Consider the following 71233-nt stretch of genomic DNA (forward strand, 5'->3'; position numbering starts at 1 on the left):
AGGAGGAAGGGAAGGAACGAGGGAGGAAAGAAGAGGAAAGAAAGGACGAAGGAAGGAAGAGGAGGGAGGAAGATGGGGAGGAAGGGATCAAGGAAGGGGAGAGAAAGGCTTTGCAAAGACCCAGAGTGTCAAGGATGGCTGTTGCTTTTAGCATAGCTAATTTTTACTTAGTTATTTAGTTAGTTTGGGGTACTGGGGATTGAACCCAGGGGCACTTTACCACTGAGCTTCAACCCAGCCCTTTTAGTTTTCTTATTTTGAGACAGGGTCCCAATGAGCAAAACTAACTTTTAAGAATTAGAGGAGACTTTGGACACGAACTGCCTCAAAACTTCCCAGGCAGCACAGCTTCCTGGCCATAACTGGGGACAAGCAACCAGACAAGGCCCAGATCTCAAGGGTTAATGGAAGAGATAAAGGGGGATAAGGGAGCTGGGAGTGGCAGGAGGAAATGGACCCGGAAAGGTAAGTCACAGAAGAGACCAGTTTCATTTAACGTGGCTTTGGAGCCTGATTAACAGGTTGCCTGTGCCCAGAGCATCTCTTGGCAAGTACAGGTGAGACATTTCAAGAAGTGAGGTCAACATTAGAAGTCAGAAGGAAATCATGAGGCAAAAAGATGGATGGAGGCTGTCCTCTGGGAAATCCAGCAAAGTCTTTTGTAAAAGAAAAAAAAAAAAAAAAGAGCGGAGAAGCCAGGTGCAGTGCCTGTAATCCCAGCAGCTTGGGAGGCTGAGGCAGGAGGATGGAAAGTTCAAAGTCAGCCTCAGCAACTTAGCGAGACCTGAAGCAACTATGTAAGACCCTGTCAGTAAATAAAGTATAAAAAGGGCTGGGGGATGTGGCTCAGTGGTTAAGCACCCCTGGGTTCATTCCCCAGTAACCACCTCCACCCCCCAAAAAAAGTGGAGAAGAAAAGGTGTTGATCGGAGTTGATATGAGGAGTGAATTAACTGGGCGAGTAGCTGCTCATCAGATGGAGAGCGCTAACCTCTTAGGCGGCTGTTAACTCTTATCAAAGGAGGGATCAACTGTTTATCTCATATGGAGAGGCGGTTTGGAATTATCTTTTCAATCATAAGGTGTTTTGTTTTGTTTTGTTATTTGTTTGTTTTCTAGTATCTCCTGACAGAACCAGTCCACTCCTAAGGAACGTTCCCTGGAAACTCCAGCGTAGTGGCCGGAGCCTCCCTTCCTGCAGCCCCTGCACGCGAGGAGGCAGTCTTGGCTGAAAGGGTGTCCTTCCTGGGTCTTGGGCTCAAACCCAGCACTCCAGGATCCAGGGGACATGGCTCAGACAGGTCCCTCCTGCCTCCTGCCTCCCCACCCAGCTCTGCTCTCTGGCCAACGGACTGACGCCTGAGACCATCTGAAAAGTCGTGGGTCCGTTTATTGAGGCCCCAAATGAGCACTTGAAGCCATCATGTGCCCCCAGAATAAGAGAGAACCTTTTCCAAACTCAGACCCACACTGAAGGAAAGCCTCCCAGCGTGTCACCGCCCTGAGGACAACCCACCTCCTCGCCCCAGGCCATTCTCGCCCCCCTCCTGCACGTGAGCTTCCTCTCCTGGGTCAGACGGGATTCTTGCCTTCATTGTTCAAGTTCCCAAACTCAGAGCCTTGAAGGGGACATCACCTCCCAGGGGTCTGAGTGGTTCGATTGCCAACGTGTGCTCTCAGAACAGAATCTCAGTGTGTTCACTTGCACACAGAAGGGGAAGGGGAGGACGGAGCGGGAGGGAAGGGGGGGACAGAAGATGGCTTGGTGCGGGAGGGCCGTGTGTTCCAAGAGGGGAGGGGTGAACAGAATGTCATTGGGAGGCCGTGACATCAGGAAGAAGGAGCTTTATTGTGGCAGAGAAACACAGCTTCATGGCTTAATTTCAACACTTCATCCTCCAAAGAAGGGTGTGTGAGAGGGGACCCAGGCCAGGGAAGGGCGAGACCGCCCAGTGGGTGAGCATGCGCAGGACGAGGCGCCCCAGAGCATTAGAAGCCCTGGGTGTGGGGGGGGGGCGGACAGAAGCTGCAGCCTTGGCACATCTTCAGCGAGTGCTGCTTCTCGGTGCTTCTCTGGGCCCAGGTTAGCAGCAACCTCCAGACTGCTGGCTACTGCCACCGCCGCTGCCACAGCTGCCACCGCTGCCACCGCCGCCACCGCTGCTGCTGCCACAGCAGCCACCGCCACCTCCACTGCTGCAGCAGCCACCGCCACCTCCACTGCTGCAGCAGCCACCGCCACCTCCACTGCTGCAGCAGCCAGAGCTCTGGTGTCGGCGGCGGAGAGACCTGCGGGGCCGGTGGTGGCTCAGGCAGCAGCCCCCACCCCCGGAGCTGCAGCAGCCGCCACCCCCCAAGCTGCAGCAGCCCCCGGAGCTGGAGCTGCAGCAGGAAGAGACTTGAGGGCTCTTAGGGGGACACTTTGGGGGGCACTTGGGGGTCTGGCACTTCTGAGGGCACTTGGGAGGGGGCTGGCACTGCTGGCTCTGCTGGCAGGACATCTTGGCAGGAACTGAACAAAGCTGAAAGACAATAGAGAAGCTGTAAGTTCAAGTAACCCAAATCATGAATTTACAAGATTTTCTCTAGGATCATCAGATTTTTTTAAACCCGGTCTCCTAACACCAATTACAAAGTACTATGTACACACACACACACACACACACTTTATACTTTCAAATGAATTCTTTGCAGCTTTACAAAAAACACTGATCTCTTGTGCCCTCTCCATATCTTCCACCTTTCCCTTCCAGAACCCTCCCTTCCAAGCCCTCCCTTCTCCTCGTCTTTCTAGGAGATCAGTCTCAATCCACCCAGGTCCTCTTTCTGCCCAAACACCAGCTCCAAGAGTCCATCCTGATCCCCGAGATGCGCTCTACCTGGTTCAGGCACTGGAGTAGTTCACTCGGGATGCGGGTGGACTGAGGTGCTGTTAGAAGCTGCTGCCTTTTATACAGTTCAGCTGTGACCTGGTATCAGATCACTCGCAGGATGCCGATACCGTCTTTCATAAGGTGCATGGGTGGCTCCCTCCCCTCCTATTCCAAGGACCCAATTCCTCCCTCCATAAGCATCTGAAGTATTAACACACAGGAGGGTGCCCTTCTAGGATGGTGATGGAGCTTTGCGCATTGCACAGGATACCTGTCAATCTCATAGGCAGCTCTGCTATGCTCCCTATTTCCTGAGCTGGGCCAGGCTGGTTGTAGACCTCTGGGGTGAAGACAAGATCCGTCTTCTCTTTGGAATAGGAAAAGGCGGGGGAGAGTCCCAAGGTGGAAATTAAAATGGTCTTTTTAAGAACAAGAAGGGCTCCAGAATAAGACCCCAGATGGCTTTCTTCCTTCTTGGGTGGTGCCGTAACCTGAACTAGGAATGCTTGATACCCTGATGAGGTTATTTTTCACAGGCCTAATGCACATGGTGTGGGTGGTTGGCCTCTCTCACTGCCTGAACCTGACACACTAAAGGAGGTCGCAGACAGCCCTGATCCAGCACTACCAGTCTGTTTGAGTGAGCAGAAGCCTAGGAATGGCCGCTGTGTCCTCATGGGGTCCTAAGGAAAGCACTTTGGCGAACCCAAGGTGGGGTGCGGGGACTGGGAACACAGGACAGGAGAACTGGGTCCTCTGAAAGCTGGCAGGGAAGTGAGGCATCAGCTCTGATCACCTCCAGGGAGAGCAGGGAAGATCCTTTTAGTACAAATGACCTCAAGTGGACACCTGCGATGCAGGGGAAGGCGACTGGGGGCTGGTGGAAGGGATGTGTTCATGGGTTTTCAAAACCCATAATAGAATCCAGAGCTTATTTTCCCTACAAATAGTATTATCAAGGAAAGTTAGGTCACCAGGAAAGTAGCCAAAATTGATTTACTGAAAAAAGGTAACTAAAATATGACATATTCAATGTGAATATGTCATATTTTAGTTACCTTTTTTCAGTAAATGTGAATATGTCATATTTTAGTTACCTTTAGTAACCCACACTGGGTTAAGTGGTCTCCTTTAAATTGCAGGGGGTAGCAGTGCAGCTCAATTACCATGCACACTCCAGAGAGACTGGCACCAGTTTCCAGGTTTGCAATCTCGGGAAGGTCACTTAATTGTCACTGTAAATTTCCTGCAGGGTGCAGAATCTCCTGCTAAGTGGCTGGAATTGTTAGTTCTAGAGCCAGTCTCCAGGTCTGGGTACCAGACTCCCACTCATCAGCAGTGCCCTTGGACAAGTCAGAAGAGGTCTCTGCCTCACTATCCTCATCCATGAAATGTGAAAGGAAATAAATGCTTATCTCGCAGGGTCATTGTATATTAAACGTGTTCATATTTATTCAACTCTTGGAGAAGTGCCTAACACATAGTAAGCACTCAATAAGTGTTAAAAATAAAACCTGACACTGTAACACTTCTAAATTTCATCAGATAGGGTATAGAGTGGGCTTAGATAAAGACCACCAGGAGGGGAGGAAAGAGGTTGGCTGCTAGATCTCTGTGTCTTAGGTTGTTCATCCATTCCCCCCACCCCCACCCCGCCTTGCTTAGAAATATAAGCCTCAAAACTTCTAGAAGAAGAAGCTTATAGAAGTTAAAGAAATCGCCTGTATGACTACATGCATATTATGAACTTTAAAAGAGACAGCGGCCTTCCCCTTTAACTTATAATTATTTGGATATACAGCCACCTACCTGACTACATGGGTCAGAACCCCTATGAGAGCTAATTTGGTGTTTGTAGACATGATACACTCATTTTTATTTCCTTGTTCACTTTAATTTGCTGTTCAGAAAGGAAAACAGATGCGTCCAACAAATCTGGACCCAGACTTTCATTAACAAATTTGGGACATTTCACAGAATGATAGATGATATGGAAAGGATCTTGGCCTTCATCCAGAGCTAGTGGTTTTCAACCCCTGGACATTGACACTCTCTCAAAGTTCACTGGTGGTTCTAAAGCACAGTCAGAATTGAGCCTCCCTTCTTTTACAGAAAAGGAAACTGAGACTTAGAGATGGACCTAGATGGCATGGAGCTAAAGGCGAAGCTAGAATTCAAGCCCTGCTATCAGCCTTCTCTCTGATATAGCATCTGCCTCTTCAATGATTATTTATTTCTTCTTGTGATTTTTTTCCAGTGAGTTTTATGTTCTATACAGCGAACCCTCCATATTCGTGGGTTCTGTATCCATGGTTTCAACCAAACACAGATTGGAAATACTCTGGGGGAAAAATGCATCTTTATTGAATATGTACAGAATTCTTCTTGTCATCATTCCTTAATGAATACAGTGTAACAACTCTACACACAGCATTCACATTTACATTGTATCAGTTATTATAAGTAATCTAGAGATGACTGAAAGTGGGCCGAAGGGGTCCACAGGGTAAATGCAAACACAGCATCATTGTTTATAAGGGACTTGAGCATTGAAGGATTAGGGTATCCACAGGGCATCCTGGAATAAATCCTGAGGATACGGAGGGACAACTATAATTTGCTTATTAAACATGGCTATTGAAATTGGAGTGAAATAGTAATAAATGTGTTGAATCATGGCCTGAATCGCATATCTGGGGGGAAGTAATCGTCACCTCTCCTACCCTCAGTAACCAGGAGTCAGGCACCTGTGTGTGAAAGACAGTGCCAGGCATGACCAGGGAGGGCCCAGCTGGCAGGTCCCCAGGAACCTCCCGGATGGCACCACCTCGATGACTGCTCCATGGCTCAAAGTTCAGCCATGTGCGTGCCTCTGAGCTTATCCGTCTCAGGGACACTGATTCACTGCACCTCACACAGAGACTGATGACATCAGTTTACAAAGAGAAACCTGAGTGACGAATGTGGGCCTGACAGGTACATCCTCCCCTGGGGGGATCTCCTCCAAGACACCAAGTGTTCACCTGGACCCGAAAGATGACCTCAGGCTTGTTGGTGGACAACGCTAGAGAGCTCCACCAGGTCATCTGAACACCTCCGGCCCTGGACAGATGTGGGTGGACTTGAACACCTATGTCCCCTGGCTGCCCTTTCCCTGGGCTCCTCTGTGCTGACCCCAGCCTGGGAACTCTCCGTCGCGGGCTTTGCAGGGCACTGCTCTCCTCGAACGTTGAACACGGCAAAGGCCACTTCTTTATCTGTCTGATTTTCACCACTCAGGGTTGCCCTGATGAAAAGTTGGGTAGACAAAGAGAAGTCCATCCTTCCCCCACCAAAAAGAATCCACATCCTCACCCCCAAAACCTGTGAATGCAGTACTTTACATAGCAAAAGGGATTTGTAGCTGTGATTGACTTCAGCACCTTGAGATGGGGAGATTTCCTTGGACTATGCAGGTGGGCTCAATGCCATTCTAAAGGTCCTTATAAATGGGAAGCAGAAAGGTCAAGGTCAGAGAGAGGAGACAGGGCAACAGAATCTAAGGTTGGAGTGAGGCATTATGAAGATTATAGGAAGAGGCCATAGGCCAAGGAATACAAGCAATCTCTGGAAGCTGGAAAAAGGAAGGAGATCAACACACCTCTGCCAACACCTGAGTTTCACCTAAAGAAACCCTTGCCAGTTCTCACCTACAGAACTGCAAGTTAATAGGCTACCAAATTCATGGTAACTTGTTACAGCAGCAATAAGAAACTAATACTCATGTTTCCAAAAATAGTTTTAAGTTTCAAAATGTAGCTTAATTACTTAAAATTAGGTCAAATTTATTAAAAGTTCTTTCCATTGGTGCTCTGATTTGAAGGCTCACATCCTCTGATGGATGAGAGGTCTTCCTGATACCTTTGGGGTTGTTAGGCCAGCCCTTGGCCAAGGGGATTTCAGTGAAGAGATGACAGAGAAAACCCTCACAGATAAACAAGGTTTATGGATTTTATTATCCGTAAAATGAGGATAATAATAATAGTGCCTAGCTCATAAGAGGCCCGTTCTATGAGGATTCCATGACAGAGTGCCTGTAAATCCTTTAGCCTGGACCTGGCATATAGGAAGTGTTCAGTAAATGTTGTTCTTGTTCTTGTCATTATTACTTTCGTCTTCATCAGAGTCAGTGAAAACCCAGAGATGTCAGGACTGTTCCTAGGACATGCCCAGGGCCCTCTCTGGCCTTACAGTTCCAGCTCCCTATTTCCCCAGAGTGTCCGATAGCCAACTTGTACCACCTCGAGATTAGAAGGGTCAAGCTGTTTTACATTCATCCTTCTATTTGAAGCTTTAAACAACCCCAGTGGGTAGAACACTTATTACTCCTGTTATTCAAAGAGAAAAATCAGTGCTCAGAGAGGCGTTGGTCTAAGATCACACAGAGAAACTTACAGCTATTTTTGGAACCGTGTGCATTAGTTTCTTATTGCTGCTGTAACAAGTTATCACAAATTTGGTAGCCTATTAACTTGCAGTTCTGTAGTTCAGAGTTCAAACTTGGTTCTTTGGGTCCCAAATCTCCTGAATGCTTGTTCCTTGAACCACAGTGACCTTTAGCCCAGTATCTGTATTCTGTCAGAGAAGAGGCACAAAGACTGAAAGTCCCCAGGGGGTTATAGGCTACAGTGCACATAAACAGTCTATAACTATTACTCTTCCGGAAAATTACTGCAATATGGCTTCAAATGGAGCTCCCCCCTTGCTCCCAAATGAAGGGAACGCTGGGTGGAAGGGCCTCTAGCAGTCCTGACCTCAAGCTAGAGTGCTATCTTCCCTTCCTGGGCAGCCCCACCTCCAAGAAATGAGTGTCCAAGAAGGGTTAAAGGCAGGGACACCAGAGGCTGACCCACAGCTGCTGGGGTCCCCAGGTGTGTCAGCACTTCCTGGAAAAGCCCTGCCTCCAGGCCCAGCCAGCCCCCTCAGCCTGCTGGCTGGCCCCGAGATGCTCACAGCCAGCTGGGGTGTTACCTGCCCCGTGAGGGGCATTTCCATACCTGGAGCCCAGCCTGAGGCAGGGATGCCCAGGGAGCCTCGAGAGTGAGTAACTAGAGAAAGCAGGATTCCTCCTCCTGGAGAATAAATAAGTATCCGGGGCGGAGGATGCCAAGGAGTAAAAATAGCCCAGGAGGCTCCTGGAAGCGCATGCACTGAGGCACCTTGTTTACCCAGCTGGAAAGATGGGGACTGACTGGCAGCACAGGTGACGGTGACGGAAGCAGGCTGCAGGGAGGGGTGGCTGCAGAGGAGCCCGACCCCCTCACACTGCAGGGCACCTCCGTCCAACAGGGCGGTGGGATTTCTCTCCCTCTGGGGAGCTGACTTGTCCCTCACAGGTACATAATGTGTCCCTATTTGCCATCATCAGAAGAATATCCTCAGCAGGGAATTTTTTACTTCTCCAACTTCCATTGAGGATCTCCAGGAAGCCAGGCCTGGGCTAGACAACGAGAAGGCAAAGATGACCGAGCCACTGTTGCCCACGGAGAGTTGTCAGGCCCCTGGGGGAGACAGGTGTCCCCCGTGGTCTGCCCTGGGAGAAGACGTGCTGGGTACAGACCAAGTGAAGTGCATTAGAAAAGGGTACAGCAAGTTACAAAGGCACAAACTATAAGACAATTTATGTGAGACTCTCTAGATGCACCTGTAGGTTTATATGTCATATGGAAATAAACAGAAAAAAAGTCTGTGTGGACCTGCACTAAGACCCTGACAGCCTTTACTTCTGGGTGGGGGTCACAAGCATTTCTGTTTCCTTTGGCTTACCCACATTTTCTAATTTGTGCAATGAAGATGCCTGACTTGGGTGATAAAATGTTTAAATTGGCACGGAGACACCAGGCAGAATGAGAGGATCCGAGGAAGTCCCACAGATATGGCTTTTGCTTTTATTCACATTTTTAAATGTTTTGAGATTCTGCTAGCACCAGGCACCATGCCTGGCATGACTGACGGGAATTCCAGCAGGTGCTTCGGTGCCACTCCTGAAGCTCAGCGTGCCCGTCCATCCGTCCATCCACAGCTTGAATGCCTCCTCCTGCCAACCTGGCCTCCCGAGGCCTCCCTGGCAGACTCCACTGCCTCGGATCAGGAACCGTGGGATCTGTCCTTCCACTGAATGCACACAGTAGGGAGTGGGAAACACCAGATGTCCTGGGAACTCCTAGATAGAGTCAGGTGGAGGGCAGGGGCATCCAGACCCACCCGAGGGAGTCTTGGTGCCAGGGGACTGAGGCGCTCATGGTTCCCAGTCCTGGGCTCCCACTAGGGATCCAAGATGGTGAGCCCCCTCTTCTGGGTGTCTCTCACCACCAAAGGGTGGCCTCAGTCACGGCTCACATGTGTTTATGGAGTTGAAACGACCCCTGGAGAAGCCGGGGAATACAAGTCCCTTACCCAGAGAGACCACCTTGCCCCTGGGGAGCTCCGAGCTCACTTGTCATAGTCAAGCCTCGGGGCCTAGAGACGTTTTGTCTGTCTTTGCCCACCTGGGGCCTGCCTTTGACTGGGCAGTAGACATGGTTAAAGGGAAGGAAGGGTGGGAAGAAGAGAGAAGGAAAGGAGGAGAGAAAGAGGGAAGGAAAAGGAGGGAGAAGAGAAGGGAAGAAAAGAACAGAGGGGGAACTGAGAAACAGAGGCAGTCCTCTCCCTACACGTCATCTGACTGCAAGTAGAGACTGTTGATAATGATAGAGACAGAAAGCAAATTTCTTTGTAACACAGGAAAGACACCGGAGATCCCAGCAACCAGGACTGGTGGCTCTAGGTTGGAGCTGCTCTTTGCTCTGCTCTCTCCGCCTTCAAAGCTGGAATCCACCCACGCTGCCTGCCCAGCTCAGGACTGAACCTGCCCCGTGGGGCCCGTGCTGGGGCTTCTGGAGCATGCCCAGTCACTCCCCGCCTCGGACAGACAGGAGGAGCCAGCCTGAGTCACTACACAGGCGTCTGAGCAATTTCAAAGATGCCTGGAGTCTCTAGGTAAATGGCCAAGAATTTCCTGCTACCTTTGTGCCAGCCTTTTCCTCCAGAATGCAGAAGAGCCCTCTGAGAAGATCCCAGTCTCCACCCCAGGGGGGCAGGTTGCTCCATCTGAGGACCTGGCTTAGACACTTCCTATTCCCCTCCACGACTCTTCTGCTCCCTCCTCTGCCTCAACAGCCACAAGTCCTCAAGATGCTTTAAAGATTCTTTCATCAGAAGGATTCCCCTTGGCTGCAAGGCAAAGGACCCTCCCCCTCCTCCCTGTCCTTTACCCCTACCCTCTGATGACAGAGACCTTGTTCCTCAGTTTCTAGTGATCCATGCCCACAGATGCCTCCCCACAAGCCTTCTCTATTCACTCAGCAAAGAACCCCAAGACCCAAGTCTGGGGTATCCTAGCTTCTATCCCTTAAGTCGACACCTAAGGATGCCCCCGATTTCCTCTCCCAGCCCCACTCCCTCCTGTCCTCATATCTTCTCTCTCTCTCTCTTCCTAAAAGTCTGAGCCTATTTAAAATTTTTTTACCCACAAGGAAAGGTTCCTCCAAGTGTCACCCAGATTCTCCTTAACTTGACATCTTACCTTCACTTAACGCCCCAGCCTGACTTTCTCCGCTCCATATGGACCCTATGGCCACATCAAGTCATTTCCACCCCCGAGTGCACCTAGACACAGCCCTGCTTAGAACACCTTCCCCCTTCACCCCTGCAGGTGCCTCAGGATCCTGCCAAGGACTGTCCCCCGGGAAACCTGCCCAGACAAACCCCAGCAATGGCGCCCGTGATGGAGCCCCTCTGTGCCAGGGTGCCTGTCCTGCTCTGTGATAGCCGTCCAACTCCCTGATGTGTTCTTGAGCCCTCCACGTTAGGGACTGAGTGCCCCTGCTGACCCTGAGGGAAATCACAGAGTCCTCACATCATCGACACTCAGGGGAGGCCATTTCTCTGCAGAGGGCTTCTTGGGGACAGGCACCTTGAGTTCCTTCATCAAGTGTACCCTCAAGGCCAAGCACAGAGCTCTTAGCACTTAGCAAATATTTGCTGGGTGAAGAAAGAAAGAATTAAAGAATGAGAGCTTGCCATGGCTGTCCTGGAGGGAGGAGGCCCACAACAGGTTGTGACCTTGACTCAGTCTGATCCGGTTGAACTCTGTGGCTGACATCACTTCTCCTTGGCATGTTGTCTTGGTCTCCCTGGGATGCTGGGGCAAACACTGGGAGTTTGGATCTCGCATTAGATCAACTGACCCCAGGTCCTACCTGAGCGGTTCTTGGACTCCGTAGGTCATCTGGAGTCTGTCAGAGTTCTGGCCTAGCCCTCCTCATCCAGAGGACGAGGCTAACTCCAAACGTCAGATTAGCACCCAGAGCTCCAGCCACGGAGCCCAGGTCCTTCCCGCTGCCACTGTCTTGACTGCATCCCCCACCAGAACTAGGGAACCTGGGGAACATGAAATGAGTACCAGGTCCCGCAGCTCCTGACAAAGTGTCCACTCAACTTCTATTGCCCAGTTAGTGCTGGGAGCCCAGCAGACTCTGGGAAGGTCTTGGGGGAAAGTGACTCCAGTTTCTACCTCTGACTCCCCTACTCCAAGCAGCTACCTGAGGAGAGCAAGAACTGGGCCCCTGGTCTGGTGGGGCCAGTTACTGCCCTCCTGGGGAGGCCACTCTGCGGAATCCCTCTGATTGAGGCCAGTTTTCTGAGCCTATGTCAACTTGTGGAAGATACTGGAATGTTACCGATGCTCACAGGTTTTGGGGTTCAGAAAGAGAGCTTGGAGTCTGGCCAGAGTCTTCATGCCCCAGAGAGAGCTGATCTCTCTAGATTTCTAGTTCTACTTGGAGCATAGTATACGCTCCTTAAATAGATGTGGGAAGAAGAAAGAGATAAGGAAGGAAGGGAGAGAGGGAAGAAGGGAGGAAGTTGAGCCATGGCCAGCTATTTGAACTAACTCCCACAGAGCTGACCTCAGGAGCAGGGTGAGTCTCTGTGAGCAGCTGGACAACCCATGTAAGAGGCCAGCCTGCAGCCATCCACCACCAAACCCAAGGTTCTTAGACACAAATGCTGATTTACCTGAGTAGAAAGCACTCCTGAGTAGAAAGCACTCCATAGGCATCCTTCTGCACTTAGCAGGTACCCGCAAACCTTCTGCTGTTCTGTCTTTCCTGTTCTATTTCTTTCCACACATATCTCTGCCACCACCTATCCCTAGTACTGTGGGAGGACCTTGTCTCAGAAGCACTAGGCTCACAGTACTTTGAGCCTCAGTTACTGAGATACCGTGCTTCTTTCTGTGAACCAGGGAATAGGGGGACTGGATGGATTCTAGTAGAAGCATAAGACATAAGGACCAGTGGTCAGCCAGTCATATCTTTAGTGTGGAAGAAGAACGAGTTGACCATAATACTCACAGTGAAATAAAATTAAGTATAATACAGGGAAACCTGCCCTTGAGCATCAGCTGTGCCCTATGAACCCTGCAACCTTGGACACGTCGCATAGTTTCTCTGAACCTACACTATTTTCGTGTCTAAAATAGAGGCTAATAACATGCTCCCTAATCAAATGAGATCACATATAGCAAAGTACTTGGTGAGCCACAAAGTACTATAAAAATATAAGCTAATAATAACAATGACATAAACATAATCAAATGATGATGATGATGATAACTGAGGTCAACCTAAAAATAATGTGGTTCCTGGCATAACTCTACAGCTTTACAGGACGTCAGTGATTCTGGGGGCTGGAAGAAGGCAAGGCTTGCAACGAGAAAGACCCTACTCCAGGTGCAGACTGGGCATCATGGCACTTTGAGGATTGCCTGGTGCCTACCTAGAAGACAGCGCAAGGGCAAACACAATCCTGGCCCAAAGAGCATGAAAGAGCAGGAATGAGCCCGATGGCTAATCTCTGTGACCCAGCCCTGACCCCTGTGGGACTCCTCTGACGATGGAGCATGAGCAGTCCAGTCTCCCCAGCTGGTTCTGCAGGCCCTCAGGAACCAGAATGTCGGGTGGAGTGGTGCCTGGATTTGGACAGCCACTGTGCCTCCTGGAACAGCCCAACCTCCCGCAGACGGGGAGGGAGCTGTGTGAGACCACCGCTGCATGCCCGTTCTCACAGATCTCCCCCAGACCCTCTCCTTGGGGGCCTGTCATCCACAGAACTGTGGCCAACACCTGGCCCTGTCAACAACATCTCAGCAATGCGTCCATGCAGGAGCAAGCCTGCCTTAGAGGATCTGACACTTAGAGCCTCCCGTACAAAAGACATCTGGCCCCGCTGTTGGAAGGCTCATCCCTCAGTTCATCATTCACTCTTCAAAAACATAGGTAGTACCAGTAACATGCCAGGCATGGCAGGGGCCAAAGATAGAGATGTTAAGAGAGCAGCTTCTGCCCTCAGGACCTTCCCACTCTGGGTAAAGGCAGGGTGAGGGACGGACACACAAGCACGTCCTTTTTTTATCATTATTATTTTATAGTTGTGTATGGACACAATATCTTTATTTTTATGTGGCGCCGAGGTTCGAACCCGCTGCCTCGTGCATGCCAGGCGAGGGCTCTACCACAGAGCCACAACCCCAGCCCTTCAGCTCATTCTCACAGCACAGGGCGAGAGGTGCATAGACCCTCCCAGGTCACCTTGGTGGCAGTGGGTGAGGGCGGGGGTCTTGGAGAAGATACTCTGTTCTCTTTCCAGAGTCACATGTCCCTCTGCAGTGCCTAACAGGAGGCGAATGACTTCCCACCAGCCTCTGTGTCCACCCCTTCAGCCCTCTAGGCCAGGAGCCAGAAAGTATCACAGTGTCACCATGGATCATGTAGGTACCTTAGTTAACCGTAAGTTCCTTAGCTTCTTGGGTACTAAGAGCGGATGGGAACCCAGGCATCCAGGAGTGGCCCATCCACTCATCCATCAACTTCACCAATCAAATAAAAAAGACTTTTTTAGCAGCAGCCGTAGGCTAGGCTCTGGGAACACATCAATGCTGTAGAAATGTGGCCCCTGCTCTGGTCACTTACGGGCCACTAGGGAAGATGGACCTTAAGCGAGGATATTAGTGCCAGAGCTGTAAAAGGAGAAACCAGCCACGATCATTGTCCCAGAAGGGCCATGGACATTCAGCTAAACGGTGAATGTGAAGGTGCTCCTTACACTTCGGAGTGTTGTATAAGGTGTGCCTTCCTCTCCCCTGTGGCTTTGTGGCTCCCACTTAATACTGGAGAAGTCAGGGTCTGAGAAAGATCAAAAAGAAAACAGGCACCGATTGAGATATCATTAGGTGACAGATAATTCCTCCTACCCTCTCTCAAGGTAGATATTATTTCAATTGTTTGCCGACAGGGCAGGGATGCCCCGGGTGGCACAGCTCAGGGGTCAGAGGAAAAAGTCACCCAGGTCCTTCTGCACAGTACACCAGGTGACAATTCCCCTTCCTCTGCGTTTCCACCTCCAGCCCTGCTCCCCGGCCTCTGGTGAGTGAAGAAGGAGCAGTCTGACTCCCAGCTAAGAGAGGGTGCTGAGAGGGGAGATGGGAGGCCCACCCAGGAGGGAGCAGAAGGAGAGGCAAGAAACGGCCACCTGGCAGAGAGCCCAGTCTCTTTCCTCTTCTGCTCAGACTTGTGTCCATTCCAAAGGCTCTGCATGGTGGACAAGCCTCAAGATAAAGGAAGGAAGCTGTGTTTGGGGGTTTGGGGCTTTATCCCTAGGAGGAGTCCTGGGAGTGGTTTGTGGTGACCCCGAGGTTTTCCTCCCCAGGAGAGAAAACTGAAGCCTAGAGTCAGACTAGAGGAGCAGCTTGTCCTGGGTCACGTTTTCTGAATTTCAGTCCCTTCATGAAAACCAAAGATGTGTAGATATCAGAAGAGCCAGAGAGGACCCTTCCCCGGCGTCCTTCCTTGTGGGACAGTAATGGCGACCCCCATGTGACAAAGGGGAATGGGGAGGAATGCTGTTCTCCATCCAGGAAAGAGCCCTTGCTATCAGCCTCAGCAGACACAGGATGGCTGGTCCCCCAGAGCCAGGCTCCTTCTCTGTGACGGAGCCTTTCATCGAGTCGCCCCCTGGTGGTGTGATAGGAAAACCTCGGCCTCTCTGTGGCCTTGGGGAAGTCATTCCACCTGTCTGAGCCTCAGTTTCTACGCCTATAATGATGCCAGAAAACACTAGCTGACTCTTTGCACTAGGCCTGAGAGTACATGAGAGCAAATCTGAACTCATGGGCCTGGGGCCTGACATAGGTGGGAGACATTCAGTGGGCTCCCTCCCCCATCTTTGTTGTAATAACAATTCAGAGTATTTCATGGAGTTACTTAAAATAAAGTCAAAGCGTGAGGTTAGACACACTGAAGTTGGAATCTTTAGAAAACCCTCAGAGTAACTCCATGAAAATAGGCTCCTGCCTCTTTGGGACTGATCACCTCAGAACTTGGCCCAGTCAGTGTTGCATTAAGCAGGAGTCAAGGTGGTAGGTTCTGGCCTTGGATTTGAGGCCCTCACTCGTGGGTCTTAGCTTCTTGTCCAGGAAATGAGAAGAGAGATCAATAACTCAGCAACTATTTATTAAAGCCCGAAAGTCTTCCAGACACCAAGTATCAGACCGAGGGAGGAAGGAGAGCCTAAAGGGATGGACGTGAAGTAAGACTCCATCTTGGCCACATAGGAACAGAAAACCTGGGTGTGGGAGCCCAGTCGCATGCAGGAGCTGGCACAGGACACAGAAGCACAGCCTTGGAGTCAGTTGCAGGATTTACGTCTCAGCTCAACCTTGGGCAAGATACTTAACTTCTTTGCAACGTGGTTCCTATAAACTAAGGATAAGAAGGTCAGTTAATGGGGTTGGCATGAACACATCTAATAAAACAAACTCTATCGCAAAAAAAAAGAAAAATTAAAATTCAAAAAAAAAAACTCTATCGGGACAAGACTGGCTTAGGCTTTATACATATGTGCATGTGTGTGCTTGTGTAATTTACATATAACATAATAAAATAACATATAAAATTAAAACATCTATCACATATAACATGCCAGTTTATTAAAGCATGTCCGTGCCTGACACCTAGTAATCACTATTTAAGCCTTTACTATTTTAACTAGACACACGACCTAGAAGGCAGACCACAGTCGCCTGCTTTGTGGAGGAAAGCACAGCTAACTCTGATTTCTAGGGAGCGGTACCATTACATGAGGTCTCCAGAGAGAAGGAGAGTTGCCAGGGTCTGCAGAGGCTTCCTGCTCCTACGTTCATCCCCACAAAACCTCCAGATGTAGTGCCGGTTCTGGGCTCCATGCATTGATTCTGTCTCCCCCTGCTGCCCGGTGAGCGTAAAGCAACTGGGTGGCTCCGTTGCTGGGCCAGCACAGAGAAGGGTGGACAGTGAACAGCCTGATTTTAGAGACTTAGGGCGTGTATCAGGGCTGTGAAATAGGAGTGAACTACAGAAAGGGGCAGCGTTGGAGGAAAAATGGAACGGAGAAGCCCTCAGGAGATAGACGTCACAACCAAGTGCTCAAGCAAAAGAGATTGATTTCCTCCCAATCCTGGAGACTTGAGGTCCAACATCAAGACATTCATGGCTGGTTCCTCCTGAGGCTTCTCTCCTTGGCTCGTAGAGGGCCATCATCCTTCTGGGCCCGTGTCCTGGTTTCTTCTTGTATGGAGACTACTCTGGTTGGGTTAGAGCCCAGCCCAGTGACTTTATTTTAACTAAATTACCTCTTTACATGCCTTACCCCAAATCACAGTCACATTCTGAGGTATTAGAGTTAGAACTCCAAAATATGAATTTTGAGGAGACATAATTCAGCTATAATCACAGATGAGAAGAACAGTCTCTCCTTTAGGAACCAAACTGGCCCCTGTATAATCACAGTCCCCATGGAGAGGTGGCAAGATGGAGACAGGTGGAAATAGGCTGACACGCCCAGTGCCCTCCCCAGGGAGGGTGCAGCCGACTTTGGAGAGTGGGTGGAGATTCCCTGAGGCTTTGGGGAAGCAACAAGTCTAGGCAATTTCTAAAAGACAGGCTTCGAAGCTTCTGCATCTTGAGCACCAAGAAGTGACTCTCAGGATATCCCTGGATAGTCTATAAATAATTCTCTAAGTAAAACAAGAAATTGGACTTGGTATGTTTGAGGAAATAGTGTGGCTTTTTTCTCTTTTCTCCTCTGGTGAATGAGGAGGGTTTGTTTTTCCCACTTCCCAGGCTAAGTGAAAAATCCACTTAAAACGCTCAGCGAGGCTGGTGGTGACTAGAGTTAGTGTGATAGATGCATCCGGGGGAGGCCTGGTATGTGTGGAGCCAGAGGCCTTGTAAGTATGGCACCGTGAGTGAAGAACAGTGAGGGACGCATGAAAGGGCTGCCTGGTGCCTCTGATGTTGGAAAGCATTCCTGATTGCATGCCCCAGAGACGTGAAGAAGGAGGGGAGCCCAGGGAAGAGCACATGCAGGAACATGCAAAACCAAACTCACCCACTCCTCCCTGGCAGGTTCCTGGGACAAGGGGGCTGGGTCGGAGTGGATGACGCAGAAGAGTCTTTTAATTATCCTGGACAGAAGTTTTAGCCCCTGAAAGTGACCAGAAAGCTATAAGAAGCTGCCTGGGAACTGATTAAGATTGCAAATAGTGGGCTGGGGATGTGGCTCAAGTGGTAGCACACTCGCCTGGCATGTGCGGGGCGCTGGGTTCCATCCTCAGCACCACATAAAAATAAAATAAAAATGTTGTGTCCACCGAAAACTAAAAAATAAATATTAAACAATTCTCTCTCTCTTTTCAAAAAAAAGATTGCAATTAGCATTTCCAAGTATTTGAGTGAATACATGAATAAGTTATTTTCTGTCTGTGAAACACTAAGTTCTAACTTTTGATAAGTTTTCTCCAAGAACCCCTTTACCACTATCATCAGAAGTTATTGCTGACCTCATGTATGATTGCTGCCTTGCTCATGTGGTACCCTCTCCACCCACTAGATCAGTTTACGTAAAAAAAAAAAAAAATCGTTCCTCCTATTTCCTGCTATGTATATATAACAATTTTCTTTTATATGATAATTGTATATTGTTTCCACATCACTTAGTGAATTACCTTTTCACATGTTTATTATGGTTCCATATTCTTCATCTGTAAACTGCTTCACGGTAAGTTGTATCTTCAAATTTCCTACACTTCAGCTTTATTCCTTTGTTAGACGCTTGCCATATTCACTTCTTATCCCTTATTCAAAGTCTAGTGGGAAACTATCTCTAATAATCCTGTAATGATACTTTGAAATTCATTGGTAATCCAGCTATGCAGTTTTATTCATCATAGTTCCATAGTGTAGCTATTGTGAATTGAGCTGCTGTAAACATTGATGTGGCTGCATCACTACAGTATACAGATTTTAAGTCCTTTGGGTATAAGCCTAGGAGTGGAATAACTGGGTCAAATGGGGGTTTCATTCCAAATTTTCTGAGGAAACAAGATTTAAAGTTTAAACATATCTTCCATATGTTCTCAAACACAATAAAATGAAGTAATTTGAGATTTTCACAAATAAATTGATATTAAACATCATACTCTTAAGTCCCAATGAGTCAAAGAATAAATAACAAAGGAAATTAGAAAATATTTTGAAGTGGATGAAAATTAAGACTGAAAATACCAGCCTAGGATGCAGGTAAAGCAGTGCTTACAAGGAAATTCATAGCCCTATTTTGCATATATTTAAAAAGAAAGATCTTAATAATCTAATCTTCCACCCTAAGATACCTGGATAGAAAGGAAGTAAACCTAAAGAAAATAGAGAGAAGTAAACAATAAAGATAAGAGTAGAAATTAATGATGGAGAATAAAACAAGAGAGAAAAATCAGCAAACAAAAAGTTGACTATGTGAAAAGATTAACAAACCTCTGCTTACATGGATCAAGAAAAACAGAAGGAAGACTCAGATTACTAAAATAAAAATTGGAAGATGGGACATTGCTGCAGACCTTACAAAATAAAAAGGATTAAAAGGAAATACTTTGCCAAAAAATTCAACACCCAGTCATTCCAGCACCAAACGTTGACACGGTTATCTTTGCCTCTGTGTATGGTCTTGGCACCCTTGTCAGTAATAAACTTGCCACAGATGTATGAGTGCACTTCTGGATTCTCAATTCTATTCCATTCACCATCTACTGCTAGATGTCCACATGTACACTCATGACATGAACGTCTAGATGCCCGGAGCTTTGAAGTAAATATTTAAATTGGGAAGCATAAGTCCTCCAAATTATATAAAATTTTACTCAAAATGGATTAAAGGCCTATATGCAAGGGCTAAAATTATAAAACTCTTAGGTATACTTTCATGCCTGGTTTGGTAGTGGTTTTTAGATATGGCATCAAAAGCACAAGCAGAAGAAAAAATTCAAATTGTACTTCATCAAAATTTAAGGCACATACCTGGTGGGACTGGCTGGGGTTTTCTGCTGGCATGCCCTAGGCCACAGCCCAGCCCCTCCCCTCCCTCCTACATGCATAGTACTGTGCCAAGCCAGTGTGTGCCCTGCAATAGCATATCTACTCTGCTGCCCACCACCATGCCCACCTCCTGGAAGGCCACCGTTACAGGGATTCTCCATCAGGGACTGGGAGATACCACACATGGAGGAGCAGCAATGTTGGCAGGCATCAGAAGTTCACATACCCAATGTGTCTCTCTACCCACAGGTCCAGTCATGCCTGTTAAGGTCTGTAAATAAGTCAAAAATAACACCTGGTATTTTGCCAGAGAAATGTTAGAGTTCCTAAACAAGTCTGGATGGTGCCTGGCAAAATGTCAGAGGGAGTGGTTTAAGAAGTAACAAAAGTGAGCCATTAAGTGTGGAGATTCCTTATTGGTTGATTGATGTATCTAGTTTATGCTAATTAAGATAAGCTGTGCAAAATGTATAAATAGCTCTGTTGCCCTACAATAAAAGGCTCCTACTCCTGCTGTATCAATGTGCACAAGTTATTCGTCACCCCCCCCTCCCTATTTTGCTGCAGCCGGACTGCGGCACTGCCCCGTGCCTTGGAGCTGGGGTAGTGTGCCATCCCAGGCCTGCAGAGCGGCCTCAGGGACAGCGGGCTTCGTGCCTTTCCTTCCTGCACTCCAAACCAGGGAGCCAGCAAGCCGCGGGCCTCTGCCTCCCTGCGCTCGACCCCCTCCCGCCCGCCCAGAACGGAAGGTGCGGGAACCCAGGCCCGGCAAGTGCTGGGCTGCATCCGGGGTGGTGTGCCTGGTGGATGGCTCCCTGAGCCCGGAGGAGCCACAGGCGGCGACCTGGGCTGGGCTGCGCCGCCCCCTGCGCCCTGCCCTTCCCGTTTCTGCTCGGCACCGGCCGTGTGGCCTCCCGGGGCTCCGCGGCGAGGCCGGGGTCAGTCTCTCCGTGGCTCGATGCCGCAGCGCCGTAGTACCCTGTGGGCAGTGGGCAGGACCCGAGCCTTGCCCGCAGCTCGGCTTTAGAGAGCACCGCACTTGGGCCTCCTCTCCCAGGGCCGCGCGGCCTCCGCTCGCCGCCTGGGCTGCAGCTCGTGTCCCCTGGCGACGGGACCTCCACGCCGCCGCTCGCTGGAGGGGTCCGGCGACTCCGCTCTCCGCTCGGGGTCACCTCCGCAGAGGAGCCAGAAACTCTGGACAGAATCTGCCTGTGCAGAGCCACCAGGGGCCGCCTGCCGCCAGCACAGGCCGCGTACGCGGAGGACAGGGCTGGTGCTGGGTCCTCGGAGGTGGGCTGGGGACTTGCGACAAGGAAAAGGGAAAGGTCCCACCGAGATTTGAACTCGGATCGCTGGATTCAGAGTCCAGAGTGCTCACCATTACACCATGGAACCCACGGAGGCGGGCTCTGAATCCTGCTCAGAGGTGGCCATGGACGAACGGCATGCCTAGGGACCAGTGCCAGGGACTTCATCTGCTACAAACACGCGGGGCCAAATGCTCTTGAGGCTCCGGCAGAGGAAGTACCCGTGCGGCCCCCATCTTTCTCTGCCTCTTGTGACCACTTTCCTATCAGGTGAAAGTTCTGCAAGCGACACTGTGATTTTCCTTTCCTGCTCTTTCCACTTTTCCCTTGACCCAGGGAGACCCCAGGATTGTCAAGATGGGACCTGGGACTCCCGAGTGCCTTGGCTTACAGGACCCAGATTAGGTAAGGTGTATCATCAAGGGAGGATTGCTGTGCAGGGAACTCTCTTTTTCATATAATTAAGATAGGTTTGTTGGTCTGGGAAGGGGATATATTCTTTTTCACAATGAATGCAGATTTGTTGAGTTAAAATGAAAACCAGCAAACATTTTTCTTAATTTCTTTTTAGATGTTGATGGACCTTTATTTGTTTATTTATGTATTTGTATGTGATGCTGAGAATTGATCCCAGTGCCTCACACATGTGAGGCAAGTGCTGTACCACTGAGCCACAACCCCAGCCCTCAACAATGTTTAATGTCTGTTTTTGCTTTTCCTTGTTCCCAGGGATTGAACCCAGGAGCACTGAACCACAGAGTGAAACCCCTGGCCCTTTTTAGTCTTGGAGACAGGGTCCCCCTAAATTCCTTAGGGCCTCACTAAGTTGCCAAGAGTGGACTGGAACTTGCCGTCCCCCTGTGCCTGGGCCTCCTGAGCCACTGGCATTACAGGTCTGTGCCAAACCCTGCCAATGTTTGTATTACCACTGCAACAAGAACATACCTGCCTGTGACTCAAAATCCACCATACACGGCCTCGCCAGGGGGCAGGGCCCTGACACTTAGACACACTGTTTCCTGAGAGGTGGCCAAGCTGAATCCATTCCAGTGTCTCTGCCGGAACCCCCAAAGTTGGGTGGTTTTTAAAAAGTCTCCACGAATCAGAGTACCCGAGAGCACTCACTACTGCATCTGGGGTGTGTGTACCCAGGTTCCCTCACAGTTTACACAGTACTTATGTGCTCATAAGTACTGCATAAAGTTACATAGTTACACAGATGATCAATAAAGATGAAGCCAGAGTTAAAGTTAGGTAGTCAGTGTAGTTAGGTATGAAAAGACCCCCGTTTCCCTGTCCAAGGAGAATCACACGAAACACTGGCTGCAAAAAGCACGAGGGATTTATTGGGGGACACAGGCGCCTGCGGGTGCCCAGCAGAACCCCAGCCGGAGCTTAGGTGAGCTGGCACACCGGGCTTGGGGATACAGAGATTTTTATAGGGTAAAGGGGCTGTTTTCGCGCGGGGGAAACAATAGGTTTCTTATTGGTTAATTTTAAACCCAGCATATAGATTACCTAAAGGGCAAAGTTGTTTTTCACTGTATGTTACTAAAAAAGAACCACATAAAAGCTACATATTTGCACTCTGGTCCTCCTGTTCCTGCTCATTCAGGCATGCCTAGGGACCTGGTCCTTTGTCCTTTCCCAACCGGTTACACCTAACTAATTATCTGAAAAATACCTCTGGTGCCTGCATAGGTTTGTGACATGCCTCGGTGGTTTTGCAATTAGGCCTGAGGTTGTTGGGCTGGGGTCTTTCATTCCCCCCTTTTTCTTGATCATGGATAGAATCTTATATCCATTGTCCTGCCTGTTCAGGCTCTTGAACCAAATCTATCTGTGACCCTGCTTGCTGCTGGAGCAACTGATATTGCTGTGTAAGGACCATAGTTTGGATTATAGATAATCTTTCTCTTATAAATTGTACTAATCTGTTAAGTATGCAAGGTCCAAACGTTAGGAGCAATAGTAGAATAACCAAAGGTCCAGCTATAGCGGATAACAAGGTTGTTAACCAGGGGGATTTATTAAACCACTGTTCAAACCATCCCTGTTGATTTTCGAATTCCTTCTGTCTCCTTGCCAATCTTTCAGTGACTTTTTCCATGGTTTCTCTGACAACCCCCGTATGGTCTGCGTAGAAACAACATTGTTCTTTTAGGGCCACACAGAGGCCGCCTTCTCTAAGGAATAGTAAATCCAATCCTCTCCTATTTTGTAACACAACCTCTGAAAGGGAAGAGACGGACTTTTCTAGGGCCGTTATAGATTTAGCCATGGCAGTTAAGTCCTCATTCATTGCTGTCTGTAATTGTACTAATTGGTTATTTTGTATTATTGCGGTGGTCCCTGTTCCTATTCCGGCGGCTATTCCTCCAATTCCTAATAATAATGCTATGGTCATGCTTATAGGCTCCTTACGGTACCGCTTTTGTCCCTCCAGGCGTCCTAGGACATAGTCTGATCTTAGATATGATATCCTTGGCCATAGTTGTATTAGCACACAGAAATCAGTGTTGGCGTTGAGGACAGCTGTAGAAATGCAGGGGGTTAGTCCAGTGCTACAAGCCCAGTAAGTCCCATTGGGTCCCCACAAATAGCTATTTTGGGAGCCTGTCACTTGGGAAGTAAAATTACAGAGTGGCTGGTGAAGCGGAGATACGTTCCCTATGCAGACCCCTTGTCCTGACACCTCAGTGATGGTTAGCTTATAACTGGGCAGGGACATACACTTAGGATCGGGAATAGTGCTATTATTCCAATGGGACACTATTGCGATTCCCTCATAATAAGGTGGGCTAGATGTAAGGCATAGCCAACAGTCTTGGGTGCGATTGGGGTCAGTGGAGTTAAGGGCATAAAATGCTCCTTGGATCAGATTGAATAACCGATCTCCAGTTCCAGGGTGAGTAGGCTCAAGGGGGGAACTGGAGGCTTGATAACTCGTAGTCATGTTTTGCAGCTGGGGTAGCTTACTAGGGGGAGATCTTGTAAAATCTTCTTTGGGCCGTTTGGGTAGTGAAGGAATCTTTTGATCACCAAGTACGGAGTTAGGTCCTATTGAACTGACAGTGGCTGGGGCTTGAGTTAGTTTAATTTTGAGGGTCACACCGGGGTCGGGCCCTGACATATACCATCGGAGCCCCCATGTTCTACCAGTTAGCCAGGAATCAATTGTTTTTCTACCTGCTTCTGTGAATTGAATCTTAAGGGGCAATGACGTGCCCGAGGCAAATTGAGAACCGAGGGCATAGCAAGCCGAGGGATTTGGGACAGTGAAATTCTTGCCTATTGTCACGACATCCCAGTTGGATGAGGGTCGCCAGTAAGCATCTCCAGTGGTTTCACATCCCCAGGAGGCGCAGAAGTATGATTCATAGCCTCCACATTTGTATGCCCGGGATCTATCTCTACCGTCCCGGGGGCAAACATAGAAGTCAAACTGGGCTAACCGACACCTATGTCTTGGCCCAGCGCATCCTGGCAGTCTCCATCTTGGTGGTCGGGGTGCCTTTGAGGCCAAATTGTCAAATGTTTGGGTGGGAATATCCCATGTGTCCAGGCCAGCGGCTAGTTGACAAAAGTCCGGGGTTAAGGTGGGCCACCAAGTGCCAGGGGTATGGATTGCAGTAATTGACCAGACTATCTCCCCAGTCTGGGAGTAAATTTGCCAGGTCAGTTTCATAGGGACATGGGGGTTACTACCTATAGCAGAGTGGGCAAGGCAAAGAACAAAGACAATTAGCAGCGCGTAAGTCTTATCTTTAGTGGGTTTTGAGTACGTTGCAACTTCCATCCTGGATCTGAAGAGGTGTCTGTGGAATCTCGTGGACGTGTAGCCTTCACGTGGGACGCGTGGATCCAGGCAGTGATGCCGTCCACTTTAACTGCAGTGGGAGTGGTCAACAGGACGGTGTAGGGTCCCTTCCACCGTGGTTCAAGGTTTTTATTCTGGTGTCTGCGCACCCAGACGGTGTCTCCAATTTCAAAGGAATGTGGCACCGAGGGGGTTTTGAGCTCTTCCTTGTATGCCGCTGCCAATGGTTTCCAAACCTCGTTCTGGACTAGTCGCAGTGCGCGCAAATGAGTCTGAGAGGTGAAGGCAGGCCCGTTATCCGACCCAATTGTCCCGGGTATCCCATACCTTGGGAAAATTTCTTCCAATAGTTTTTTAGCGACCACCTTAGCAGTTTCATGCCGAGTCGGGAATGCTTCTGGGCACATGCTTGACAATTTCCTGCAACTTGCTGGAGAAGTCGGTCCCTCAGATTCGGTGGTGATGGCTGCTCCCGCTCGCCGTTCTCCATTGAGCAGGTAACTGCTCCCATCTGTGTACCAGACCAGCTCCGCATCCTTCATCGGTCGGTCTGTGAGGTCTGGTCGGGTCCCTTGCGTTTCTGCGAGAATCTGCTGGCAGTTGTGAGGATTTGCTTCTCCCGGAAGTGGCAGGAGGGTCGCTGGATTCAGTGTAACCATAGGGCCGAACTGAATTCGGTCAGTGTCCAGCAACAGAGACTGGTAATGGGTGAGTCGGGCGTTTGACATCCAGCGATCGGGCGGCTGGCGAATTATGGTCTCAACGGCATGAGGGGTTAATAGGGTTAATGGCTGTCCCAAAGTCAGTTTAGTGGCATCCTTAATCAGAATAGCTACAGCTGCTATCATCCGGAGACATGGTGGCCATCCTGATGCCACTGGATCTAATTTCTTTGACAGGTAGGCTATAGGACGCCTCCAGGGCCCCAATTTTTGGGTTAGAACCCCTTTTGCATAACCCTGCTTCTCATCTATGAACAGGTCAAAAGGCTTGGTAACATCTGGTAGGCCCAAAGCGGGGGCTGACAGAAGAGCTAACTTAATGTGATCAAATGCCAATTGGTGTTCTTCAGTCCAAGTAAAGGAGTTACCCTGTTTAGTCAGTGGATACAAAGGGGCTGCTATCTCAGCAAACCCAGGAATCCAGAGTCTACAGAAACCTGCGGTCCCCAGAAATTCTCGCAACTGCTTGGGATTCTGGGGGGTTGGTATGCTCGAGATAGTCTCTTTTCTGGCAGCTGTCAACCACCTTTGGCCGTCATGAAGTTCGTAGCCAAGATAAGTAACTGTTGTTTGGCAGATTTGGGCCTTTTTAGCTGACGCTCTATACCCCAACTGCCCCAAAGTTTGTAGTAATGTCTCCGTACCTACCAGGCAATCTTCCTCGGAGGTGGCAGCCAGCAAGATGTCATCTACATACTGAAGCATAATTAAGGAGGGGTGTCTTACACGAAAGTCGGCCAAATCCTGATGTAAGGCCTCATCGAAGAGCGTCGGGCTGTTTTTAAACCCTTGTGGCAGCCTTGTCCAGGTCAGTTGTCCAGAGACTCCTTCTTCGGGATCCTTCCATTCGAATGCAAAGAGAGCCTGGCTTTGGGGAGACAATCTCAGGCAGAAGAAGGCATCTTTCAGGTCCAAAACAGTGTACCAAGTATGGGTAGGAGGTAAGGTGCTAAGGAGATTGTAGGGGTTAGGCACCGTGGGGTGGATATCTTCTACCCTTTTATTTACTTCTCTTAAGTCCTGGACAGGTCTGTAGTCATTTGTTCCTGGCTTTTTGACTGGCAACAATGGGGTGTTCCAGGGCGACCGGCAAGGAGTTAGGATGCCTTGGTCTAGGAGGCGTTTGATATGTGGTCTGATGCCCTGGTAAGCTTCCCTTGACATAGGATACTGCTTAATACTTATGGGAGTAGCAGTGGTTTTTAGGTGAATGACTATCGGAGGTTGTTGCTTAGCCATTCCCATTCCTCCGGTTTCAGCCCAGGCCTCCGGGTAGGAACCAAGCCAATAGTCCATGTCCTTCATAGGTACAGGAGGTTTATCAAAAAGTCTGTATTCATCTTCTAATTTGAAAGTCAATACATGTAAGGGGGCCTGGTTTGGCCCCGTGATGGAAGCACCCCCATCCTTAAAATAAATTTGGGCTCTCAATTTAGTCAATAAGTCTCTTCCTAGTAGTGGATATGGACAATCAGGCACATGCAGAAATGAATGGGAAACCTTACCTGTGGCAAGGTGTACTTCTCTTTTGGTGGTCCATCGATACGGCTTGCTCCCAGTGGCACCTTGAACCCACGTTGTTTTGTGGCTCATAGGTCCTGATGCCCGTGTCAGCACCGAGTGTTGGGCTCCTGTATCCACTAGGAAGGTCACAGGTTGCCCCCCTACTTGCAGAGTTACCCGGGGCTCAGGGGGGAGCTCCTGGCCCTGACTCCCCTAATCTTCATCCAAGGCTAGCAATTGAGGGGTCTGGCTTCTACCTCTTCTGGGGTTCTTCGGGCAGTTCTTTACCCAGTGCCCTTTTTCTTTGCAGTAGGCACATTGGTCTCGGTCTAAACGGGGTCGGTCTAAACGGGGTCGGTCTAAACGGGGTCGGTCTAAACGGGGTCGGTCTATACGGGGTCTGCCTCGTTCCCTTTCTCTGCCTGTCCTATTTTCCTGGTATCCTGTCTGAGCTACAGTGGCCAATATCTTACTTAAGTCTTTATTATGTTTCCTCTCTCTCCTGTCTAGTTCGTCCCTAAATTTGAGGTCTCTTTCCTCCTGCATTTTCCTGATTCTTTCTTCCTTTTCCTCTCGAGTCTCTCTTTTGTTGAAAATCTTTTCTGCTTCCCTTAATAATTCTGCTAGAGAAAAATCTTGTAAGTTATCTAATCTTTGTAATTTAGTCCTAATATCTGGAGCGGACTGCCAAATAAAAGCCATAGAGACATTTCCTCTCTGATCCTCACTGTCGGGGTCAAAAGGCGTATACCTCCGATAGGCTTCCTTAAGTCTCTCTAAAAATGCTGTCGGAGTTTCTTCTGACCCCTGGGTTGTCTGTCTTACCTGGGCCAAATTGGTGGGCCGTCGCCCTGCTCCATGGAGACCCGCTATGAGTAACTGGCGATAGAGACGTAGGTGGTTCCTACCTGCATCAGTGTTATAGTCCCAGTCTGGCCGAGTCAAGGGGAAAGCTTCATTAATCAAATTTGGGAGTTGAGTGGGGCGTCCGTCATCCCCTGGCACATTTTTACGGGCCTCCAGGAGAACTTTCTGTTTTTCCTCAGAAGTGAGGAGGATCTGCAATAGCTGCTGGCAATCATCCCATGTCGGCTGGTGAGTCACTAGAATAGATTCTATCAGAGAGGTTAGAGCTACAGGGTCACTAGAAAAAGATGGGTTATGTGTTTTCCAGTTATAGAGATCAGAGGCAGAGAAGGGCCAATACTGGTATTGGCCATCGGGTCCTCCCGTCTGTCGTAAGGGGAGAACTTTCGATGTATCTCCCGGAATGGCAGGCTCTCGGCGGCCCCGAAGTCTTTTAACCATGGGGGAGGGGCCTGGAGGATTACTGAGGACTGGATCTACTTCTTCTTCTCCTTCCGAGGAGACCTGGATGGGATTAGAAGCCGGTACGGGTTGGGACTGATAGGGTGGGGGTTCGGGTTCTTCAGTTGTCAGATCTATGAGATCTAGGGGAGCTGGATCCTCTGGCGGCAAAACCTTCTTGGGTTTTGTCGTTGTCGGAGTCGTCTTTCTGGATTTATCAAGAATAGGATAGCTGGAGGTTTGAGGAGAGGGAGCGGGTGTTGGGGTCAGGATAGGAGGGGCGGAAGGTGGAGACGCTAGGGGGAGAACAGGGACTGCGAGCCCGGCGGACGCAACAGCAGCGGAGAGCGGAGGTGGGGCTTCAGAGGGAGATCGTAGAACAAGTTTAGGCGGAGAAAAGGGGGCGACCCAAAGGGGTGGATCAGAGGCCAAATTTTCCCAGGTAACGATATAGGGTACCTGGTCAGGGTGTCCCTGAGGACCTTGGATGAAAACCTGGGATTTTACCTGTAATATAAGATCGAGGTTAAATGTGCCCTCTTTTGGCCAGCCCGCACCAAGTGCTGGCCATTCTGCAGTACAAAGTGTTACCCATTTTTTCTTCTTGATTTCTACCGAGAGGCTATCTGCCCGATTCCGGACGTCCTGCCAATGGTCGAGGGTGAGACTCAAAGGGGTCGTGATCGATTGTCCCATGTTAATTTCAGATGAAAGGATTGAATACAGAGGCAGAAACAATAACACAGTAACCACGATAACACTGAAATCGGACCAAAGAGAAAGAGCGCTGCGCAAGTTCAAAACAAATGGCTTAGGCGGAGCAGAAGCCCCGCCGCTGCCTACAAAACCAAATGGCTTAGGCGGAGCAGAAGCCCCGCCGCTGCCTACAAAACAAATGGCTTAGGCGAAGCACAAGCTTCGCCGCTGCCTACAAAGACCAAATGGCTTAGGCGGAGCAGGAGCTCCACCGTTGCCTACAAAGTGATCCCCGGGACGTCTCCCGGGGTGGCAGGGGAGAAGTCTGAGTTCGTCAACTCCTTCTCAAGCTGCCCAAAATACAAAGCGACTACGCGTAATCGTACAAATGCAGCGCATAGAAACCAAGTACCAGTCAAAGGTTACAAATAAAGAAGTGACACCAGACAACACGACAAACACAACATGAGCTGGCCAGCTTACCTCCCAGTGATGCCAGGTGGTCCTTGGGCAGGGATCCGGACGGGATGGGGGAGGGACTGATGTCTATCTCGGTGGAACCTCCAAATGAAAAGACCCCCGTTTCCCTGTCCAAGGAGAATCACACGAAACACTGGCTGCAAAAAGCACGAGGGATTTATTGGGGGACACAGGCGCCTGCGGGTGCCCAGCAGAACCCCAGCCGGAGCTTAGGTGAGCTGGCACACCGGGCTTGGGGATACAGAGATTTTTATAGGGTAAAGGGGCTGTTTTCGCGCGGGGGAAACAATAGGTTTCTTATTGGTTAATTTTAAACCCAGCATATAGATTACCTAAAGGGCAAAGTTGTTTTTCACTGTATGTTACTAAAAAAGAACCACATAAAAGCTACATATTTGCACTCTGGTCCTCCTGTTCCTGCTCATTCAGGCATGCCTAGGGACCTGGTCCTTTGTCCTTTCCCAACCGGTTACACCTAACTAATTATCTGAAAAATACCTCTGGTGCCTGCATAGGTTTGTGACATGCCTCGGTGGTTTTGCAATTAGGCCTGAGGTTGTTGGGCTGGGGTCTTTCAGGTAAATCGGGTCTAATACCGAGTGAAATCTAAAATGGAGGCCATGCTGGGAATGACTCAGGGAAAACTCAGGGCAATTCATGGAATGTTAGTGAAGTCCCGAAAAGGCCCTAGGCCAAAGTCCACCTGGAAGAAGTATTAATGAATAGCCCCCAGCAGATTTGAAGATAGCCCATCACAAAGAAGTGATAATGAAGTCCTTCCTGCTCGGACTACTTCTTTGGGGGAGTGGCAAGAGGAGGAGGATGGTGGGGGAAGAGGAGGAGGAGGGGGAGCAAGGGGAGGAAAGGGAGGAAGAGAGGGAGGAGGAGGAAGAGGGGAAGAAAGGGGAGGAGGAGCAGGGAAGAGGAGCAGGGCAGGAGGAGAGCAGGGGCAGGAGGAGGAGGAAGAGCTGGTGGAAGAGGACAGGGAGGAGGATCAGGGAAAGAGGAGTAGGAGGAAGAGGAGGGGGAGGGGGACCAGGTGCAGGAGGAGGAAGAGTTGCAGGGGAGCTGGGGCAAGAGGAGGAGGAGGAGAGGCAGGAGTAGAGGAGGAGGAGGAGGGGCAGGAGGAACAGGAGGGGCAGGGACAGGAACAGCAGGGTAAGGAGGAGGAGGAGGAGGAGGAGGAGGAGGAGGAGGAGGAGGAGGAGCAGGGAGGAAGAGGAGGAGGAGGGCAGAAGGAGCAGGGCTGGAGGGATGCCCTGCAGACTGGAGCCAATTTTGCACTGCGGTGTGCATGCGGCTGACCTTCAGAGACAGGACAGAGGACACAGAAAGGAGAGAAGCCTACTCAGTTCTGTTGTCCTGGAGTCTCCGTCCGAGCTCTTCCTGAGGCCCATTCAAGAGAGTAAAGGACCGGTGGCCCTTGGCCAGTGTTCTGGAGTGGGCAGCACTTGGACTCTGCGAAGAGCCGGTGAAAACAGACGGGGTCCACCGACTGGACGCAGCTTGGCTGGTCCCGGGCTCAGAGCCGCAGGGGTTCCAAACTCTGCACAGAAGGCAGGGTGCCCCTGGGCGGGGGGGGGGGGGGAGCGAAAGCTGGAGGATTAGAAGGGCGTCCCCCTCCCCGCGCTCCTGGGCCACCCTGAACTTTCCGCAGACACCGCGGACTGACTTTGACCGGGACCACCAGGCACAAGGGGCTGTTGTCCGGCCGGCCGCAGCCACGCGCAGAACGCGCGGCGAGAGTGGGTCTGGGCTCCGCGCCTCCCGCGCGGTGTGCGCAACTGGTCCCGTGGCGCTGCCGTTGGGCGTTCCCTTCCCGGTCCCCTTCTGCAGGGAGAAGCGGCCCAGTGACCTGTCCAAGTGCAGGAAGTGAATCCGTGCGCAGGAGCCTCCAGATCCGAGGAAAAAGGGTTGCACGGGTTTGCTGAGCAGAGGAGGACAGGCAAACCCACACTGCATAGTCAGCCTGTGCCTGCCGAGATCCCTTCCTGTGTGGCAATTGGGAAATGACCCTGAGGTCTTGGCCTTTGGGGTCTTTCCTGACCACAGTTGCCAGAGACCAGGGGAGGGAAGGCAAAAGCGGGCCTCCCAGCTGCGCTGAGAAGGTGTGCATTGGCCGGGAATCGAACCCGGGTCTCCCGCGTGGGAGGCGAGAATTCTACCACTGAACCACCAATGCTTGAGGTACAGGACTTGCTCCATCCTGGTGACGCGGAAACCAGTAATATATGGACGTCACTATGAAGAAAACCAACTGGCTTCAAGAAGCCCAAGTCTGCAGCGGGCTCTGGACCACCGGGTGGAGACCCGCTAGAGGAAAACAGCAGAAATTCACCCGTTTTCGGTCCCTGGTCTTCATCTGCAGCGAATCTACGGAAAGGTCATGTCCTCGCTTGTTAATCTATATGGCCCCTGCCCTGCCCTGGCTGGCGGCTGCTAGGGGCTGACCAGTGGCGGGAACTCGAGGGTCCGGGAATGATGCCACCCACAGGCTCCACTGTGCTGATTCTCCTAGGCTTTCTTTTTCCAGAAGCAGTTTCCCTGCAGCCCTGCCTGACTTTCATGGCCAGGATTTGTCAAGTTTCTCGGCGAAATGCCTGCCATCCCTGCAGGAGAAACGCAGCCTGAGGTGAAGTCCACAAAAGCAGCACAAGGTTCCCTGCAGGGGGAGGCTTTTCTGACCCTTTCAACAGGCGGGGCGCAGAACTCAGGGAGTGAAGGATAATCCCTCTAATCTTAAAATCTGTAAAAATTTATGGCCAAGGGTCCACTTAGAAACTGTCAGCATGGGCCAAAGTGACCTGGAGTTGTCATGGCAGAGGGGACGTGCCAGTCTGATGCCATTCTACTGTCAGTCAAAAGTGAAGAGGTGGACCTGAGCGGGACTCTCAGGATCCCCAATAAACCTGGAAGGCAGGAGAGGCACTCTGTCCCTCTCCTCTCTGAGGGGACCCACTCCCTCTCTCGCCTGACAGTACTCCCTTTCTCTTTTCCTTTCCCTTCCATAAACTCAGGGTTGTTTGAAGGGGTCTTCACAGGGCCTCAATTCCCACCAGGCCCCAACCCTGTAACACTGCCTCCCAAGCCCCATCCTCCCAACCTTGAGACCCATGTCAGGTGTTTGCCCCAAAGACCTTCAGAACCCAGCTGCACTCTTGGCTATGTCCCTGGGTGACTCTGCACCTGAGTGGTAATGGAGCTTCTCTCCTCTCTCCTTCCCTTCTGCATCCCTGGAACGGACCCAGGATTGAATCTTGCTTTAGATTCTCATGTCTTACAGAGACTTACACAAGAGCCAATAAAGGACAGTTCCCAGGAATTCTGCCCTCCCCCACACCCTCTTTGGCCCCCCAAGAGGCTGGTTCAGGGAGGAACAGTGGATGGTGGAGCCATAGGATGTGGTTCCTCTTTCTGCCAGCCATTTGCTTTTGTCCAGTGTTCACCCTTGTGCTTAAGAGCAGCCTGGTACAGAATGGCACCGTCTCATGGTCTGATCTTTTTCTGTCTGATTAACTTCTACAGCTGGAGTTTGCTTTTATATTCAAAATGAGTGAACTAGGTCTATTCTGATGGGCAGGAGTTGTGTTGGGGATTCGTGGTCTAGTTAGACTCATTTTCACCACCTCATCCTGTGGTTCCTGTTTTTTATTATTATTATTATTATTATTATTTCTTTGCATGTCCTTAAATCTCTTTCTGCCTTTTATACCTAGACTGTTCTGCTTCAAATGACTTTATGTTTTTCTATATCAGTTCTAAATTCCATATCCCTGAGCATTTAAGATATTTCTTGGATCTTGGGTGCACAGGACAAAGGCAATCCTCCTTAGTTCAGGACACATGACAGTGGCTTCTCTGAGCAAGGCCTTCTTTGTCTTCCATTATCTCCTGAGTGTATCCTACTCCTAGTAGCAAATGTATTTATGCTTTACTTGGGACAAAGGTATCATTCTAATGTAAGATGTTAAAGGCTAGGGGAAGCCAGGTGTGGAGTGTATAGAAATCCTGTGTACTGTCTACTCTATGTTTCACAAATCTAAATGTGTCTAAAAGTAAAAGGTTATGAAAAAAGAGGGGAAACAAGGTGGGTGTGGGGACCTAGGCCTGAAATCCAACAACACTAGAGGCAGGAAGATGGCAAGTTTGAGCCCTGCCTCAGCAACTCAGTAGGGCCCTGAGAAACTTAGTGAGACCCTATCTCAAAATTTAAAGCATAAAAAGGGCTGGGGATGAGGGTCAGTGGTAAAGCACCCTGGGTTCAATCCCTGGTAACAAAAAAGAAAAAGAAAAAGGAAAGGGAGGTGGAAAGACACTGATCAGCATCTCTCCAACAACATTTCTACATAACCAAAAGAAATCAGAAAGGAACTCAATATCATTGCTCATTCGGGAAAATAGTGGTAATATACCCTTACACACCCACCCGAATGGGTCACTTTTAAGAGATAGTTAAAAACATGAGCTTACAAGAATTTGTATCTTCTCTCCCAATGGGAAAAAGAAAAACTCAAATTATCCTTGTTTGCTGAGGACATGATTCTATGCACAGAAGACCCAAAGAACTCTACCAGAAGACTTCTAGGACTCATAAATGAATCCAGCAAAGGAGCAGAATATGAAATTAACACCCACAAATCAATTGCAGTCCTCTACATAAATGATGAATCAATTGAAAGAGGCACTAGGAAAACTATCTTCAAAAAATAGAGAGAGATTCCCAAGTATATGCATATACATATACATTAGACCTCTACAATGAAAACTACAGGACACTAAAGAAAATAATTGAAGAACACCTTAGAAGATGGAAAGTTCTCCCATGTTCTTGGACATGCAGAATTAATATGATCAAAATGGCCATACTACCAAAAGACATACAAGAGAGGTCTTTCACCTCTCTTGAGATTCCCTCCTGCTCCAGTCAGAATGGCAATTATCATGAATACAAGTAACAACAAATGTTAGTGAGGATGTGGGGGGAAAAGTACATTCATGTTTTTCTGGCAGGACTGCAATTTGGTGCAACCATTTTGGAAAGCAGTATGGAGATTCCTCAGAACACTTGGAATGGAAACACCATTTGACCCAGTTATCCCACTCCTTGGTATACATCCAAAGGACTTAAAATCAGCATACTACAGTGACAGAGGCACATCAATTTGACAGCAATTCACAACAGCTAATCTATGAAACCAGCCTAATGCACCCTTCAACAAATGAATGGGTAAAAGGAAAGTGAAATATATATAGCATTAGACAAAGGGGAATGAAGGAAAGGGAGGAGAATGGGAAGAGGAGAGTACAATGAATCGGACCTAAGTTTTCTTTGTTCACATACGAATACACAACCAGTGCAACACCACGTCATGTACGACCTCAACGGTGTAAAGTGTAATATGCAAAAAACAGGAATGTGTAATATGCAAAAAACACTCTACCATCATGTATGGCTAAAAAGAAAACAAAGTATCAAAAATGAAAACATAAAAATAATTAATAATTAATTAAATATCTTCTCTTGTGGTGAGAGAGTAAGACAGTGCAAACATCCTGAAAACCCTTGCTAGCTTCTCCTGAAGTTTAAAACACACCTGCCCCATGACCCAGCAATTCCCTCACTAGGTTTGTACTCAAAAGAAATGAATGCACAAGGCCTCAGGGGACCCCTATGGGAATGTTCATAGCCACCTTCTTCTCCAGGGCTGCAACTAGACATAACCGGTCTCCATCCACTTTACTTTATTCACATTTTGGGACAATACCAAAACACTGATAGTGACAACAAATGGATGCATAGAGAAACTTTATGCTGCATTAAAAAAAATGCAAACCACTGGCCAAAAAGTATGGTATTTGATCGAGAATTTCAAGAATAAAGCAAAACTAACCCTGGAGATAGAAAACATAGTGGTGATTCCCTTCAGTGAGGTTGTGGGGATGGACGGAGAACAGACTCCACGGACTTCCTGAGCTGATGGAAATTTTCTGTCACTTGCCCTCGAAGAGGGTTCCTATTGGACGCGATCCAGCGGGCCATGAACTGAGGATGGGTGCGATTTAATCTGTGAGCTGCACTTCGGTTTTTATAGTCCCCCGCCCCCGACAGACACACACACACACACACACACACACACACACACACACACACACGGTTGGGGAATGTCATTCACTAAGTGCACATGTTACTACGGTTATTCGACCTTGTTTCCAAAGCCTCGTTGGAGTGCAAATGTCATCTCGTTTCTTATTTGGTCTAACCCGACCCCACGGATGACTGCAATACGTGAACCAGGAAAAGGAGGTCGACCACAACCACTGCATCAGAGGCAGCACCTCAATGCTCGGGTTCTCCGGTGACCGAGAACTGGCCAAGGACGGGGCTTCCTTTCCTCCTCCAGACCAGAGAGCTCTGGAGCCACCTAAAAGCTTGGCACTGGATGCGGGGGTGAGGATTGAAAGACAAGGGGGGCCACGTGAGTGCAGGGCCAGCGGTGACTCGATTCGAAGCGCGGTTGCTGCGGCCACAGCGCAGACCACTAGACGGTCACGGCGCCGCGCGGGGGAGGACGGGCGGCGCCTTCTCGGTCCCGGTGGTGGACGCAGCTCGGCGGCCCCCCCTCCGTCCCTGTGCTGGACGTCGCTCAGGGCTGCAACTCCGTGGCTCCGTGTTCACAGCAGCAGGTCGTCGCCTGTCTTGCTCCCCTCCGCCCCTTGGTGCTCCTGGCCGTGGCCTTCGGCCGCCCGGTCGCTGCTCTCGCCCGCGCCCACCCCAGCCTCCGTGAGCCCCGGGACCTCGAGGGCGCTCGGGTGCACCGGGCCTTCCCGGCTTGGCCTCCGCGGAGGCCTAGAAACTTGGCCGAGCCGAGGCTTCGTGCAAAGACCTTGGCCTGGGATAAACGCTCGCGTTTCCGTTCTCAGGGTCCTTTAAAGGACTGGCCCCGCGGCCCGTCCCAGGGCGGCGCGCTACGGTGGGGACAGGCCCACTCAGGGCAGGACGAGGAAGAAGCCTCGACCCCGGAGCCCAGCGGGCATCTCCCGGGCGTCAGCTTTTGAAATCAGCGCCTGGCAGCTCGGGGTGGAGGCCATTCTGCTGCCCTCTGGCCTCGGATTCCGCCGATGGTCAGCTTTCCAACTCGCCGCGCTGATCCGGCGGCTTTTCTGAGCTGTGGGAATTTGCCCGGGATTCTGCAGGAGCCGCGGCGCGTGGCCTGGGGGAAAGCGGCTTAGTGCGCACTGGAACCTATGGACTCCAGGTAGGGGACGCGCCGCGTCTCTGTGGCGCAATCGGTTAGCGCGTTCGGCTGTTAACCGAAAGGTTGGTGGTTCGAGCCCACCCAGGGACGCTTAGCCTCCTCCGTCCAGCTCTTTAGCAACCTGCTCTTGGCCAGTCGTTTTAGCTTCCGTTGAGCTCCTTAGCAATCAGCCCTTTAGCAACCGCAGGGCGCTAGGGACCGCGCCTCCCTGCAGTGCAGGGCCATCTCATCCTTGTTCTGCCTTTCTGCCCAGGCTGCCACCATTGAGCTCAATTCTGGGATGGTTGTCTTCTTGTTTTTCATCAGCAGCATAGTGGACAGGTACACTAGTACACTAGTACCCTAGCCCCAGGGGGGGCTCACCAGTGCCATCCCCAATATGATTGTCCTCTTCCTTTAAAGAAGGAAAAAGAAGAAAACCTTTCTTTCTTAGTTTTTGCAGTTTTCATTGACCTTTTCCAAATGGTTTTGAAATTGGGTTGGTTCAAAATTTTATGTTAAAAAATAATGCTGCCCATCATTCTTGCACCACTACATCATTTCCGTGGTGCAGAGAACTGGCGGTGCAATTGCTGCATTACACTGTTTACCTGATACCCCTAATTTTTTTTATATTTTACAAATTTATCTCCCCCAGGAATGATGACAAATCATCGTCCAAGTTACTTCCAACTCTATCCATCGCCCTCTTTGTGAACTTGCCAGGGTGGCCGACTTTCTCTTCATCTACCTATCCATGATTTTCCAGTAAGGGCAGTGCCGCGAGGCCTGCGGGGAGGGCCACATCAGAAGGCCCCAGTGGACATCACACACAGATATGCTGTTGCATGTTGTGCACAGCTTAACTTCCAAGATATTTTAGAGTCCTCCAATAACCATGATCGTTTCTTGGTAGTGACCTACTCACTCAGGTCAAGAGAAGACTGGCTGCTGTTGCAGGGTTCTACCAAGCCACCCGTGCAAAGGGAGGGTGTCAGCTCCTCCGTGTGGTGACAAAACACTTGAGAAAATCTGCTTAGAGGAGAGAAGATTTATTGTGCTTCACGGATTCACAGGTTTCAGCCCACAGTTGCATGGCCCCATGATTGTGGTCTTGTGGTGAGGCAGAACATCATGGTGGGGAGCGTGTGGCAGAGCAGAGCTATTCGCCTCATGGTGGCCAGCACAGAGGGGTGGTGGGCTGGAGAGAGACAGAGAAAGAAAGGAAGGGCCAGGAAGAACACATACCCTTCCAGGGCATGTTCCCAGTGACCTACCTCCTTCAACGAGGCCTCACTCCCTACAGTTTCAATGGGTTCCCAATAGTCCTTCAGTTCCAAACCCAACAGTGAATTAATCCATCGAGGAGATCGGAGCCCTGTGATCCAGTCATTTCCCAGGAGCCCCACCACTGGACTATGGAGCCCTGGGGACCAGGCTTTCAACACATGAGCCTGGGGGACATCCCAGATCCAAACTACAGCCAGGAGGAAATCTGGGTGCTTCCTGTCAGGTTTTTCCCTTTCTCACGGTCCTGTTTTCTTATCAAATCTTGGTTGGACTTTTCTAGTATGAAGGAAAACCCACAAATGCCAGTCCTCCCTCCAGTGCCAATGGGGAATTAGCATTCCGAAGACCACCTCTATATTATTCCTCTCCGGAAACAGCAGTGGCCACGCCTTAAAAACCAGCCCGTCTGAGGCCCAGGATTGGAGCCAGTGGCACCCTGCCCCCAGCAGGCACCTGGGGCAGACCTGAGCCCTGAGACTCTCAGGTGGCTTTGCGCAGCTCTCCTCAGTGCTTCCATGTGAAACGTGGCTCCTCTCCTCCCCTCCTTCCGCCATCGGTGTTCTGTTGCATCAATGGCGTCCCTGTGGGTTTCTGGCTTTGGTGCTATGAGGTGAACTTGGGGATGATCTCTGTGGGGCTGTGGTTGACAGGGACCCATTCTCTGTGGGGTGGTACGTGACCTCTAATCCATGCCATTCGTCTGTTTTGATTGCCTACTGTCCTGATATTTGAGGTTGAGAGATTTTTCAACTTTCCTTTCCAATATTTGGAATATATATAAACACACACACACACACACACACACACACACACACACACACATCTGCAACGTTGTCCATTCCTGCCAAACTTGGGTACAGTTCCTATGGTGAGGATGATCCAATATGCAATGGTCCTCCTGTTCCATACAAACTCTTAGCCCTCATAAATTGCTGTAGCTAATGGGGGTCTTAGTGCTGGAAGAAAATGGAATATCTAACACGTAGGGAAGGGGCGACTCTCTTGGATTGGTGTGACCATTTTGGTAGCATCCTTTGGGGATATATGTGTTCACATTTCAAGGGAAATAAATCCAAACAAAATTACTGGGTTGTGTTTAGGGCAGTGGTGTCTTTAATTTTCTGAGTAACTTCCATATATGAGGAAATGAGTTGTGCTACATCATAGTCCAAATGACACCATGCAGCAATAGTGTACCCAGGTAGAAGGGGAAGGGGGACAACCACTGTCAAAATCAGTTTTTCTATATTTCACTTCTACACCTTGTCCCCATCCTTAATGGCATCTAATACAGTGGTCATGGTCACACCGAGTGTCCCTACCAGCCTATCCAGATGGGACACAGAACCGTGGCCCAGCCAAGTGTCCGGCTCAGAAATGCCAGGCAGGAAGAGATGCCCATGGAATGACAAGGGCCAAGTGACCCCCCCTTCTCCTGTCCTATCTGTGCCTCTCTTGGCAGAAACTGTGTCACTAAAGCTATTGTTTGCACTTCCTTTGCCAAAGGGCAACAAAGCTGGGCATTAGCTGAAGCTGGGAAGACATATTTCATTGAGTGATTACTGACAGCATAGGACAGAGCTGAACTTCCCTCAGATTAGTGCAGGGGTGACAGGGCATTCTAAAGGGACAGTGACTTCGAGAGAGAGCCAGGAGCACATATGAAAAATGACAAAGGGCTGGTCACTGTAACCATCTGACTTATCTGGCCTGCTGTGTCTCGGCCACCTGGCAATTATAGGGAACTTAGGATTCTGTCCTCCCACAGAGACCGGGAGAAAGAGGTTCGCTCCCTCCTGGTGAAGACATTTTAAAAGACGGGCATAGAGATCCTTGAGAGAAACACGCCGAGACTGCAGAAGATGCACACCAGAAGAGAGGAAGGAGTTGGAGTTCAGCAGGAGCTCTGGGAAAGACGCTGTGTTTACTTACAATCAGGTGTTGGTAGAACCACCCACCACCTCTCCCTTCAGGCTGAAGCTTTCTCAGACAGGTATTCTCAAGGGAGGATGCTCTGGAGTCATCTTAGGAAGGTGGCCGAATGCTGCTGGAAGTTAGGCTGGGATTGTTTGGCTGCCCTGGGCACAAAGGTTTGTACAGAGTCACGTGTGCTGAGATTTCAGTAATTCCCACCTCCCAACCCTCTGTTCCATGGCCATGATGCTGACCAGACTCCCTCCGATGGTCATGGCCACAAGGCCATCGTGAATGACATTAAGAGGCCAGGCACATCTGGTGACCTGGATGGAAATATGAAGGACACCATTAGATGAAGAGTGGACACCATAATAGGTATGTCTTATCCATATCCAGGGATCTGGACAGAAAGCATTTTAAGGCTTGGTCAAGATGGAAAGTCACTTGTGCAACTGGCCTGAAGTTCAAACTGACATTAGCAAAGTCCAGAGTGTACTGATATTTTGAAAAAACAAAGCCACGCCAACAAATCACTGGTGGTAATGATGGTAGGGGCTTGGGTGAGACTACATGCGGTCAAAATGAACCCCGTGTTCACTGAAAGCCCAACATATTACTACTGCAAAGGAGAAGCCAACGTTATGCTGAAATATAGTAGAGGTATTTTATAAGACATTATGCTAAATGTATTACTAGGAGTGATTGAGGGTATAGGAGTAGTTAATTTTACATGTCAGCTTGGATAGACCAGAAGGTGCTGTGACATTTGGTAAAACACTTCTGAGTATGTCTCCAAAAGTGTTTCTGGATGAGATTAACATTTGAATCATAAACTGAATAAAGAAGATTGCCCTCCTCCATGTCTATGAGCCTCATTCAGTCAACTGGAAGCCCTGGATTACAACAACAAAACAAGAAGAAGAAAAATAAAATAAAAACAAGGTTAAGGAAGAATTCCCTCTCTGTGTCTCTCTTTTAAATACACATCTTTAGTTGTCAATGGACCTCTATTTAATTGATTTATTTATAGGTGGTGCTGAGAATCAAACCCAGTGCCTCACAGATGCCAGGCAAGTGCTCCACCTCTGAGCCACAAGCCCAGCTCCTCTTTCTCTCTTCTAGACTGTCTTTGAGCTCAGAAATCAGTTTTTGAACTACAGCATGGGCTCTCCTGGATCAGATGCAGGTCTAGGATTTCTCCGTGTCCATGATCACGTGAGCCAATGCCTTTTTATAAGCCTCTCTATTCAAATAATGTTTGAACCATATGGGTTTTGTTTCTCTAAAGAATTCAGACCGGTTCAATCTTTAGAGTAGTTTTGTTCTCCATGCCTTTGAAAAATGCAGAGGAGAATAGAAGAAATTGTGGACAGTCCTCAAAGAAGAACAGTAGGGATCAGTGAACATTTTGTACTCTTCATTTTTAAAAAGGTGCAAAGCCTGGTGTTATTGGCGCTATCTTCAAGGGTATCAAGGGTGCTGGGAAGTTTTGTTTGCCTTAATGTTTTCTAAACAACGTCCAGGACAAACAAGGAGAAATATACTTAGATTTCATGTAGTACATGTGTTTTTTTAAAAGTAGTTCACATACTATCTTAAGAGAGGTCCCTTGTAGCTTTTACCCAGTTTCCTCAAATTGTAACATTTGGTGGTATTTACAAAACGGTGGTGTTTTTTTTTAAATATGGCATGTAGTATAGTACCAGGACACTGACATTGATATAAGCAAAAATATTTTCATCACCACAAAAGTCCACCACGAGGCCCCCTATTTTTAGATTAAACTTTATTTATTTTTTTAGTTGCTGATAGAACATTATTTTTTTTAAATTTTTATGTGGTGCTGAGCATCAAACCCAGTGCCTCACACATGCTAGGCAAGCATTTTACTACCGAGTTGCCACCCCAGCCCCCTGGAGGCCCTTTTGGAGTGATAGTCTCCTCTCTTCAGGAGGGTCCCTCCTTTCCTCTTTAACCCTGGCCACCTCTAATGGACTTGCATTCCTGTGGTTTATTCTTTTCAACATGATGTATGAATGGAACCCCGTGTTTAGCCTTTGGGATTACAGTTTTCACCAGGAAAGGGGTGTGGAACTCTGTCAACAGCATTGTCTTCTTTTCTTTTCTTTTGGGTGGTGCTGGGATTGAGTGCCACTGGCTTTCTATTCGTGGATTGGTAGCTTTATGTGGGTTTTCTTCTGGAGACAGTTTTCAAGTTCTTCTGGAGAACCAGCCCTGTATCCCTGGAATAAACTCCACGTGGTCATGGTTTATAATTCCTTTTCTATATTGCTGAGTCATATTTGTCAAGTTGTTTTTACATCGATATTCATTAGGGATATTCGTCTGTAGTTTTTGTTGTTGTATATTTCTTTGTCTGGTTTTGGATTCAGGGCCAAGAAAGCTTCAAAGAAATAGTTGGGAAGTGTTCCTCCCCCCCCCCCAATCTTCTGGAAGAGACTACACAGAACTGGTGGTAATTCTTCCTAAACCCTTGGCAGAATTCTCCAGCGAAATCACCTGGACCTGGAGATATCTTTTCTGGCTATTTTAAAAGTCAGAATCCAATTTCTTCCATCATGGTGGAGTGCTCCAGATGATCTCTTGGGTATTGTGCGAGATGCGGTAGTTTGTAGTTTTGAGCAATTCCCCCAGTTCATCTAGGTTGTCATATTTATGAGTACAGACAATGTTCCAAAGTTTCTCCCTGTTATTTTGTTAGCATTACAAGTCTGTAGTGCCTGGAGTCTGTTTCATTTCTGATTCTCTTAATGGCTGTGGTCTTCTTTTCTTTATTGATATTATCCATCTTTTCAAAAAATCCAGCTCTGTTTCTTTGGTTTTCTCTATTATTTTTCTCTTTTCCCGGGCATTGATTTCTGCGCTGACCTTTATTATTTCCTCCCTCGCGTTAGCTTTGGATAGTGTTTCCTCTCCCCGCGCGTTGTTTCTGGAGGTGGGGGCTTAGCCTGTGGATCTGAGACGGTCCAGCTTTTCTAGCTTGGGCGCCCAAGGCCTTGAATTCCCGCCCCCACCCCCGCGCACGCCCTGCCTTAGCTCCCTCCTCTAAGTTTCCAAATGTTGAAATCTCATCGGATCTTTAAAAGCAGCCAAACCCCTTTGCTGCCCGTGGTGTCCAAAACCTCCAAGGCGCGATTTAGTCGCAGACTTCAACCGAGTCGGAAAGAATAAGTGACAGTTTCAGGAACTCGTCAGGGTCTCCTTTGCCAGGAGGGCGGGGAGGAGGCGCTGAGGAGCGGGTACAGGCTTTGGGGAGTGGGGGAGAGGGCGGGGGCGGAGGACCCTGCGGTGCCTGGTTGGACTGGGAAGGACAAGCATTTGGCCAGAGCCAAGAGTACCGAGAGCTGACGCTGCGGGAACGGGCCTGGGAGGCCCGCAGCTCGCAGAGGTGTCGTACACATTCCGGGAGCCCAGAAGCCACCGGCTCCTGCAGCTCAGACAGCGGGAGTGTGGGCCCCGGAGCACCGTGCGCACGGGGCGAGCTCGGGAGCTGGAAGCCCCGCAGGAGGAGGTGGGAGCCCCGCAGGAGGAGCCGTAGCGCCGGGCCCCCCGGGTCCTTGGCTTCCCCGTTGGCGCGGAAGCCCTACACCAGGGCTCCCCCGGAGCCCATCGTTGTCCTTGCTGCGGCGATCACGGGTGCTTCGCCGGGCCTTTCGCCACCAACACGTTGCTGCGGGGGGGGGGGGGCAGAACCTCGAAGGGCAGTCGCCTGTGTTCTGTCGTGGGCAGCCGCACTCGGGCACAGGCAGCGCCTCGGTTTCGGCGGGGGAGCCCTCGAACGGCTGGTTGGCGTAGGTGTCCTGGCCCAGACTCCCCCCGGAGGGGACGTGCTCGTTTTCCCGACAGTAACTTCTCGGGCAAACAGTCGCTGAGCAGGAAGCGGGAGGCAGAGGAGGCAGCGGAGCGGAGGAAGCGGGAGGAAGGGAAGGAGGCCCCAGGAGGCCGGCGAAGGCCGCGGGACCGGCGGCGTGCGCGTCCATCAGCGGCGGAGAGGGAGCCACCGCTCCCTGCAGCCTCGCCCAGCACTGGCACCCAGGCCCGCCTGCTGGCCGTGAGTCCGGCGGAGACCCGGGTGCGGACGGGCGGACAAGCGGGAGCCGCGGTTGGGGATCGCGCCCTCCCCCGCGGCCCCGGGACCTCCCCGAGCTGACCGGCGTTGGGGGCGCGAGCGCCGAGGCGCGCTGCTCGCGGGGCGCGAGGGCTTCTCCTCACTTCGCGTTCGGTGCTGACGGGCGGGTCCGCGAGACGGGGACGCGCGAAGACCGAGCGCAGGGACTCGAGCGGCAGAGACGTCCTGCGCCGGCGTCTGGCTCCGCGCTCCTGAGCGGGCGCCGACAGCAATGAGCCCCCCGCGCGGTGGGCGTCCGGAACCGGCCAGTCCCCAGCAGCCCCGACCTCCGCAGGGCGAGGACTGTGGGCCTGCTGCTCGCCGAGGGCCGAGGAGGCCGATTCGGGGCCAGAAGCCGCGGTGGCGACGAGGGTGCGCTCGGCGCTGGCGCCAGGCTGTTCGAAAGCTGGACCGGGCGGAACCGGGGCGGGCTCCTGTGCTGGGCCTCCGCCCGAGACTCGCCCAGGCCTGGGCGGGTGGGAGGCGTCGCGGCACTGAGGAGTCGCCCGGCTCCGCGGCTCCAGCCTTCCCAGGGGGCGCCTTGGGTCTCACCTGTGCCTCCGCGGACAGCAGCCAGCACAAGGAGGCGCACCTGGGGAAGCCACCCGTCCCTCCCTGGTGGTCTAGTGGCTAGGATTCGGCGCTTTCACCGCCGCGGCCCGGGTTCGATTCCCGGTCAGGGAACCTCTTTTGCCCGGGCCTCAAGGCCCTGCCCGGCCGGCTGGGCTACGGGGCGGCCACTCCACCGCGCTCCCCTTCCCTGTCCTCACCGCAGCCCCAACCTAACGCGGCGCTTCCCATCGCTCTTTTCCGAAAGAAATCCCAAACCAAGGTCACTCGCACTCCGACGCCGAGATGGCCAGGACAGCGAAACGCGCGGCCCTAACCGCCGCCTTCCCACCTCTGCTTCCTCTCCCCTTTTCCGCCCTTACCCGCTGCCCACCGGTGGACAGGCTCTCCCGGACACCCCAGCACCCTTCGGTGGATGGCCCCAGGACCCTTCCTGCGAGGTCTCCCCCCCTCCTGTCCCTTTAGGAGCCCCACACCCAGGGGTTCAGGCTGGTGGCGAAGCCCAGGGGAGTTCGGTGGCGCTCTCCCGACAGAGAAGGCCGCAAGACTGAGCCCAAGCCTCGCGCTGCCCACAGCGAAAGCCAGGCCGCGCGGCATTTCCAGGCCAGACGAGCCCCGCGTGCCCCCCACCCCCGCCCTGCCCCGGCTGCTCCAGCGGCGGCGTCCCGCAGACGCCCGGGTGCCCACTCCCCGCGCCCGGACCGCGGGCGCCCTCTGCCTGCTCCGCCCGCCCCCCGCCGGCCGTCCGCGGGCTCCCGCTCCCGGCGCTCCACTCGGCTGGGGTCGGGGGCGGGCGACAGACAGCGTGGCGGGCGGGTGCGGGAGAGGTGCGGGCGGTGATGCCCACCACTCCCGGGGGCCGGGTGCTGAGGTCGCGACGGAGATGCGGCGAGGGCGCTGGCCTTCATTTGCGCGCTGCGGGCACAGGCCCTCTGCCCGGCGCCGTCTGCACGGCGGCCAGGGCGCAGCACGTGGATCCGGGCTCCTCCATCAGAACCAGGGCGAGCGCCACCCTCGGCGCCGTGCCTGTGGCGCGCCGTGATCGTATAGTGGTCAGTACTCTGCGTTGTGGCCGCAGCAACCTCGGTTCGAATCCGAGTCACGGCAGCGCGGCCGCCTCCCTGGACCCTCCCTTTTGTTTACTTCCTCCTTAAGACGACTCGGTGGCCGCGCGCCCTCTGCCAGCCACACGCCAGCCCAGCGCTTGCCGGGGGCCACCGCGCACCAGTCGCCACCAGGATGACACACGCCGTGGTGCGTCCCCAGGGTCCCTGACCTGCCCACTCCTTGTCCCGCGCTAAGTCTTGGAAATGCCCCTCGGCGGGAAGGACCTTATAGTGACCTCGAGCTCCAAAGTCGTTATCGCGGTCAACAGGCTCGTTGTAACTTTATCCCTTTAGCTCCTGCTTTACCAATGAGCCACAGCCGCAGCCCCTTTTAAAAATATCTTATCATATTCGGACAGGGGCTCCCTAGTTTGCGGAGTCTGACCTTGAACTCGGGATACTCCAGTCTCAGCCTCCCAAACCCCTGGGACAGCAGGCCAGCCTCCCCGCGCCCCGCCTCAGTGTCCTCTTGAGGTGACCCTCCTGCTCCCAGCCTCACGGGGGCGCCTCCACTCCTCTTCCGAGGCCTGATAAAGGTTTCCTGTGAGGGAGCTGCCTGTGGGGTATGCAGAGACGGGAACGCGCTGGAACGCGGCTGGCCGGGTGCAGCTCCTGGGTATTCGTCAAAGGTGACGACTGGCAAAGCTGTTGGCACGTCGGAGGGACGCGCCGGCCTGGTCCACAGGGCTCCCGGGTGCGCGGAAGGACTTCCCTGACCGGGAATCGAGACCTGCGGAGAGAGCGCTGAATCCTCTCCACCAGCGCCATTCTCCTCGTTAAAGGTACTTTTTCCGACTGCTCGGATCTAATATTAAAAGGTCCTTCCTGGGCGGGCGGGAGGGGGTCGAGTGCAGGGAGGCGCGGGGCTTGCTGGCTCCCTGGTTTGGAGTGCAGGAAGGAAACGCACGAAGTCCTCTGTCCCTGAGGCCGCTCTGCAGGCCTGGGATGGAACACTACCCCAGCTCCAAGGCAGGGGCACTGCCCCAGTCCGGCTGCAGCAAAATAGGGGGGGGGGGGGTGACGAATAACTTGTGTACATTGATACAGCAGGAGTAGGAGCCCTTTATTGTAGGGCAACAGAGCTATTTGTACATTTTGCACAGCTTATCTTAATTAGCATAAACTAGATACATCAGTCAACCAATAAGGAATCTCCACACTTAATGGCTCACTTTTGTTACTTCTTAAACCACTCCCTCTGACATTTTGCCAGGCACCATCCAGACTTGTTTAGGAACTCTAACATTTCTCTGGCAAAATACCAGGTGTTATTTTTGACTTATTTACAGACCGTAACATTGGATGAACCTGGAAACATTAGATGCAGTGAAAAAAAATCCAGACACAAAAGACCACATACTGTATGATTCCATTTACGCCAAGTGTCCAGGGAAGAAAAATCATTAAGATAAAGAGTTGATGAGTGGTCTCCAGGGCCGGGAGGTCGGGATGGGCAGGGAGGGAGCAAAGTATGATAATGTCCCCTGGTGGAGCAATGACAATGCTCTAGAATCAGACCGTTGTGAGGGTTTGGAAAAACCTAACAAACCCTCCAGCCTCATGGGCCTTACTTGACCTGGAGGCCACGTGGCTGGGGATCCATTTTTAGTCCTCCACTGGCTTTGCCACCCATAGCTCACACCTCTGACGTGGGGGTCGTGGTGATAACAGCTGACTAGGCTACCTAGAAAAGACATGATTTTTCCTTCCCTTTGTTAGCCTGGGGGCCACCTGCATCAAGCCAGGGGATAGGAATGACCATGCACGTCCCTCTGGTTAACTGCCCCCACAAATTGTGAATTTCTATCCTGCTCTGCCATGTCCCACACAGCACCTGAGTTGGGTGACACCTGCCAAGATGTCAATCAACCTGCTGACTGCAAGACATCAGGAAGCAAGACTCTGCCCTTGAAACCTTACCCCTGCCTTTGATGTACCCCTTATTCCTATCCTACTTGACCCCCTCCACCCCTGGAGTTGAGAACCTGATTTATGAGCAAAGCTCCTTCTCCATTCTTTGGCCACTGAACAAAGCTTTCTTCCTCCCCCTCACTCCTGTCTTGGACACTGTTTTTCCATGAGATGAGCTTGAAACCCAGGTTCTGAATCAAGGTGTACAACCTAATGAAAAGAACAAAACCACTGAATTGCACATTTTAAGGGGTAAATATAGACTTTAAATTATATCTCAATTCTTATGAAGCTACTGTTAGACCAGGACACACAGAAAAGACCACAGACTCCAATTAAAATCAAATTAAAGCAAGCTTATTATTTCGACCAGCCGGGCTGCTCTCCCACCAAAAACCACAGGAATAAGACAGCTCCCTGGCTTTCTTGCAGCCCAGCTTTATAGCCCAGAAAGTTACACAAAGGGGGGTTACAGATAACAAAACACAAAGGCTAGTTTACATTTTTGCTGGCCCCGACATCAGAATTTATGAGGACCATTAGAGCCTCAGAGAGGGTCGTTGTCTGGCCAGGGAAGGCCAAGATTTGTGAGGCATCACTAAAGTTTGAGAGAGGGCTTCTATCTGGTCAGAGAGCCAGGCATGGGTGAGTTCAAGGCACGGGCAGGCATTCCAAGCAGGTTCAGAATTTGCAGTAATTTATAGTAAAGCCGAAATTAGCTTTTCATGGCTTTGTGGCTAGATGGCTCCCAATTTTAAGAGGGAATCAGGCTGGGTCTATCATTCCCCCCTTTTCTTATGTGTCCCTTTCAAATCTTTGATAGGGTAGGGGAAGAGCACTGAGGGAACTTTAATCCCTCAGGTAACAGTCTCCAACGTTTTTTGAACTCATCCAAAACTGGTCTCCCTAATTTGACCTGACTTAATTAATTATTTATATTGACTGTCTATTTATTTTTGGCTCCATTGTTGTAAGAAGAGGGGCGTCGCTCATTTTGGCTTCTTCTGAGCTGAGAGGGTGTGGCGTGAGTGGGTACGGCGTGAGGGACGTGAGTTCCCTTTTAGAAGTCAGTTCGGTTTGAAGTCTGGTTGGGGAAGAACAGGTTGTAAAGTCATCTGGGGATGGATGCTTCTATGAGAGAAACAAAAACCATGAGTACTGAATAAATGTTGCAGCAGCTGGAACATATCCCCGTATAATAGAAGTCCTCTCACCAGGAGGTGTGAGGGCTGAGAAGTTAGTGTATATACATTTACCAGGAGAAGCTGTCTCCATACTGAATTGTACATTTTAAGGGGTGAACAAGGCGTTTATATAGGAATGTAAATCTTTAACATTTTTAAAGTTATCAGGAATGTAAGCACAACATTTAACTTTTAGTTTTATAGATGTCCTTCTCCATAAGATACAGTTTAATAATGTAATGTCATCTGATCTTGTAAAATCCTTTTACTAGTATGACCTCTGTGTCTAATAGAGAAACCTTTAATTCTGTTACTTAGGGCTGCATAATTATACTATCAAACATCAAGCCTACTTGTGTATGTTAGGAATATCTGTAGGCCTTAAATTAAAAACTCTGTCTCTGGCAGTTCTTCTTGATAATCTCTTTTTATAGTTATCAGGCGTTTCTGTCTGAGAATCCTTCTTTGTAGCCTCCAGTATTACTTATTTTGGGAGGCTAACATAAGGTATATGCCTTAAATAATAGTAATAATAATAATAATTATAATAATAATAATTATTATTATTATTTAAAATGCCCAGGAATGGCTGTGTTTCGGTTTTAACTGTCTTTGCTAAGTCTTTAAGATGAAGCAGTCAGACTGACTTTTGTTTCTATCTATTGTTAACAGTCAGCTGAGTTTCCCTGGGAGTCCTGGGGAAACTTGAGAGCAGCTTCTCAGTTCCGCTAGTGCCATTTGCGCTAGGATGGGTCCAGGCCTTGCTTGACCATGTGGCTTCCCTTGGAAGCATCAGGGATGTCTCCCCTCTCTGGTGACCCTCCTTTTCATACAAATGCACTGATTGGCTTTCTGTCCTCCACTGGTCTCATTAATCTTCCTGATTGGGAGGTTATGTGGCCCCGAGTTGCAAAGCTCTTTAGAGAAGTCCCCTGTTCCCTGGATTCAGACTGACTCAGAGGGCAAGAGCCAAATATTGGTTTTCTTGGCCCTTTTCATTTAACTTTAGTTTTAAATCTTAATCTTAAACATCCAGCAAATCAATTTCATCAGTGTACTGGGCTTTAATGTCTATAATTTTATAATTATTTATCTTTTTTTATTAATTGGCACCTGTATTATCCTATCTGTCTTGTAGGTGATGGCTTATTATCTTAAATTAACCCAGGTTGTGTTCTTAAAGCAACACCTCTGCAAAACACTAACAGGGAATCTTTAGATCATTTATAAGGAAATTACAAAATAAAATTAACAAGAGTTAAAAACATATTTAGTTTGTGTAATAGTACCCTGAATTTTGGCTGAGTTATACATTATATTCCCTGTTGGAGATCCTAGTAATCTTGTCAGAAAAAAAAAAAAAACAACTTTTGAACATAACTTTAAATGAACTGAAATCTGGCCTACTGCTTTTGTAGTCATTCTCACATGTGGTAAGATGGGACACAGAGACTTATCTCAGGTAAGGCAGGGCTCTTCATAAATCTTAAGTGCTCTAGTACTAAAGCTGATCTTTGCCTTTAAAATATCATTTTACAAAGTTTACATAAATTGGTTGCGGTCACATGTATATTGGCTAACACCACCTGATATCACATTTAAAACATGAATTAAAGAAAGGCTGAAAGTTTTTAACCTTTTGTGGAAAGGTAGCAAAATACCTTGTGCTTTACAATATTAACCTTTACATAGATTAAAAGGCGCCACTTACCTATGGAGGCCTCCTCCACCAGGTGCTTGCTAATTGTTTTAGGGCGGCAGTTCACAGCAGTGCTCCGGGGACAGAGGCTCACTCCAAGGTGTTGGAACATCTCAAGGAGCACACCCTTTAGAGTGGCTCTACAGCCCGGAGCCCTGGAGCGAAGGCCAGCTTTAGAATTTCTAGCAGTCTAGTCTTGTGGTCTGGTCTGGCAGGGTCATCTCGCTGGGGCCTCCAAAATGTTAGACCAGGACACAAGAAAAGATCACTGACTCCAATTAAAATCAAATTAAAGCAAGCTATTATTTCAACAGGCCGGGCTGCCTCTCCCCACAAAATTCACAGGAACAAGACAGCCCCCACAGCTTTCCTGCAGCCCAGCTTTATAGCCCAGAAAGTTATACAAAGGGGTGTTACAGATAACAGAACTCTGACGAGCATAACACAAAGACTAGTTTAGTTTACATTTTTGTTGGCCCAACATCAGAATTTATGAAGATCATTAGAGCCTCAGAGAGGGTCGTTGTCTGGCCAGGGAAGGCCAAGAATTGTGAGGCCTCACTAAAATTTCAGAGAGAGCTGCTACCTGGTCAGAGAGCCAGGCCTGGGTGAGTTCAAGGCACGGGCAGGCATTCCAAGCAGGTTCAGGATCTGCAGTAATTTATAGTAGAGCCGAAATTAGCTTTTCATGGCTTATGGCGAGATGGCTCCCAATTTTAAGAGGGAATCAGGCTGCGTCTATCAAAACCTAGGATGCTTGGAATATTTTGGCCCCACTAATTTACTGGCAAGGTGTCTAGAACATAAGGCTTAAAAATTCCACTTATCTTCCACACAACCCTCCTCCGGCTCATTCTCACCCTCTGACTGGGAATCCTCAGACTGTGGCGGTTCCCTTTCATCAGGATATCCCGGTCCATTTTCCTCCCCTCCATCTTGGATCTTCTTAGATGAAACCCGATTGGGGCTGCTTTCCTCTCTAGCACACGCCTTACCTACGAGTTTTGTTCCACTGGCTGCTGGTGAATCCGTCGTTTTCTGAATCAGCTATGACTGAACACTTGGTCTCAGAGGCCCTCTGCTCCGGTTTATGAGCTGCAAGTCCCGCCCCCAGTCTTGACTGACTCCGCCCTCAGCCCTGACTCCTCCCTCAGCCCTGACTCCGCCCTCAGCCCTGACTCCACCCTCAGCCCTGACCCTGCCCTCAGTCCTGACTGACCCCGCCCTCAGCCCTGACTCCATCCTCAGCCCTGATCCCGCCCTCAGCCCTGACTCCGCCCTCAGCCCTGACTCCATCCTCAGCCCTGACCCCGCCCTCAGCCCTGACCCTGCCCTCAGCCCTGACTCCATACTCAGCCCTGACCCTGCCCTCAGTCCTGACTCCATCCTCAGCCCTGACCCCGCCCTCAGCCCTGACCCTGCCCTCAGTCCTGACTCCATCCTCAGCCCTGACCCCGCCCTCAGCCCTGACTCCGCCCTCATCCCTGACTCCGCCCTCAGCCCTGACTCCGCCCTCAGCCCTGACTCCGCCCTCAGCCCTGACTCCGCCCTCAGCCCTGACTCCATACTCAGTCCTGACTCCGCCCTCAGTCCTGACTCCGCCCTCAGCCCTGACTCCATACTCAGCCCTGACTCCGCCCTCAGCCCTGACTCCGCCCTCAGTCCTGACTCTGCCCTCAGTCCTGACTCCGCCCTCAGCCCTGACTCCGCCCTCAGCCCTGACTCCATACTCAGCCCTGACTCCGCCCTCAGCCCTGACTCCGCCCTCAGTCCTGACTCCATCCTCAGCCCTGACTCCGCCCTCAGTCCTGACTCCATCCTCAGCCCTGACTCCGCCCTCAGCCCTGACTCCGCCCTCAGCCCTGACTCCGCCCTCAGTCCTGACTCTGCCCTCAGTCCTGACTCCGCCCTCAGCCCTGACTCCATACTCAGTCCTGGCTCTGCCCTCAGTCCGTCTGGCCACAGAGAGCGAAAACACCCTGGGAATAGCCGGGGCTGCTTTTCTTGCTCCAGGCTTTTCTGATAGTCATTTGCAGCCCTTCCAACAGATCTTCTGGGGACCATTGGTCCTGGACTGGGTCATCAAAAGACACATTTCTAAAGCAGTCCAGACTTTTTGAATATTTTCTGTTGTGCCCCTAGATAGTTTAGCAGAGAGGCAGCCTTTAAGCAGCCTCCTACCTAGCCTCTCCCAAGTACCCAAACCTGGTGAATCTCCTCACGAAACCACAGGCGTACATCATCAACTGTTTTCAGGAATTGAGCCAGCTGGGCCCTTTTGAACTGTGTCCCTCTACAGTTAGTTAAAGTCTCCAGGATCATCAGATAAACCGCTTTTTCTGAAGACGTGGAATCGCCCATGTTAGTTCTTTAACGTCCCTTACTCCCCATCTGCTGTCTGCTTCTTCCACAACCCTGAAACATAGGTTTCTCTGAGTTTCTAAAGCACACTCTACAGAGCCAACCTGCACAGTCACAGGGAACATTCCTGTTCGGGTGCCCCTGCCACCCCTGACCAGCACGGGCAGCTGAACTAAGGTTGATCCTGTGAATTTGTAGTGATGCAGAATTAAACACAGACACAATTCACCTTTACACAAGCTTCAGGACGGTTCCCCTGGCTGTTGGCCTCAGGGTCCCCAAAACGGAGAGCAAGAGAGGGTCACAAGAGGCTGATGAGAGAGAGAGAATGTCAGAAGTCAGCTTTTATTTGAGGGGACACTGTTCTTAGAAAATTCTATGCATAGAAGGGCAGAAGGGGTAGGATTACCCGGGAGCAGGTGAGTGTAACTGAACCCCAGGGGTACGCCTGCTCAGAAGACGGGCCTTGCTATCCGAGCTGGGTCAAGACCCAAGCCACCATGAATGGTTGGTCAGAGCCTCGTGCGTCAGGACTGGAAGGCGTGAGCATTCAGAGCGGCCCCCCACAAGTTGTAGGTTGGCTGTCTTTGGGGCCTATACCAATCTAGAAGTTCCCAGGGATGGGATTATTATTCAGGGAGGTTGTGGCAATATAACCAGAAAGAATGGCAGTTAGGGAGAGGAGCAGGTCAAAACCAGAGAAAAATGGTGACCACAGGTCTGAGGAGTGAGGCTAGGAGGTAAGGGGAAAGCAGATCATGAGTCAGAATGTCAGAACATTAGAAACTGGATCACAAGTAAAGCTTTGTGGTATCTTAAGGAACTGGATCTCCTGGGATCTCTCTAATTTTTTAACTGGGTAAAGAAAGAAGAAATAGGTCTATCCAGATCCATTCTTCTAGTCTTTCACATAAAGACTGCATGTGAATCCTGGGTAGCATCACAGTGTGAGGCTAAGACCTGAGGCTCATCTGTAGCATGGGCTCAGGATGCAAGGGCTGGGGCAGCTAGTGACCCCTCTGGCCTCTGGCTGGATCCAGGCTCCTGAATGCAGGGAAGGAGAATGGAAGTTGAGCGCCAGTCTTCTGATCTGTTCCTCAACAAGAGCTGTGGTTACAATAAGCAGGACCAGCTGTGTGCATCCAGGGCCCACAGCAAAGTGAAAACACAGCACCCTTAGGAATTTCACAATAATGAAAGCAGAGCTCTAACCCAAATGTGAGGTCCTTCTCAGTGCAGGCTCCCTGGGACTGCAGGGTGGACACCTGTGACGTCGGTCCTGACACTGAGGCAACTGCGCATGTGATTAATAAGCACAAGCTCTGCTATCCAAAGGCCCAGGGTCATATCCCAGCCCAGCCTCTTTCCAAACAAGTGCCACTAGAAAAAGTTAGGGGCTGGCAAATCCTCTCTGTAAGGGATCAGTTAGTAAATATGTTAGGCTTGGCAAGCTGTACTGACAATCTCTGTGGTAAACACTTGGCCGTGTCATTATAGAACGAATACAGACATAGATCATGCAAATGACATGAGTGTGTTCCCATAAAACTTTATTTACAGATCCAGGTGGTGGACTGGACGTGGTTCACAGGTTGCAGTGGGCCCACCCTGCTCTAGGACTTCAATGTCCTCAACTTGAGATGAGCATAATCACATACCCACCTACAGATTTGCTTTGAGGGTTGGATAAGACAATGCAAATACTGAGAGGGTCTTGAATGCAGGAAAATTCCACCGGTGTTTGCTGTAACTAGGGTAGGGCACGTGCAGGACGGGCGAGGTGGCCACAAAGCACGGGCCTCAGAAGTGCCCCCTCCTCACCTTCCACTGCTGCGCTCTCAGGCCCTCTCTTCCCATGGCAGCTCCTTCTGGAGAAGGCCCTGGGAGTGGTTAGGAGGTTGGGGACTAACCGTCCAAGCCCGGTTCATGTCCATGCTGCCTGGGTAATGAGAGAGCAGGGGGGGCCTGACATTTTAGAGGTTCTGGACTGGGCAAAACAGGTGTTAACTCATCCAAAAGCATTAGCCAGAGGTACTGGTGTTGTTATGTGTTTTCAAACCTCCTGCAAAGCCAGTGGAGGAGAAATGTTGACTTAATTTCATGCCTGGGTATTTGCAGCTCCACAACCCTCCAGACATCCAGGGGCCTCTTTCCAACCAAAGAACAATCTTGAAGCATTTCCCTCCAGACACCCAACTACTTGGTATTTAATTGAACTTTATACAGTTTTGAGGTTCTTTGGGGGTTTTTTATATGTAATGAGTCATATATGATACATCAGTCAAAATATAGTAATAAGAATCTTATTTGAAAAAAAAATAAAATAATGATAATAATCTTATTTGTATTTTAAATCCTTCCTGGCCACCCACAACTTTTATGATTTTAGCAAGGTATTAAAAATACTTTGAGCTTTCATTTATTTCATCTGTAAAAACCAAATGCTGACATCTTCCTAAGGAGATTCTTTTGTGATGAGAAAACAAGATAACAGATTAAAATGACATTAAAAAATTGTGTCTAAATTACATTCTGGGTGTAGTTTGCAAACATTAAATATTTATTTACGTATGAGTCAAATATCCATTGCCCTGTGTCCCTTGAGAGGGAATGTTCTCTGAGCACCCCAGGCCTATCAAGCTTTATTGTCTATTTACCATCCTGCCTTCCCCACTAGCCTCTGAGGCAGACAGAGTCCCAGTAGCCAGCACATAGCCGAGCACACAGTAGGTACGTGAGAAACAGACCTTGAAAAGGTTTTGAATGAAATGATTTCAAAGAACACAATTTGAAAGTGCAATGCAGAGGAACTTTCTTACATTCCATTTCCTGAGCTGCTCTATTTGTGACATCAAGGAAGAAGGAAAATCCAAGGGGTGGAGAGGCTGAAAGAGATGGAGCTTAGAAACCCAGATGGTCTTAGCAATGCTCTCCTGTCCTTTGGGAACCCTGGGTCAAGGATTCCCAGCTTAGAATGATTAAAAGTGTTTTCTTCCCACTAAAAAGTGAAATAGCCCCCAAAAGACCCTTAGCATAATTAAGCTTCTCCAGAAATCCCCACCCTATTTACAACACATAAGCTTCTCTCCTGGTCAGCAGGATCTTTACAAAGAGTGCCCACAGGATCTTTCTGCAGAAAGCTCAATGTGGTTTGCAGCTCCCTCTTTGTTGAAAAGCCAGGTTTCTCTCTCTTTTTTTCTTTAATATTTTTTTTAGTTGTTAGTGGACCTTTTATTTCATTTATTCATATGTGGTGCTGAGGATCCAACCCAGTGCCTCACACATGCCAGGCAAGTGTGAGCCCCAGCCCCCGGGTTCCTCTTTCTTGTAAAAGCTAGGTCTGCAATCAAGCTTGTTGCTATACAAAAGATACTATCTCTGTTTTCCTGGTAAGAACTTGTGAAGCCTCCATCTAGCCTAAGAACATGAGACAAAGAGTAACTGTTATATACCCGCCCACTGTCATGTAACCACCCACTGAGTGTGAACCTTAGAGAATTTCCAGACCCAGGGTCCAGAGATTTTTATGCCTTAGCCCCTCTGGACCACTTCCGCTTCAATAAAACTGCTTCCGGAAAATTCCTCGGGTGTCCAGCTCCCCACCTCCTACATCACTAGGGGAAAATATTTAACATATGCCCTTATTTTTCCAGCTCTAAGTTCTCCTACAAGTGTCTCTTAAACACTGGGTTCTTGCTACTCCTTTTCTAACACTTTAACCTAAAAGGACATAACATGGACTTTAAGGGGAGAATACATCTAGATCGATAAATAGGTACATAGATACACTATATTTCAGTCCCTTACTGTACTCTATAGGCATCTTTATAGGAACCTAGGACTTGAAGGAACCCTATACAAGTTTGAAAACCACTATTACAAATCAAATCTTGTATTTTACAAACAAACACGCACTCACACACACACACACACACACACACACACACGCGCATCCAGAGAAGGAACAAGACAAAGCTGTGTCCCACTTAATAGGGTAAGGACTGTCCCTGAGCTCCCTATGAGCATTCAATTTAGAAATCTTTGCTAGAATGTTAAATTTCCTTGTCTTTAAAATCAACAATGTAAATATCCTGCCATCACCATATCCAGCACAGTAAGAGAGAAAAAAGATATATGTTAAAATCACATATGTAGGGGCTGGGGATGTGGCTCAAGCGGTAACGTGCTCTCCTGGCATGCACGCAGCACTGGGTTCGATCCTCAGCACCACATAAAAATAAAATAAAGATGTTGTATCCACTGAAAACTGAAAAATAAATATCTAAAAAAATTCTCTCTCTCTAAAAAAAATCACATATGTACATATATATTATACTATTCAGTATACTATTCAGTATCTTAAAGATTTCAATCTTTCCAAAATTAATCTATGGACTTAATACAATTCCAGTTAATATACTAACAGGATTTTTGTGGAACTCAGCAAGCCATTTCTAATACTGATATAGAAGTACAAAAGTACAAGCATATACCAGATGTTCTGGTGTGAACTGATAAATACAATCAACAAGAGTGTAAGTTATAGGTTATAGGTTAGTAAAAAGTATAGATTATAGATGTAAGATTTTGATAAGTGAGATAAGACAATTATTAAGCAAGAACTGTCATACACAGAAATAAGACTCCACTTTGCTGCCTTCTATAAAACGCTTGTTACAAGAGCTGTTTCTGAGAAACTGAAATGAAAGCTGTTTTCTTATTTTTAAAAAATGTCTTTCTGTACTTTGTACCCCATCAATTGTACTCTCCTTAGGATGCAATGGTGGTTGTGGTGAGCTAATCCAGGGTATGAATGCCCTTGTGGGTCTACATGACTTTGAAGTAGATTCTGGCCCCGCAGACTCTGCCTCAATTCAGGATGCAACTAACTGTATAGCACCTGCTTGAACCCGGGACTGTGGTCAGCTGAAGTGCAAAGATAATGCTATTTAGCGTCTGTTTATTGCTTTCTTGTTGACTGGAAAATTCCAGTCCTGTCTAGAGCCCACAGGTCCCACTTATCAATATTTTAATTTCTGTGATTGGCTAGCTTACATGACGATAACAAGTCCCTGAGTTGGGGTTTTTGTGCTTATATTCTCCTTGGGTGGACCAGGAAGCTGTAGTCCTCCCACAGAGCTTGAGTCTCTGCAGTGGGGGACAGGCCCTGGCCAGCTAGATGAAGCTCTCTGTTGATTTGAGATCCAGACTTAGAGTGCTGTCTGGAGCGACTTCCCCAGGACACACTGTTAAGAAAAATAAAAGCGGAAGATGTGACCTCCCAGATATTGTTGTAGGCACAGACGAGGCAAGGCACTGAAGACAGCAGCCAGGTTCAGGGGGCACAGCTTTTGCTGTAATCCATCAATCCCCTGAACCCCGAGTTCAGGGAGTTTCAGAGTTTTATACCCAGCGTGTAAGGGGAGGGGCTCAGAAGTTCACAGTCTGCAGAAGTTCACATAAAAGCAGCTTTTTCCTTCACTGTTCTGGGCAAGTTAACTCTTCAAGGACAACACCTGAGAAGGGGAGAGCTTCTTCTCCCCTTCCTTTCCTCCCCTGCCAGCTGTTACCATGGAGCCCAGTTGTAATTTATCTTAAAAATGCAGACATCTCTGTGAAGCCCAGCTCAAGGCCAGAGGCCTTGTTTCCACATTTCTACAAACTACTATACTGGATACATTTGTGAAAAACTAGTAAGGGATGTCCAGCACCTGGAGTGCTGGTATCTTCTCCGCCAGTGGCCAAGTAAACAGGGCGACATGAAAATAGGAAGTTTACCTACATTGAACTCTTTTGCAGAGATTCTTTTGCTGAAAGTCTCAAAATCATCCATGGTGAAGATTTCTGGTGAAGCCCAATTAAGACTTTTCAGTGGAGAAAGGGGGTACCACTTCAATATCAAGATTATTATAAAGGGATTAAAATTAGGATAGTGTAGTATTGGCCCAGAGGAAGACAAATAAATCAGTGAAATCAATATAAAACCCTGAAAGGACCTCTGTATGGAATATCACAGATAAGGGGGTGATTTCCTAATGGAGTCATAATGGAGTAGTGATGTGTAACATTTTCCCATAAAAAAATAAAAAGCTGAATAAAAAATATAAAACACATGTTTTCAGCATTGAGCAGAAATCAACAGAGGATTATAAATCCTTGGGGGGAAAGAAGCACACAGGGTAATCCCCACGTTCTATGGGGCTTTCTTCCAGAAGGAAACTAAGCAGAGGAAACGGAGATCAGGTTTCAGGTCCACCAAGTAGGTTGGGTTCCAGAGGAGAAAGCCAGAGCATGGTACCCTGAAATCTACTGTAAGACCCCTGTTAGGGGGCTCGGTGTGGCTCAGCGGTACAACACTTCCCTAGCAGGTGCACAGCCTGGGTTCAATCCTCGGCAACGTGAAAAATCTTGAATTACTATTTAATAAAAGAAAAAGGAAGAGGCAGTTAAATTTCTTGCATTGTTTAGGAAGTAGTAAAAAAAACTAATTTAAAGAGAGCTGTAAAAATTAATTGAACAATATTTTAATGTCTAGGGTGACCATTAAAATAATAATAGAGGAAAAGTATGCCGAGGAGAGATGGAATTACTGAAAAATGAATTCAAAAGAAAGTGATAAAGAGGAAAAAATGAGATGGATATAAAGACAAATGGTAACTTCGATCTAACCATAGCAGTAATTATTTTAAATGTGAACAGTATAAATACTCTAATTAAAGACCAAGAGTGACGGATTTTTTTAAATCAATTCCATGAAGTTTACCAGAGATGTCCTATCATACATAAGGACACAGAACGGTTAAAAGTAAAACAATGGCAGAAAATATCACATGTGAAAATGAAGAGCATTCAAGAACAAAGTGGGATAATTCAGAAAATTCACCACTAAGGTTCTGTTTCTATACACCACACCCTCACTATCAAAACCTGTATCAGACAGGGTTCCACAGTACCAGCACCAATGCCAATTCTGTCTGTGTGTGTGTGTGTGTGTGTGTGTGTGTGTGTGTGTAGTCATCCAACTGGACTCATCTCAGGACTGGGGATGTGACTCAGTGGCAGAATGCTTGCCTAGCATATCCAAGGCTCTGGGTTCTTCCCTCAGCACTGCAAAAAAAGAAGAAAGAAAGAAAGAGAGAGAGAGAGAGAGAGAGAGAGAGAGAGAGAGAGAGAGAGAGAGATTTACTTAATTTAGAAACATAAGATCTGTTTTGAATTTGATAATTAATGATTGATTAACATGAAAAGGGGGAATATTATATGTTATTACAAGATATGTAAAGAATAATAGCAAAACATAATTAGAGAAAAGCTGTGATTCTTAGATAACATGACTATGCTTGTATAAAGTCAAAAAAAGAAACAACTAAAAATTATAACTGAATTTAGTAATAAGTGGTACATAAGAGCCAATTTACAAGAGTTCGATCATATTTGTATTTGTTAGCAACCACCAAATAAAAATGAAATTTTAAAGATACCATTGATAATGACACCAAAAACGTCAGAAATCTAATGGAAAATGCACAAGTTATTTAGACTAAACACTGCACAATATACTGAAAGAAATTAAAGAAGCCCTCAATAAAAAGAGGGGTGTAAAATATTCATGGGTTGGAAACTTGATGTTCTTCAGTGATAATTTCTCCTCCTCCTCCCCTGCTCCTTCTCCTCTTCTTCTTACGTATGTATAGATTTAAATAAATCCCAATCCCGGAAAGTTTTCAATGAAATTGAAAGTTTAATTCCCTAAAATATATGTAGAAATACAAAGAACCCAAAATTTCCCAGCCAGTGTTGAGAAAAAAGGACCAAGCTCTGAGACTGACACACCCCATATCAAGACTCAGTGTGACTTTATGGTGACAGAGACGGTGGCATTGGTGTGAGGGAAGAAATACAGTACAATGGAACAGAATAGAAAGCCCAAAAACATAATCTTCCCTGTGCCATCACCTAAGCTATAACAAAACACAATTTAGTTGGAATCTTTTTTTTTTTCAATAAGTGGCGCTGGGTCTTTTACAGACCTATGCGCCGGGTGCAGGGGAATGAACATTGAAACATACCTCAAAACATACAAAAATATTTATTTAAAATGGGTCATTGGCCTAAAGGTAAGGGTCAAAATCAGCTTCTAAATGAAGTCAAAAGAGAACATGTATATGACTTTGGGCTGGACAAAGATTTCCTAAGCAGGGTGTTAAAAGTGCTATTCATAAAGGGAAAAAGCTTGAAAATTAAAATTGTTAAAATTAAAAACTTCTAATCCCTGAAAAATATTCAAAAGAGAGCAACTAGGGAAGCAATAGCTGGAAGAAGAAATTTGTGTCTCACATATACATCCAACAAAATAGTTGTGCTAAGTGTGTACAAAGAATCCCTGTGAATCACAATGGAAAAGGCAATCTGATTTTTAAATGGCAAAACACCCGATTAGGCACTTTGTGGAAGAAAGACCAAACTGCCCAATAAGCACAAGAAAAAAAAATCAACATTTTCGTCAGAGGAGTGCAATTTTCAATGAAGATGTGGTTACCACTACACACCCAACAGGATGGCTGGAGTTTGAAAAGATTGGCAACACAGAGTGTTGCAAAGACCTGGGCAAAAGAACTCCCAACTTCCATTGTTGTGTAAACTGGCACAAGAAATTGGAGAACTGAGCAGCACCTACTGACATTGAACATATTCGTGTCCTGTGATTCATCAGTTCCATTTCTGGATATACATTCAACCGAAATAAATGTTTATGTTCACTAAAAGGTATGCACCAGAATATTTAATGTAGCTTTATTCATTTAGGAAGACATTTAGGAAGCAACCCAAATATCTAACAGCTGAGTGGTGCAGTAGGCAGAACCCTGTCCCCTTAAAGATATCCTAACCTCTGCACCCTGTGGATATGTTACTTTACATCACAAAGGGAAGTTGGAAGATGTGATCAAGTACCTTGATGTGAGGAAATTATCTTCTAGGTCCAATCTAAATCACATGGGTAGTTTAAATCTGACAACATCCCCTAATGGCATTCCTAGAGCGAGATGTGGAAACAAAGAATGGTCAGACAGATGCAATGCTGCCAGCCTTAAAGATGGAGGAAGCCGGGTACAGTAGCACGTGCCTATAATCCCAGTGGCTCAGGAGGATGAGGCTGGAGGATCACAAGTCCAAAGCTAGACTCAGCCATTTAGTGGGGTCCTCAGTAACAATGATAATAATAAACAAAAATGGCTGTGGATGTAGCTCAGTGGTTAAGTGCCTCTAGGTTTAATTCCTGGTACCAAGAAAAAAAAAAATGGAGGAAGAGACCAGTAACCAAGGAATAAGAGTGACCCCTAGAAGTTGGAGAAAACTAGGAAACAGAGCATCCCTACAGCCCACAGAAAGGAATGCAGCCCTTAGGACACCTGGATTTTAGCCCATTGGGACCATGCCGGACTTCTCACTTCAGATTTGCAAGCCACTAAGTTTGTGTTGATTTATTATATAGCAGCAATAGAAAGATATATAGATAGACGTGATATATTCACAAAGTAAAATATGCCCAGCTATTAAAAAAAAAAAACTCAACAATAAGGATAAATTCCACAGAACATTGGCTGCAAAAAGTAAGGTTCAAGAACAAAAATGTAGATAGTCTGGCCTTTATTTCTACTTATATGAAATTCAAGAAAAGGCAAAACAAATGGTGTTACCCCCTGCACTTGGAAAGGGTACAGGAGGCAGCTGCTTGGAGAGATGGAAATACTCTGTATTATAACCTGAGTGTGAGTGCGTGTGTGTACTCAAGTGTTAAAACTCTACTTTTAAAAGTTGTGATGGGAAAAAGAGCATTCAGTTAGTGGTCATCCATAGGGACGAATAGTCATCCATGGAGGAACAATATCTTTCACACTTTTAAGTTGATGAGTCTCCACAAGAGGGCGCCCTTCCACCAGCAGGAGCAGCACAGGGATGGCCATGTGACAGCCCGCCCGCCCGCCCCTGGCCCTTCCAGCTCCTCTCCATCTCCCCACTAAACTGGATTAGATTATTCACGGGAGACACACACCTCACGCCATCAGAGTCACTAGCGTTGGGGGAAAAAATTTTTTTTTAACTAGGTGAGGCCTGAGAAGAAGATCTGTATGTGAACAGATGAGAGGAGGAGCCTGGGTCAGCAAAACCTAACACACTGCAGATGTTCTCTCTGTAAAAGAGTGCTGACTGACATCTGGGGCAATGTATGGACTTGGGCACCTAGAAATCTTTAAAAAGGAATGTTCTCGAGTTGCCAGCATCAAAATTTAGTATAAAACAATTGTTTTGCGATTCCCTGAAGGACAAAGATGCTGGATATTTTTTCATATGATCGTCTGCTCCCCTTCTCCACCCATCTACCTGCCCATTTACTGATTGGGTTGTGGGGGTTCCAGGGTTGAGTTCTTGGAGTCCTTTCTGTGTTCTGGGTATTGATCCTCGGTGAGCCGCGAAGCTGGCCAAGATGGTCTCCCCCCCTGAAGGCTTTCTCTCCATCTGTCGATTCCTTCCCTGGGTCCCTCTGCTGTTCTTTCCATGACTGCTGAGCCTGTCCCTCCAAGGGCTTCCCCTGTGTTTGGTTCTAGCTGATCACAATGTCGGGTCTTATTCTTAGGTCTTTGATCCATTTTGAATGGAATTTTGCACAGAGTGAGAGATGGGATCTACTTTCTCCTCTGCATCTGGGTATTCAGATTCCCCAGCGCCATTTGTTAAAGAAGCTGTCTCCTCTCGGACGTGCATTTTGGCACCTTGGTCAAGAGCCAGACGACTGTAGGTGTGTGGCTTTGTCTCTGCGTCCTCTAGTCCATCCTGTCGGTCTGGGGTGGCTTCCAGTGCCGTGCTGGGTTTGTTACTATAGCTCTGTGCTATCTTTGGAATCAGGGACTGTGATGGCTCCAGCCTCGCTGTTTTCTCTGAGATTTATTTTAGCTGTTCTGGATCTTTTCTGCTTCTGTATAAATCCTAGGTTTGTATTTTCTAGTTCTATGAAGAATGTCACTGGTGTTTTGATGGAGGACTGCACTGAATCTGCAGATGACTTTGAGAAATATGGCTGCTTGAACAATATTAATTCTGTCGACCCATGAACATGGGATTTCTTTCCATCTCCTAGTGTCTTCAATTTCTTTCTTCAGTGTGTGTGTAGTTTTCACTGTAGACATTTCTCTCCTGGTTAGGTTTATTCCTAGGTATTTTTTAAGCTCTGGTGAATGAAATTGAGGTTCCATTCCCCCATCCCCCAGACAGAATGGCAGTCATCAAGAATAAAAATCTTAACAAATTCTGGTGGCTGAGGGTGCTGGGGTAGAGGTGTCACAAGAGAGTGAGGAACTGAAGTACTGAACCTTGGTTCTTGTGTCTCAATGAAAGAAAATTTAGAGTCAGACCTGAAAAGCCAAGCAAGAGAATGTTATTATGAGTGAAAATAAGACTCAAGCCAAGAATATTCTCAAAAGAGAAAGTAGGTCATCTTTGAACAGAGAACTATTCTCTGCTATACAGCTACTTTCAAACTTATTAGTTTGCTGAAAACCGGGAAAACTAGGCTCCACCCTCTGCAGTCTTTACCAATAAGATGTTTATCACCTTCTTCATTTCCGGCAGGGGAGTTGTTACCCTACTTGGTCCTCTCCAGAGCTGTCCCGGTGACGATCCCATCCAGGGGAGCTTCACCTACAAGTCAACCCTATGATAATGAAGGTGCTTCAGTCAGTGACCAAGCAAACTGTATCCTAATGCACCTAATAAAATCTTCCTTCTGAAATACATTGAGAAACCTATAAATCCTAACTTTACAATGACCCCGGGTGACCCTGTCGGAGTTAGGCCCATTGATCTTTCCTTCTTGTTTTTTTTTTTTTTTTTTTTTTTTTGAATTGTGTCCCTTTTGGTGGTTTTTTAATTGACCCCCTTTGTTTCCACCTGCTCATTTTCAGGGTCAGCGTCAATGTTGTTTCTCTACACATCACTGGGCCACTCGTTAAAGGCGATCCAAAGAAACGCCATGTCCCTGCTTTGTTATTGGTTCACATTCCTCTGCCTACCACTAATGATACTGCCTAACGGGGAATTGCACACTGCTGGTGGGGTTGAGATTAGTACAGCCGCCGTGAGAATCAATACATAAAACTAGAACTACATCATGTGATCCAGCTACACCGCTCTTCAAGTGTAGCCAAAGGAAGTAAAGTCATATACTGTAGAGAGCCTCACCCCCTGTTTACCACAGCACCAATCACAGGATTCAAGTTCAGAATCAGCCTAGGTGCCTGTCAACAGAGGGATGGGTAGAGAAAGTGTGATATACATACACAACTGAGTATCATTCAGCCGTAAAAAAGAAAAATATCATGTCATTTGCAAGAAAATGGGTGCAATCAAAGGACATTGCTAACAAAACAAGACAGACTCAGGAGAACTAGTATCAAATGCTTTCTCCCATATGTGGAGTCTAGGGTGGAAAAGTGACATAAAATAGAGGAAACTATAGAGAAGACGAAGGGGACTAGAGGGGAGGTGAGAGGAAAATTAGGGTGACAGGTGGGGATTATCAACTATCGGTATGCACAGATATGCCTAAATGAAATTCATTATTCTGAATAATTAATATGCACTATTAAAAATTCCAAAAACTCTAAAAATTGTTTTTGATTTAGTAAGTGCGATAACTATTTGGAGATTTCTCATCAAAGTACAGCATTCTTCTTCCACTTAAATGAACTGCACACGTATCTATAGATTGAAGTGCACCTGTGTTCTGTTTTCTGTTCACTGTAGTCTTCTTTCTTTCAACATTTACTGAGCACCTTGCTGTGTCCCAGGACCCGCTCTCATTTTGTAGAATCAGAAATAAATAATGCTGATTCCCTGTCCCTCCACTGGGGGGAGACAGACACACCAGCTACACGGTGAGTGGAAATAGGGCCAGGTGACTTGGGGACAAGAAGGACTGGGAGGATTTGGGTCCCGGAAGCAGGCTGGCTTCCGGAAGTCGGTGGTGTTTGAAGCTGTGAGACTTGAACAGAAGTTGTGAGGCATCCTGAGTGTAGAGAATCTTGTCCTAACATACCAGCACAAGTAAAGACCTAAGGACACTAGCATGATGCTACTATGTGTGTATGTGCACGCGTGCAGGTTGCTCTGAGACGGAAACAAAACTAATTTACCAGAGTCACATCTAGGGGAATGTGGTGTGCCAGGTGGAGCTGAAAAATGAAGATCCATTGGGTGAAAAGGTGGTTTGCACATACAACCAGCAGGTGGCGCCCATCCTTCTCCACAACTTGCAGCCCTACACCAACCAGGAAGGAGCCAGAATACTGCCTGGGCCACCCCCAACTCTCCCCCCCCCCCCACCACCACACACACACACCACCCCTGAGCTCCTCTGCACCCATTACCCAGCAAAACTAGAAAACTAGAACACATAGGAAACAGGCTAGTTTTAAAATTCCATATTTGCTGTTGTTTTACAGAAGATGCAACTTCTGTGCTTTTTCTTTCAGAGAACAAAAAAAATACTTAACGGCAAAAAGAAAAGAAAGAAAGAAAAGAGAGAGAGCAGAACAAAACAGTAATTAATTTTAGGACGATGCAGAAGCTGGGCCTAAAACAGTACAGGGAGGCAGCCTCCTGGGGCAGATGAAATCAGCACCCAGTGGGAGACTGCGACTCCTGCATCTGTCCAAGGCAGCTGAAGCGGGCTGCAGCAGCAACACCCGGAGAGGCCGGCTTAGACTTGGCCACAGAGCAGGCAGGAACTGCTCACCCACAGCAGAAATGGGCATAAAGACCATGAGGTGCGGAGAAGAGAAGCAGGGCTCTAGAGCAGAACTTGGAACTTCTGGCTCTATGAACCTGAGCAAGCTCTCTCTCTCACTGAGCCTCCGTTTCCCAACTTAAATGGGTTCCTAACACTCTCCCAGAGGAGGTGACAAGGCCAGCGTGTGTTAGCTCCTGCTGGTGCCCAGCTTGTAAGTACTCAATAGATGGCAGTGCTTGGCCCGCCACTCTCCTCCACGACTCCCTGCCAGCCACACTGGCCTCCGTGCTGGGTCTTGCAAGGCTTAGGCTCACTTTCACCCCAGTGCATTCGCTCAGACTCCTTCCTCCATCTGGAATCTTCTTTCCCAACTTATCTGCTTGGCTCACTCCCTAAACCTAGTCAAGCATTTGCTCAAAAGTAGGTTTGTTAATAAAGCAGTTATGACCAGTCCACTTAAATTGCACTTTTCTGGGCTTGGGGGATAGCCCAGTAGTAGATCTTGCTTAGCATGTGTAAGTCCCTGGGTTCAATCCCCAGAACCACAAAAAATAATGAAAATCTTGAAGATTTTTAATCACAACGTACCCTTCATCCCTGACATAAGTGGTCCCAATCATCCTTTATTTGACTCTGTTTTTACAGTGGTTATTATCTTCTAATTATCTTTTAGTATTTACCAGGTTCACTGTTCTCTTCCTACTTCCCTCTCGCCACCACCCCAGATTTTATCTGTCATTTTTATTGCTATACTCCTAGTGTCAAATAAAGGCTTAATACATATTTTTAAATGAATAGATACATGCTCTTTCATCTTCACAAATCAAATCTCTTCATCTGTCAGAACAAGACGAAAGGTAATTCCTTACATTAAAGGGCCAATAGAGAGGGGAAGTCCTGCCCCATGCAGACTATTTTCCAGTGGTCTCTGGAGTGGCCCTTCAGAAGACCAAGATGAAGGGCCACCCCACATACATTCCGTGGCCCACGGCTCATGGCCCCGTGCAGAGGCCCACCAACTTGCTGGGTTTGAGCTCTGGGGAAGAGCATCAAAGGGTGGGGCTTAAACGGGGCCCTGTGTCTTTGGGGTTGGCATTTATCAGCACCAGACCCTACTCTGGACATTCGGAAATCAGTAGGGATCCTTCCTTGCTCTGGAGATACCCAGGGTCTTTGGAGTCAGATGACCCTGGAGTTGAATCCCAGCTCTACCCACATGGAGTTGTGATCTTGGGAAAGTCAGATAAATTCTCTGAGCCTGAAAATCAGGGACAATGATGGCCCCCGCCCAACACGCTGTTCATACACAATGTGCCTTTCATAATCTTCATCCCTTCCTCCACCTTGAATCTGACATTTTTCGGGAGTTCCATTTCCTGAGGTATTTCAGGACTTTGCCTGAAGAGGGCGCCAGAGCACCATGGAATCCTACATGGCCGCTGAGCCCTTCAGCACAGGGCAGCTGGGGGAGAACCAAGTCTACCAAGGCTCTTATGGTCCCCAGACTGTCTCTGTCTCTGTCTCTGTCTCTCTCTCTCATATTGACTCCTACCAGGGAACATGCATGTACTTTAACAGATACACCTGCGGACAGGTGGGCATTCCAGATGCCAAAGTCAGTGCTGCCCAACCCATCTTTAGACCCACCTGCCTTCACGGGTGACATGCTGACTGGGCTTACTCCCTGTGAGCTTGTATGAGATGGAACTATAAAATCGCTCATCTCCCATCATTTTTGACCCATGAAACAATGATTTCACCTGGTACGTAGTAATCTTTCACTCCTTCACCTCCATTTGATTTCTCTATAGACTTTAGATATATTTGTTTTCACTTTCCCACCCCATTTCTACCCCAAGTCCTTTTCTCACTCTGTTCTCACCCTCCCTGCCTCTCCATCAGTCCTGGCTCCGACTCCTGGCCTTGGCCGTACCTCACCCTCACAGGGCATCCCCCTGGTGGGCAGCCACCGACAGGATTGACCCCCTGGCAGCTCCAGAGTGTGGGCGGCTTGGGCACACCTGGGGCTCGTCCTGCCAGGAGCACAGGGGCTGCACTTGTCCACATAAGGACGCCCCACAGGCCTCTCCCACTCTCCAGCCCACGTCTCCATCCACCCAGACTACGAGAGCAAGGCCCACAGAATAATCCCTCATACCCCCCCCCCCAGTCCAACTCAGCTGCAAACTGCAACAGAGCCGCGCCCACCACCGCAGCCCGTCCTAAGGAATGTATGGAGTAGCGGTTGTAAGAAGCCTGACGCCTGCCTGACACACGGTGACCGTTCTGCAAGGTCGGTCCCCTCTCAGGATCCCGGGAAGGGTCTAGAGGACCAAAGCCACCTTCTGTCCCCTCCAAGCCCCTCCCTCAAAGGCCCATTTCACTGCGGCACCCCTGATCGGGGCTCAGTAACCCCCCCAGGGACTAAAGTGGACCTCACCAGAGCCTCCCGTCCTGTCCTGGGCCCTGGGGATTTGTGCCACCACCTGGCACGGCACTTCCATATTTATGTCACATTTGAATCACACCCTCATCTTTTGTTTAAAGGGAAACATTGCCCTGAACCAGCTTCCTCTGTCCCTTAACCGTGAGTCTCTCCAGTTAGGATGGTAAGGAACGAAGCTCTGACGGAAGTCAACTGTGCCAGGGAAAGAGGACTCAGTCCCCGGGAAGTGAGTCTGCTTCACGGTCAATGAAGAGGGTCTGTGAAGGGAAGCGAGAAGTCTGTACCCAGGAGGGGAAAGGTGGTCAGCTGCGGGGAGGGCTCCTGGGCCTTCTCCCCCTTCCACGCCCTCTCTGCCCAGCCTCCCCGTTTACTCCTAGTCTCTCGCCCCCTCACCTCTCCTCTGCAGTTCCAGGGAAGTCTTCCAGGCTTCAGGAAGGACAGAGACCCGGCTGGCTTCCGAGGATTATGAACTAGTTAGGAAGACAGGGACCACGCAGGTGCCCAGGCGGGATTTCCCCTGGAGGGGGGGGGGGCTGCGTGTCTGTTCCATTTGGAATTTTAAAGTGATGTCGAAGTCTAGTCACAACCGTGGATCTCCCCAGGATAATGGCATGAAGCGAGCAAAAATATAAAAATGGAAATTTCCTCCTCCCATGAGAGCGGAGTCAAAGGGATGGATATGTCCCACCCCAAACAACTACAAAACCTGACAAAATCACAGTTTTCAAGACATGGAATCAGGGGCAATGCAGGATCGTGATCTCTCTCTATGAGATGAGAACCCAGGACAGAAGGGAAGGGGGGAGGAAGGGTGGGAGGAGGGAGGGAGAGGAGGGGGCTAAGGAAGGAAGAGAGAGAGAGAAGATGGAGGTTTCTTCAGTATTGTCCCCAGCCTAAGAGGGGCTCCAGTCCCACCTAATACATCTTAAAAATCAAGATTTCAAAAGGTTGTAAAACTTCCAATTAACTGCCCCAGAATAAGGCTCAAGAATATTCATAGGAAAAAAAAAAAATATATATATATATAGCCCCAACAAGTAAAATTTCCAATGCCTGGCATCCACCACAGAATTACCAAATATTCAATGAAGCAGGAAAACATGAAATGAAGATTAAAAACAACCAATATCATCCCATAAATCAGCAATGATGACAAATAATGGAATTGGTCTGTGAGGACATTAGGAAAGTTAATATGATTGTATTTCATACATTCAAATCACAGCGGAAGGACCAAGTGGAGACATGGAAGATAGAGGGGCAAGACTCAGATCAAAATTCCTTGAAATGAAAGCTAAAATGTCCGAGAAAAAAAAAAAATAACTAGATGCTAGATATAACCAGCAGCATAATAAACACGGCAGAGTGACAATGAGTGAAGTTGGCACCACCTCGGAAACTACCCAAAATGATATGGAGGAAACAAAATGGAACCGCCAAGGGAAGTGAGCACAGGACAACCTCACGTGGCTCAGGTGACTGGAGTCCTCAAGGAGAGAAAGGTCAGGAAGGGGCGAAGAAGGAGCAGCAGAAATAACAGCCCGAATCTCCCACACTTCATTCTTTTAACTACGTATCAAAGAATCTCATTGACCCTGGGCTGGGGATGTGGCTCAAGAGGTAGCGCACTCGCCTGGCATGTGTGTGGCCCAGGTTCCATCCTCAGCACCACATACCAACAAAGATGTTGTGTCCGCCGAAAACTAAAAAATAAATATTAAAATTCTCTCTCTCTCTCTAAAAAAAAAAAAAAAGAGTCTCATTGATTCTTAAGCTAAATAAACCAAGGCACATTATAATCAAATTTCTTAAAACCAGTGCTAAAGCAAAAAAAAAAAAGAAAGAAAGAAAGAAAAGAAAAAAAAAGACTTCAAAGCAGCCAAAAGGAAAAAAAATCATTATTTGTATTTTAAAATAAAAACATTATTTTCTATTATTTTAGAGTAGTGTGACAGCAGTTTCTCATCATAAATAATCCAAATCAGACAATGGTGGAGGGTGTCTTTTTTTTTAATATCTTTTTAGTTGTTGACAGACCTTTATTTTATCTATTTATATGCAGTGCTGAGAGTCGAACCCAGGGCCTCACACGTGCCAGGCAAGTGCTGTTCCCCTGAGCCACAGCCCCAGCCCCTGGAGTGGTATCTTTAAAGTACTAAAAGAACTTTCAACTTAGAACTTTATACCCAGCAAAAATATCTTTCAAAAATAAAGTGTGGTGGCATATACCTGAAATCCCAGCAACTCTGAGGCTGAGGCAGAAGAACTGCAAGTTCAAGGCCAGCCTCAGCAACTCAGTAAGACCTGTCTCAAAAAAAAAAAAAAAAGGACTTAGAATGTAGCTCAGTGGTAGAGCACCCCACGTCCAATCCCAGTACAAAAAAAGAAAGAGAGAGAGAGACAGAG

The 71233-nt window shown here is 48.6% G+C and overlaps 1 protein-coding gene and 5 non-coding genes across 6 annotated transcripts; 3 read left to right on the top strand and 3 right to left on the bottom strand.

The window, feature by feature from the left end:
• Positions 1 to 20380: 20380 nt before the first annotated feature.
• Positions 20381 to 44565, bottom strand: LOC144249407 (uncharacterized). The gene is given in 7 exon segments (XM_077791631.1): positions 20381 to 20709; positions 24450 to 28313; positions 29197 to 29300; positions 30866 to 31048; positions 42995 to 43239; positions 43350 to 44170; positions 44535 to 44565. Coding segments are annotated over 7 exon segments (5577 nt in total).
• Trnaq-cug (transfer RNA glutamine (anticodon CUG)) lies at positions 20681 to 20752 on the bottom strand. The gene has a single exon. It is a non-coding gene; the product is annotated as a tRNA-Gln (tRNA).
• On the bottom strand, positions 31305 to 31375 carry Trnag-ccc (transfer RNA glycine (anticodon CCC)). Its single transcript has one exon. It is a non-coding gene; the product is annotated as a tRNA-Gly (tRNA).
• On the top strand, positions 36466 to 36539 carry Trnan-guu (transfer RNA asparagine (anticodon GUU)). Its single transcript has one exon. It is a non-coding gene; the product is annotated as a tRNA-Asn (tRNA).
• On the top strand, positions 44377 to 44448 carry Trnae-uuc (transfer RNA glutamic acid (anticodon UUC)). Its single transcript has one exon. It is a non-coding gene; the product is annotated as a tRNA-Glu (tRNA).
• An 804-nt stretch (positions 44566 to 45369) lies between the features above and the next one.
• On the top strand, positions 45370 to 45441 carry Trnah-gug (transfer RNA histidin (anticodon GUG)). The gene has a single exon. It is a non-coding gene; the product is annotated as a tRNA-His (tRNA).
• Positions 45442 to 71233: the final 25792 nt, after the last annotated feature.

Source organism: Urocitellus parryii, chromosome 11 (assembly GCF_045843805.1).
Source record: "Urocitellus parryii isolate mUroPar1 chromosome 11, mUroPar1.hap1, whole genome shotgun sequence".
NCBI lineage: Eukaryota > Metazoa > Chordata > Mammalia > Rodentia > Sciuridae > Urocitellus > Urocitellus parryii.